Genomic DNA, 72,089 nt, shown 5'->3' on the forward strand with positions numbered 1-72,089 from the left:
CCTACAGCTGGATTGGGATACATGAAAAAAATCTCCAACAATAGCATTTGCTGTTTGATTTTCCTATGAGCTTGTGAGCGTATGAATATTTGTGAAGGTAAACAGGGTGTCTAGAGGACCTTAAAACATCTCAAATTCAATTTTGCAAATATTGGGCTTTAAAAGTCATTGAAGACTTTTAAATCTGACTTTATGAGGTCTTAACATAAAACATCTAATCTAATTTCATTCATCCATGTATATCTATGTGCTCCACTTTATTCTTAGCTGTTTTTCATACCAGCAGATAGAAATCCTAGAAAATGCTTAATGCTTACCTCTTAAGTTCTATGGAAAAAGTATTGGGTGGATTCATTACAACACCACCTTAAATGACTTACAATACTCATAAAAACATATAGCATTTCATAGAATCATCTAGTTAATAATGACAACATTCCTACATAAAAAAGTTACCTCTACACTCAATCACACACACAGGATTTACCTTTACACTCAACAGAAATATTGATTGGAATGAGAAAAAAAATGATTTGTCCCAAAAAAGTCTTAAAAGTAGTTAAAACATGTCTTAAAAAGGTCTTAAAAAGCATTATATCTCTGAATCCTGGTAAAAATCAGTCACTCAAAACTAGAAACCAGACTGCCAGTCCATTAATAATGAATATGGGTAATATAGAAAAGCAGCCTTTTGAGGACTATGCATAAGTACCATTGAAAAATCACCCTGAATGTTGTGGCAGCCACCGTATTTTCAGGCTCCCAGCTGCTGCACTCCAGTGGAAACACTCTATAAATGGTTTACTAAATAATGTTAATGAACCAAACATTTTTTTTTTCTTGTCTGAACCGCTTGAGGAAGCTGCTTGATGCTGATGCTGACTGTAACTCTTCTGGTGAGACTTTCATTCAGCTGTCAGCTGTTTCAGGTTCGAGTGAGAGGCTCGGCTCGGCTACTTTGCTGAACAGACAGCGGCGGGGACGGCGTGCGTTTGAAGCTCCCATCAAGGCAGGCTCATTGCGTCTATTGGTTGCTGTGGTGATGACGGGAGGCGATCCCTGTGGCGACAGCTCAGAGAGCATGCTGGGTAAACATGGACTCCCCGGGGAGCAGGACAGCCGGTAATGACACCACAGAGGAGCAAACACAGACTGGGATGCACGCACACACACACACACACACACACACACACACACATGCACTAAAGAAAAAAAAAAAAAAAAAACACATATAGGACCCGAGGGTGCTTTTGTTGTTGTTAAGTCCAACATCTCCATCTCTTTCTCTTTGTCTCGCTCTCTCTCTTTTTTCAGGTCTATCTATATCTGTCCTTGCCAACCCCTCTCTTCTCTGGGCCTGCAGTATTCTCCCTTATTCAGTCAAAACTGGGCCAGAGAGCACGACCCCATCCCAGCTACACACACACACACACACACACACGCTCGCTTGTTCACATGGCCACATACTCACACACACAGATAGAGTCAATGCTAATTAGCTCAGACAAACAGGTCTCAGCTCGCAGCGTGTGCGTTTATGTGTGTATGTGTGTGTGTGTGTGTGTGTGTGTGTGTGCTGGGGTGAGAGGGGGGCAGTGTGCTGTTAACTAACTGGTGTGTCGGGATTTCTTTTTCTGTCCTCGTTTACGGAAATGAAGTTTGCCCCCTGAGTGACCCATATCTCCCGACACAGTAGGAGACACACAGAGAGAGAGATAGACAGAGAGGGACAGAGAGAGAGAGAGAGAGAGGGACAGAGAGAGAAAATAGAGGGAACAGTAAGTTAAGGAGCATATCTTTTAATTGAAACAAGGGACACATCAGAGAGGAAGACACTGGGAATGAGGCAGTGTGACAAACAAAGTGATGCAAGCGAGACAGAGAGACAGAGAGAGACAGCCCTGGAGAGACACAGACAGGCAAGGAGAGAGAGAAGCAAGAAGGATGAGTTTCCTGTCAGAGATTTCTGATTCTTCCTTGTAAGGCAAAAAGACGAGGCGGCGGATGGTGCTTTGAAGCAGATCTCAGACTGTACATGGCTATGGGTGCGTGTGTCGTAACGAAGCAGATCCTGGAAAGCTTCTCCATTTACAGCAAGGTTTCTTATGCCCCTTTTACACTGACAGGTAATCCAGCGTTTCAACCCTCGTCCTACAACCGCACCATCATCGTGTAAACCAATCACTAATTTGCAGCCCGCATAAGGCGCGATGTCATGATGCCGGGATGTTCAAAAAGTGGACCTTTCACAGAGTGTCGTCAAATTGCTCGATGTTTGCACCATGTTTGTTTGTTGTCAGACCCACATAGGCCAAGTGCATGCGGCCCCACAGGCGATAACAGCGACCATGGAATTAACAAAGCCTTTCCTTCACTGCTGGTAACTTCATCACCTCTGGCTCATCTCGGCGATTAATTAAACAGCCCCCTCGAACTCTGTTGCACATAAGTTGGCATGCAAACACCGTGCCCTAATAAGCACAGCTAGCAAGCGTCAACAACAACCAAAAAAAAAAAAAAAAAAAAAAAAAAAAATTAGTCGTTACATTACATTACTTTACAGTCAATGAGTTTGTCAAGACTACTCACCAATTTTGTCACTGCCGAACTCATTTAAATCAATTTGTTCATATTTTTACTTGATGCATAAAATATGCTGAATTTTAACAGCCAAGTAAATAAAAAAAACATGCAAAAAATAAAATGGATGAACATCTACCTTGAATGCCGTGTTGCTTTCTACTTTTATTTTCCTTTTAGTGATGTCGAACATGATAAACCAGAAATAACTTGTGGTGCAAGACAACTGTGTGTGGTGCCCTGACACTGTGGTGTTGCTAGGGGATGTTAGAAACCCTCCATCATACATTTATCTTGCATTGCACCAGTCGCTGCACTCTGTGCCTTCTCTTTCGGCAAAACTGGACATTTTATAAGTGGAGTCTTTCAGTCTGCTCGCTGCCAAATCAGTCATGCCATCTGCCATGGGCAAAGTCAATGTGAATCGTCCAAACAGTTCCTCAGTGCAGTGAAGTACAGCGGTAGTGCAGCAATAATGTCTGCTCTGGGTCCATCAGTTTGAAAATGCCTGGAGAAACTCCTAATTGGGCTGAGATAGCCGCAGAGATATCTGATCGACATTTTGAAATGACACGCTGTCACCAACAGCTGTTGGACTGCACAGAAGCTACAGTGAAAACAATGCAGGCTGCCTGTACACCGGGCTGGCACATGACAGCAACTCAATTTCTTTGGCTCTAAAAATGAAATGCTATTTTTTTCACGGTGCAGCCGGATTTACATAGAGCATCTATACCACGTTAACTATAGTTTACCTTCTGCGGGAGGACGTTAAACCCAAGAAAATGAGGCTCATGACTAAGGACAAAAACAACAAAAGCAGAAGAAAAGCCTGACCTGACCCTGCATTTGTTCTGTTTAAAGTAAAGCTGGAGAAATGCCTGTCCAAATGCCATGGTAACCATCTGGTGTAGCCTACTTTTAGCAATACCACATGACAGTTGTCTTCAAGATACACAGTGTTTATTGTTGCACAAGATGTAGTGCACTGATTCCCGTCTGCAGTGTAAACATGATCATGGCAGGTAAAATGTGGATATGGGATGCTTGTGGACATTTAGAATGATTAATTGTATACCAGCACTGCAATAGTATTTTTACCTGGGCTATGCAGCTGCGCAAAAACGGCTTATGTGAGGGATTTTCTGCATTGTTTTAACATACCTCACATTCTGTACCGTGGTGACAGCAATTTATAATCTCAAAAAGGCCAGAAAAGTTGTGAACCTTTGAGTTAGTGCAGTTTTCCAGACACGTATGCCAGACTCCTGAGATATATAGTTGACTGCCATTACTAATGGGTTAGAATGATCATCTTATAAGGTCACATAATTTCATCCCAAGAAACCAAACAGCAAACACTGTCAAAATATGCTTTGGCAAATTGCAATGGCCCTCCCTGCTAATGCATTATCGTCCAATTTTAAGCCACTGCCACTGTGAATACTTTAATTTGATTGGCTAGAGTTGTCCATTACCAGTGTTACCATTATTTGATGCTGCTCAACACTCGGCCCGACATGTATGTTACACATCACACGAGATGCCGCCTTATTTTTTTCCCCACCTACACTCTGCAAACTCTGCCTCTGATTGGCTACTCCTCATTCCCTCCGTTGGTTAGGTTAGATAAGGTTAGGGTTAGGGTCGGGCCAATCAGAGGCAGAATAGTGGTGGGCCTTTGCGGTGCGCAGGTGGGAGAAAAAAATTGCGCCTAAGTGCCAGTGCCGTTGTGTTACTCATCACGCCTCTGCTTCAGGAGCGCCAGCTTTCTAAAATCACGCCTTGGGGCATCCTAAGGCAGGCTGTGTTTGGGTCGGTGTGCAAAATGCAAAGCTAGGGCGCCCCAGTAGCTCACTGGATAAGAGTGCACACCGCTTGTTAAGGCTCAGTCCTGATCGTAGCGTCCTCAGTTCAAATCCAACCTCAGGCCATTTGCTGCATGTCATTCCCTCTTTCTCCTGTCTCTCTCTACTGTGACTGTCAAATAAAGCAGAAATGCCAAAAAATAATACTTAAAAAAAAAAGCAAAGCCAGTGAAATGATGACTTTTCATTATGGCAGTATTGAGGAATTGGACGGGACAGGAAGAAATAAATCGAGACGGGGCAAAACAGGAGTGCACGCTTTGAATTTCCTGACTAGTTCAGTTTTGCACATTTCAGGCTTTCCTCCAGTCGTCTGATTCCTCACCAGTGTTGATTTGATGCTGAGCTTTATGCCTCTCTTTTGCAATCATCCTGGAGCACTCCTTGTTTATGAAACGTCCCCGCCGCTCTATCCGTGAGCTCTGATTGGTTACTCTTCCTCTACTTCTTCTTCTTCTTGATTTTTGATGGCGGTTGGCAAACAATGACATGGTTACTGCCATCAACCAGTGTGTGGTTACAAGCTAGTCCCTCCACCCAGCATCCCTCACACCCACTTCGTCTCCTCGAGATGATCTTGATATAAACAATGGAGCATGAATTCAAATTCAAATTCATTTTACCATGGTTTTCATTGACAAAATGAATGACTGTTATCACAGTTCAGTTGATCTCCGTTTCAGCCCGTGTCTGTTGGTTGTTTGAAGTCAGTGAACATTTTGCTTCTCCACTAAAGTTAGACAAAACTACAACTATTACAGCTTGTAGTACTTAAGTGTAAGGTGTGTTGGATCATGTTTACCAGTGTGCTGGTTTGCTGCTGTCAAATGGACGAGCTACTAAGCAACGCAAAATGTTTGATGATGTTATGTTCATCTCTCTATGGTGTCAGCTGAGTTTTGCCTTAGCACTGACACACAAAACACACAGATTCAAAACATTCTTTTATTATTTTCTGCTTTTAGGCTATAGCCAGCATAAAATATCAGCACAGTTGTCAAGCAACACACTTAACAGCCCCTGACTTGCATTGTCACCATAGCAACTAATCATAATTGCTATTTTATGCGGTGCCAGTCAAATGACCACAGGAAACAGTGCAACAACTGTTTTGTTTTTTTGTTTTTTTTAGAGCATGTTAATCACTAAAATTATTAATTCTCCTGATTATTTTAATCGTTGGCAAGAGGCCACGGTGTGAGCAAGCTAATGCATTTATGAATATGATATAATTAAAATACACAAATTGCTTCTTATGCCAGTTTGTTTTTCTATCTCTCAAATGAAATCTTTCACTTGTATTTGACATATCACATGTGAGTCATTAAACATTATAAAGCAATAACAGCGCTTTTAAATGCAGTGCATCTTGACCTATCATCATGTAATTTTAATCATCATGACTGCTCTCTAGCTACTGATAGCAGTATTACAGACTCATATGCCTCGTGCAACGTTGGAATATAAAGTGTCTCTGTAGTACACATCCCCATCAACGTAAATTGTAGCATATTGCTCTTCCTCCCACTTGCGCGATCTCATAGTTTATTTAGCTTGCGATGGAAGAGGGTTATTATTGATTTCACTGTCCTGACTTTGGATGAACCCTCAGTGGGTTAATGGCTCTGGTGATGATGGAGCTCGGAGTATCAGGCTCAGGCTCAGAAGGGCAGGCGTTCAAATGAGTTCTCGTTGAACTGCAGTGTCTGCGCTGTTTAATTGTTTTTTTTTTTGTGGTGATTTAAAGCATACAAATAGGAAGTGAAACACTGCTCTGCACCCAGATCATCTTGCTCACAAGAAAACTGTTTTCCCTGTATAACTGTCGAGCTATATTTAGCCAGTGGTTTGCCTTGTGTTCTGGCAATATCTGCCAGGAAAGATGGATGCCAGCGCTGGTGGAAGTAATGCTGAGTGAGACCATGTTAGGCAGCTAAGATAGTTTGTATTAACTTTGGTGTTTGACTTTATTTTTCATGCATTTTTACTGGCTTTCAGAGGGAGGATGCATTATTGGCATGAAAAGGACTTTGATTACAGGCAGGCAATGGCATTCATTCCATCATTTTGCTCACTAAAGTGTAATTATTCATTATCCTTTTGAACCATATCTGATAGAAATATTGGGTGTAAGCTGTTTGTTATTTCAGACTCAAGTATATAATTTATATGTAGGCACAAATTGAAGATATTGTCTGTTGGATCTTGCTGTAAGTGAGATGTATCTGTTGTCCAGCATGTAAAGATGATACAATAGGCCTCAGTAACATTAGTTAAATTGTTGGGGCGAGCTATTACTGGTGATTTGATTTGATATAATGGATTTGATTTGATTTGATTTGATTTTCCATTGCGATGTTTTCATTTGCCAGGACGCTCACAGCTGGCAAGGCTATAGCTGGTGTTGGACTAATTTCACTTGTTAATTACACTTGTACTTATGAATATTCAAATTTCCCACATAGTGAGAAAGACAGCAGCTCCCAAGAATGGACTGCCACCACAGACTTCCTCTTTAATTACATGATGCTTACTTTATTGTTTACAACTGATGCCTTTTGACAAGGTCAGCATTATGTGCTAAAATGAATGATTGCTCTGGCAGGTGCCATCTTTCTCTATTATTTTTCATGCAATTTGATTTTCTTCCCCCAAGAAGCATGCCTGTCTCCCTATACTTAGCCATAAATAATATCTAGGTTTAATTCACATCCCCAGACGGTGTGTTTACTGTTGCAGCAGCCACTGTAGAGATCACTGATCATGTGTTTATGTTGCTTCTATTTTGCATTAGTCCTGCAGCAGCATGCACCTGCACTTCATCCCTCCCCAGATGAGGAAAAGTAAAACCGAAATGGCCTTTTGTAACGCAGAAGCCATGTCGTTTTGCCCTCTGAAAGTTGAAAGGAGAAGAGAATTCAAAGATGAAATGTTTCCTAGAGACTCAGTTAGTATGCAGCAGTAATTCACACGCTGCAGTGTGTGCGTGTGTGTACTAAAAGCCGCCCCGAGCCGATGTAGTGCTGTAAAAACATTTGACTTCTTCGACGGCTCCATCTGGATATAACAGAGTGTTATGTGAGTGTCTGAGCTGGAGCTTGGGTGGATTAACCCTTGGTGAAATAATGGGTGTTGATGGGATCCTAAAGACTGTGGAAGCCACTGCAGCGGTCACGGGATCAACCCGCTAATCTACGGGATCGGCATTTACATCAACAGATAGACAGATGGATAGATTGGTAGATAGAAAGATATAAGACCGAAAGAGAGTGAAGCAACAGTTTGAGCGAAGCAAGAGGGAGAGAATACATGTCCAAATGTCCAAATGTGTGGAACGAAGTGACAAATAGTTGTCTGAATTTCAAAAATGTGCTCCAGATTTTTCTCTTCCCTCCAACGTGGTGAAACCTCCAGCAGCGAGGAGGAGAAGACTGTGCGTTCTCCTGGACAGCTGAAGGAGTTGAAGTGTTTGTGTGTGTATATATATATATAAAAAAAAGCTTTTATGTGTGTAATGTTTACGTCACATACAGATTCTGCCTACAGTGGCCTCGGTGCTGTGACCATCTCCCCACGCAGGGATGTAACAGCCAGATACAGTAGATCTATAGATAGATACAGAGAGAGAGAGAGAGAAAAATGGAGAGGGAGAGAGAGAGAGAGAGGTGTCTGAATGAGTGGATTGCAGCTCTTAGATGGCATCTGGTGGCCTCAGCAGCACAGAGAGCAGTCTGCTTGATGTGTGTGTGTGTGTGTGTGTGTGTGTGTGTGTGTGTGTGTGTGTGTGTGTGTGTGTGTGAGAGAGAGAGAGAGAGAGAGAGAGAGAGAGATTATCACCACCAGCAGCATGTGCATTAGGGAGCGGTCCTCTTTGTATACACCATGTGCATGCATGTGTGTCTGTGTGTGTGTGTGTGTGTGTGTGTGTTTATGTGTGTGTACCACTGTGGCGGGTGGATTGTTAATCCTAATCCACTAGTGAATGGAAACACTGGGGACTGACAGGCCATTAGTGCCTCTTTTGTGTTTGTGTATGTATTTATATTTGTGTGTGCACGCGTGTTTGTCTGTTTGTATGTAGTGTATGGACGTGTGAGTCTTTGCACACACGCATGTGCATGTTAGCGTTGAACATGTACATGTGTGCACATATGCGACATGCAAGTGCACCGGTATGCATCTTTGTGTATGCATGTGTGTGTGTGTGTGTGTGTGTGTGTGTGTGTAATCTGAGATTGAATAGGGGGTTAGAGGGCCATTAACCAGTGCATTAGTCCTGACTGCAGACAGACTGGGAAAACAGAGAGGAGCGGAGACGGGAAAGGGGGGAGAGTGGAGATGATGCTTTGAGGATTTCAGGGAAAGGATGAGAGGGGGGGAAAGGGACAATGGGGGGTGAGGATTTAGCAGTGAGGGTGAGGGGGGGATTGAGTGCATTAGTGCGTCCGTGTGTGTGTGTGTGTGTGTGTGTGTGTGTGTGTGTGTGTGTTTGTTGAAGGGATTGAGGGGAGCTGACCCATAAAAAGCAGACAGACACACCCTGAGCAAGAGTCAGCTGTCCTGTCATGCTCCTCTCCTTCTATTCCTAAAAAGATACCCAGCAAACATTTTAACATCGGATACGTGTTCATACGCCATCTTTGAAAACCCGTGTAAACACTACAGCATCACATACAACATTAGGAATATTCCTGGGCTCCTTAACACTGAACACTGCAGTTTAAAGTCTAAATAAAAGACCATCTTGAGAGAGCATCTTGCTTCCTTTATTTAATTAATTTCTCAAAACAGGATATTAGAGTGGGACAAAATGCAGAGAGGGATGATTCAAAAGTGCAAACCTGTGGGACATCAGTTGCCTATGTGCATGTAAGCATATAAAAATATTACTTTTGGGGATTAATATAGTATGCATTCATTTACAGCATTGGTTACAGTTTTTTGCTTTTAAGAAATTTTATAGTCCAAAATATCAAATTTCCTTCAGCTGCCTCGATCTTAAAACAGATAAACCAATGGCTGATTAAAAGAACCTGCAAGATAAATATCCAGATCACACAATATCACATTTTTCACACAGATATTATATGATATGGATATTTCCCTTGTCTATGGAATTTGTCAGGACCTATAAACCCTGTTCTCTGATTGGCTGCAAGTAGCCCCCCCTTGATCAGCGCCTTTGGTTTGATTACAGGTTACAGACTTTTATTTGAGAGCTGATGGTCTAAACCAGAACATTTTCTTCATTTTGAGAATGTTTTATATCTGCTACATTTATTTGCACTTGAGCATCTTATGTAAATGAATATTTGCTCCAGTTTACCCATTTGTAATACCAATGCTCCATCAGAGCCTCAGTGTTGGTTTTTTTTTTCCCCTCTTGTTGCCAGCATGTGGGTTCTTTTCATCAATTTTCATGGTTTTATTGGTTGGAATTTGTATTTTTGCCTACTGGTGCAGCATTATGTCACTAATTAAAAACACACTGTTAGCCAGGGAAAAAAAGAAAAATGTAATGGAAATTTGATTTTAAAATATGAGAAGATGGACGCACTCATTGCTTTGGCATTTGTGGTTAAATATATTTGGCTTTGGAAATTAGCTATCAAGGCGAGAGAAAAAATTGATTTGATTGTGACTTTAAATGATTTAAATTTTAAAACACTGACTCAGGCTGTAGTCACACTAAGCCAACTAAGTTTCTAAGGGTCCCAACACAGTGATATGGAGGAAAGTACCTGGACCCAAATGTATTAACCATGAATATTACTTTGACTATGAGATATATGCAAGATGGCTTACAAAGTATAAGAAAGCAGAGACACACTTGTGGTAGCAAAACGTGGACAAAATCTGGTTAATTCGCTAACTTTGAATTTAAATGAGCAGGAATGGGGCAGAAAGCGAAGGAGAAACTGCAGAGAGAAGAGTAGACAGTGATGGAGAGGAAGGAGAGGAGAGGGATGAGAGAGACTCTGACGATGAGGACAGAGTGAAAAAAGAGGGAGCGCCCTCCTGTTTCTCCTGGTTTCTATTATTCATGAGACACGATGAACAGTGGAGGAGGAAAGACGAGGAGAGTTCGGAGCGCTCTGTCTTTCCCTTGAACAAAAAAAAAAAAAAATGACTCAAGAAGACTGAATACCTCATGGCTCCTCTCTCTCTGTCTTTCTCTTTTTTTGGACTCTCTTTAGCCATTTTTCCTCTCTCACTTCATCTCTCCCTGCCTCTTGCCCTCTCACCCCTCTTTGCCTTTCAGGAACTTTCCCCAGAATCCGTCTTTCTTTGCTCACTTTGCCGGTTTAATTCCAAACCTTCATTAATGTCACTTAGTAAAACCTGTGTTTACCTGCTATTTCATATCAAAATGGCTGCTTCAAGACTTGGCTTTTCTATTTGGAAGCTTATATAAACTTGATTCTGGATTCTCAACTTTGTTTTTAGTGCTTCCCACCACACAGCAGCTTTTGGGGAATTTTTTTTTTCTAGCTTGTTATCAACGTCAGATAGAACAAAATTTTTCCTCTGAACAAAATTCACCGTCTTTATTTTTATTTTTGGGGAGATTGCTCGGAAATTTCCTTCATTTCTCTTTTTCTTTCCTTTTTGGTAAGTTGGGTATTTTTCATTCTTTTTAAATAGTTTTTTGGAGCAATATTATATGTAATTGTATTTATTTATTAACAGTTTTTCTATACTTTTGCAATTTTACTGGCTAATTATCATATCAGATTTTTTGTAATTTTCTGGTCATTTTCTTGAAATTAAAAAAAAAAAAAAAACTATTTTGTGGGTCATTTTCATAGAATTTCTTGCTAAAGTTCACCCATTGACCCATGTAGTGTAGTGTGTGACTTGCCATTTATACTTTTTTATTTATTTATATTTTCAAGAGTACCTTCTCTGTTGTTCAAATTTGTCACATGACTAACTTCCACTCAGAAACACTTTTTGTTTCTTTGATTCTGTCCACTGAGGTTTAACTCAATCGATGAAAGTATTTCTGGCTCAAAGAAATGTTACAATCTCTGTTTTCCTGATTTCCCTCAATTTGCAGTTTTATTTCTGGACTTCCACTCATAGACACACACGCAACACACATACAAAAAAAAAGTGACATCCAAGTTGTCTAAAAATCCTCTACTTTATTCAATAAGATAAATGTTTGTTGTAAAACATTCAATAAAAAATGATCTTTAATTTATTGCTTGTCGTCATCTTTAAACTAGGACTTGATCTGATGCATAATAATCTTTTTTTTTTCTTCAAAGCACTCTCACAAGGAATACGTCGCTAGATATTTAGACAAGGTTTTATATTGTAGTAATAGTAATAACATACATACGTACGTCCAGATTATATAAAAACAAACCAAACAAGTAAAGTTACAGTAGCCGTACAGAAAACTGACCAGGGACAGGCAGACTAAGAATCCTCTCTTATTTTCGGTGCATTCGTTTTGAGGCTACTGGCTCGCAGTAGTGGTAGTTTGTTGCTTTTCCAGTGGTGTTACAAGAGCCGAGAAGGATCGAAACCTAGATGGTCTGTAATTGGCTTCCACAACTAGATAGGGCCCTGGCTTTCTTCTCTTGGACGCCCCGATTACAAAACCGCTGTTATGGTTAAATGAAGAGAAGGATTTGGTTTCTGTAAAGAAGACGGGATGGAAAAAAGTGTACGATCCTAACCAAACGTTAATCTTAAGAATTATCCAACACTGGAAAAGCCACAAACATCACCCCTGGGTCTCGAGTTCCTCGTACGCTGGTAGCCATTGTAAAAGTCCCCATTCATGTATGTAACCCCGAATCCATCCGTGAATGCTCACACAGCAAAATCAAATTGGTACACTGTAACGCAAAGCTTCACTTGGTCTCAGTCAACTAGTTAACACACAATTCCTTGTAGCCTCTGACAGCTGAAAAAAAAACGAGAATAACCTGATTTTTTTTTTTTTCCTAAAAATGTGATAACTGCAGTGGTACTTCAGCGAAACCTCTCCGAAAACCGTGGGACTTCTAAAATGGCTCTATTTATAGTCGTGATGTTGCATATATGCGTCCGCTTGAAACTGCGCATCCCAAATTTGACTGGCCTTCCTTCAGGTACATGTTCAGACACATTTAGATTCATCGATTTCTTTGTCTGTTTCAGTTGTGTGTGTGTGTGTGTTTCTTTTTTTTTTTTTTTTCACAAGATTCAGCAAATTCAAGTAACAGGCCTGGTTTCCCCAAAGCACTTTTGAATTGCATCGCCAGAAATGTCAGTTTTACAAAGTATGAACAACAGCGCTATTCTCAGACACGCGCACATGCATTTTTGAATAAGTAGATAAACAACTGATTAGCAACATCATGGACCATGTAATTGTTCAAATTGAATATAAAAAAAAAAAAAAAAAATGAAGGAAAAGCACAAATATTTGGGATTACAATCGCAATAGGCTTATCATAGGACCAAACTGATTAAAGCACTGAGTTGCTTTTGAGGAACTGGGCCATCTTTCATGAACATGAATATATAATGAAATTCATTACAGTACTGAGAAAATGTGAGGCCTCCCCTGTCCCAAGTCATTTAGAGAATCCCACATCCTTGCTGCTCCTCTCCTCATACACCTTACTAAGATGAGTGTGTGTATTTAATCTGGTCCGACCTCAGGCGTGCACGTGTGTATGTGTGTGTGTGTGTGTGCTTAGCAACCCATGCTCCATGTGCATATGCAATTACATGCTCACACTCTGTACAAATGCACAGACAGACACACACAAACACACACACACACACACACGCCAGTTCTGAGGTCAGAGGTGATGTTCTACCCTCATGCCACATGTTTACATTCTCATTTTAAGGAAACTGTGTACAAGGCAGTAGTTGATGGTGATGTTGCAAGGTGTAGAAGTTAATTACTATGATTATTTATATTATTATTATTATTGTTTTATGTTTTTTTGTTTTTTTTTTTTCATTGGGGCATCGGGAAGAGGAAGTGCAGACATAGAAAACTGAAAACAAAAACAAGACGGCGGCCTAAAGTGGCAGCGCTCGCCGCAAGAGGAAACTATCCATCAGCAAATAAATAAATAAATTAACAAACAAAGAACTGATCGCTCAATAAGTTAATAAGTTAAAGGGGTCCGTCTGTACATGTGTGGAGAGAGGACGACTTCGCTCAAGTGTTGGCATGGTGTGTGTACATGGTTAACGTGTGTGCTTGTTTGCGTGGTGCATGTGTGTCGTTTGTGTGTGTGTGTGTGTGTGTGTGTGTGTGTGTGTGTGTGTGGTCTGTAGGGACTGTAGCTAAGGAGGAGAGGGAGCGGTAAACTCAAACCCCCCAGAGGCCCAGCAGTTTATGGTTTTCTGCTTAGACAACACAAACAGAGCTGCTCTGACTTGGCAACACGCACGCAAAACAACTTTGGTTTGCACGTCTTATCTCCAGGATGTAAATCTGATAACTACATGTTATATATCATCAGAGCTCTGAGAACTGGGGGAGTTTACTCGGAGGACGGCTGTGAGAGCTGAACACACAGCCACGTTAGTTTCAGCGATCAGAACATCCACGGTGATGAAACACCCTGGCTTCTAGATTAACAAGCAGGTGACACGCTTGTTTCCAAAAGAATTTGGGGAAAATAACCTAAGAATTTGTCTTTGAGTATCTTTTAAAGGTGGTATAAATTTGTCAGTTTCCATAAAACCTGCTTAATAAGACATTTTAAGTAGCCATACACACATTTATAGTGTCTTATGACACTATTTGTAAGCACCTAGTGATTTATAATTGGATATAAAGCCCCATTTGTAACGTTTAGCATTTGCTCACTGTGGCTTGTAGGTTTGTAATGTATTACAATACCCTCCATCTACAGTTTGAAATGTTTTTAAGGGTAAGCTTCAGTTTAAGCAAACAAAATCACATGAATATATCCTAATAGTTGTGTGACAAGGCAAATTTTTAAACAAAACAAAGCAGCTGCACATTCATAACTCTGATGCAGAGAATATTTTTTATTCACCAATGCTGCTCAAGCAAGCCAATTTTCCTCAAAGAAAAATGTGCTGAAAAATGTATGAGTGTGCAGCTACTCAGAAACATAAATCATTTTTGTCACTTTCCCAAAATCAGAACCTCACTAATTGATTTGTGCAACATCCTGCATCTTATTAGACATGTTAGGGGGGGTGCTATAAGATGTTATAACAATCTTTAGAGTTTGGTGTGGCTACGTTTAAAATGTTCTTATAAAACATGCACTTCATAGAAAGTGTTGTTATTTGTCAAACAAGGATTGTGGCTGATCTTCCAACAAATGTGTCCTCACACACTAGAACTTAGCGGCAAGCACATATAAGGATATCATTAACATTCATAAACAGTTTTAAGTAGTGAATTAACAATTTATATGTTAGTGCCACTATGCTTTAGTGAGTTAGAAAGTATTTGTAAACTGTTTACACACCGTTTATTAATGTGAGCAGAGCTTAAAATGAAGTGTACCCTTTAAATTTTGTGTTATTGTTGACTTTGTAAGACTAAGTGGTGGATTTGTCATTTGGGAACAGGACTTTCAAACAAAACTATCCGATCCGGTGTGTCCTCCTCTTGAGCTAGCGGGGCAGGTGTGTCTCAGATCACCCCGAACCGCCCCTCCTTTACCTCTGCAGCCCCTCCGGCAGATCTACAGACAGTCTGGCAGTGATGATTCGACACTACAGTTTATAACATCTCATCAACTCATCAAAAAGCTGCTACGGTGGCAGCGAGAGAAGACCACAACAAAGAGCAGAGTAGTAAAATGCAGTTAGAGTTAAAGTAGAGAGAAAGCTTGTGACTGGCAGCTGCATAAATAGGTCGTCATATATCCATATAGAAACATGTAATAGGAGTATTGATCATCGTAGTCGTCATATCATATTAGTGACGCATTGCCGTGGCAGGAATAAACTTGCAGTGAATGTGCGGCGGTTGGGAAAACCCAAACTATGGTGTTCTGTGGGTGGAGTGTATGTGTGTGTGTGTGTTTGTTTGTTGGTCTGCGTGTGTTTGGGTGCCCTTGACTGGGTGTGTGTGTGTGTGTCGGAGGGGTTGGGATATCAGCTGTTGTACATTCATGGTGAGAAGATAAGGGGGCTCTGTCCTGCCATGCCCCTCGCAGGCTAGGGTGGGATGGGGGGAGGGGTCGCGGGGGTCATCCTAAGTGTGTGTCAGGGGATCAGCAAGTTGAAGTGGAAAGGTCCCGGAAGGATCGTGGTCTTCTAGAGGAGGATGCATTTTCCTTTCTCCACCCACGGGTTGTTCTTCATCAGCTCCGGGTTCAGGAAGGGATCCTCCGGGACGCCGTCCTCTATCCACTTTACCAGACTGAGAGAGAGAGAGGGAGAAAGGGAGAGAGAGAGAGAGAGAGAGAGAGAGAGAGAGAGAGAGAGAGAGACTTTGAATACCAGAATGTGTTTATTGCCGCAATGCATCCTCTATTCCCTTTCCCATGCTAGGAAATGGAGAAAGAGGGAGAAATCAGAGAGCAAAAATAAAACCCTCATCGGCATATTCAACTACTAATGAAATCCATACATCAAAAGAAAAAAAAAAAATTTATAAGGGAGATATTGCAAGCTACTGGCTCTGGTTCTCTCTTGTTAGTAGACCTTTATCACAGCAGACATTTTGACTTGAACAAGCAGGGTAAACACAAGTGTTACTAATGACATTAATGAAGGTTTTGTTGCGTAGAGCGGGTACCACTTATCAGGGCTGTTCTTCTATTCTTGCTGCAGCGGCCCAGGGGCGATTCCTCCCCTCCCTCCTTCCCTGCCTTTCCTGTCTCTCTCTATTGTCACAATAAAAAAAAAAGGAATCTTACAAAAAAGTTTCATGAAGTGTAGCAGAGTCTTTCCAGTGAGCCAGCATGAACAGCAGCAGGACTCTGGCTCTGTTAGACACCTGGGTTTACCTGCTATGTCATATCAGAATATTCTTGTGCAATGGCATTTACTTGATATAAACAAACTAAGAACCACACCTTTCTCATTCTGATATATGTTAGAGCCTGAAGTTATATTTATTCCTCTAACTGATTTCCGTCAGCCTGCAATTTTGCAGCATTCACTCATAATTTGAGTATTTTGATTGGTTCTCGTGTTTGAATTTGTAACACCCCCTGCTTGCCAATCAGGTGGCCGTGTATTGCCCCTCAACTTGCGACAACATCAGCGGTGATTGTCATTGAGATGCATTATTTTCAAGGTCTGAAGAGCCTTACCAAACCTCTGAAGGGATAGTCAGGAGTCAGGTGTTCGATTTCAGTGGAATTCAATTAACAGAACTTGTGAGGAAAGTGTTAATTTACCACACTACACCACTGAGCATCCATTCAGTACAAACAAGCCACAGCTTCCTAATTTGGCATAAATATGTCGCAGGCAACTTTCCATGGAAAGCTATCTAAATTTCCTCTTTGATGAAGTAAAACAAGACATCACTCGGCTTGCTTGCGAGCAAATCCAACAGCTAATGTTGCACCATGGACATATAGAGAGAGGCAGATTCTTTATTGGGAGTAAAATGTCAGCCACCAGAAAAAAGGCTTTTCCCTCAAAAGTTAGAAAAGAAGAGAATGGTGTGGGTTGACTTTTGCTTCAGCTCCCTATCCACATTACAAGGTGACGGAAAACAGAAGGGAAAGGAGGGAGATTGAAAGAAGGATGGAGAGAGGGATGGAGGAAGTGGGAGAAGAAGAAAAGGAGAAAGTTTGAATTCTAAAGCAGCAACTTGAAATGGGGGCTGCAAGTACAAAGGATCCCAAATCAGTCAGATAAACAGTCTCTGACTGAATGCCGAATAAAAAAACACTGAACAACAATAACCAGTTGACAATAGCTCCGCATTTACATCTCAAAGGAAATTCTAAAATGTCAAATGACCGTTTTCCTCAAACAATCCCTAAAAATGCCTTCCGCCATGTTGGCACCGAGGCATATGTGCGAAGCTTTTATTTGCATGGAATAATTCACATTCTGTTTTGTTTATAACAATCTCCGAGGCTGGACTAGTTACGTAAAAGGGCAGTGATAATTCTTCAGTCAGGATTTCAGTCCATTAGTGTATTATTATTATACTGAAGTGATTAAACGCACCACTGAATCCTGCTTTCATTGACTTTTTTTTAGCCTGAAACACGATGTCTCAAAGATGTCAGTGTATCACCTATAAACCTGCACTAGCACAGGCAAGGAAGATGTTTCTTATTAAAGAAGAAGAGAAGACCAAGCTAGAGGTGTTCTGCAAGAGTTTGAAATCCAAAAAATAGATAGCTTTCTACTGTATGAACAGTACTGACAGCATTAGAAACTGCATTAGTTAAATGTCAGCCCTCTATTAGTGTCTGTAACAGAAACCTCAGCGTTAATTATGAGTTTCGTCTTCAGGCGCTGCAATGACACTATCAGACAGTGACTGTTTTCCAGGGTTTGCAATGACAGCCTTATTAGTTTTATGAGCGCGGTGGAAGAACAATATCACATCAAAGTACTTCAAAAAACTTCCATATGAGAAAAAACAAGTGGAAGAATGCTATCTTGGCCTTATAACTTGAACGGTTCAACTGGTTGGAATGCACATATTCAAAAATCTTGTGTCCTATTTGTAATTCACACTAGAGGGGTGAATGTTTTTTTTTTTTTTTCCCCCCAAGTCAACAGCTAATGATTATGGTAAATCTGCGATGATGTTAAAGCGGCATCATCGAATTCTGCTTTCATCGATTTTCACCAGAACAATATATCTCCTTTGTGATTCTGAAACTGAGGACAAGGTGCTCGGAGGAGAGACCGGTGTCATGTTATTGGTGTTTTTGGTCTCTTAGAGGAACCTGGCAGCTGTTTTGTCAGCCAAGGACTTCAGTTTCCTGCAGTTTTTGAAAAAGCCCCTTCTTTTGTTTTTGTTGTGTGATATCAATAAATCAATTTTGTGGGAGTAAATGTCACTTTTTCAAAAGACTGAAGCACTGGTATTGAAAGGGCCATCTCAGGGGCAGGTCTTTTTTTTTTTTTTTTTTTTTTTTTTTTTAGGGGGGTGAGCAGCCTCGTCTTGTGTGTTTTTACTTGATGGAGACAGGAAGGATAGGAAGGCAGAAACTGAGACAAAGTGAGACTGGCACAATGTCTGCTGAGCTAATTATTGGAAATATCTACGCTGGCTGCAAAAATATGGAGCTCCCCGCCACTTGCTGAGGGACAGCCAAAATAACAGTGTGCCAAGTAAAGATTAGTTGCGCGCACACACACATACACGGGACACGCGCACACACGCGCACAAAGTCTCTCCCCTGTCTCATTCCGGAGGTGAATTATCAGACATATCTCCCCCCTGCCTGCCAAATACAAAGCTTCCTGCCACTTTCTGAGAGACAGTCAGTTGAACAATGAGCCAAGTCAGGATTATCATGTTTCCATTTGTGTGCATGTGTTTGTTTGTAGCTTTAAACTACGCTGACATGTAGTCACAACCTTGTCATGATAATGCAAATTTTGATACTGAATTTTGCAAGCACTAGCTTCGTTCACCAAATGTGCTCTGCAGGCTAAGACTCCACTTCAGTGTCACCTGCAGAGGGCGCCCTCCTGCAGATGGCACATTAATTGGAACAGTTAAAGGAACAGGTCACCAAAAATACCAAATACAATACTTATCCCGAGTACAGTCTACCCATCCAGATAGTTTCTTTGTGATTTGGTGAGGTTTCCAGTCTCCGTGCACCCTAAAACAATGCAATACCACACTACAATGGGGCTGGATGGGTATTGTTTTGTGGAGCTCACACCATCAAAAATGTACATGTTAAAAACTCAACAGCAACAGCTCTTGCCAAAGGCAATGACCCAGATACCCGACATAATCCACAGACCTCAGGGGTGAAGAGTTTTTTTTTGGGAACTATTTCCTGTGGAAGAACCCCAGTAAACTGTGTTTATCTGACCCAACAAGTATGAATTACAGATGGAGAGATACAGTTTGCCCATCCAGCCCTATTGTTTCAGAGTGCCAGGAGACAGATGATATTGCAGCAGGCTGGAAACCACTCGAGTGGGGAAATATCTTTATTTGTATTTTGGATGAAGCGTTCCATTAAAAGAAGGGGGCAGAGGATTGGCTAGACAAAGGTGAAGTTTGGCTCTGGCCACTGGACTGCAGCAGTCAGCGCAAAACTCAATGTCATCCAACTCAAAGCATGGCAAGAGGCTCAGATTCTCCGCCATGATTTGAACTGAATCCCAGTCCACCTAAACTGTCAAAAACTGAAACACAGGATTTTGCTTAGAGAGCTGAAAAAGACGGACATCCAACCTAAAAAGACGGACATCCAGCCGAAAAAGACGGACATCCAGCCGAAAAAGACGGACATCCAGCCGAAATGAAACCCACACACGAGCTGCGACAAACCTGTACAACTTACCAAAGCACCACAGTGACCGCTTTAAGAAATAAACCGCTTTTTTAAAGATATGATTAAAATAAAATAATACATTTGCACTGAACATTGACAAATGTATTTAAAAACATGATACACCACTTGTACCACACCTTTGTAGCACCATTACAAAGTGGCACCAATCTCATAAGAGGAGGATGGGCTGTTGTCTTCCCCTTGATTGCTGACTTTTTCAAATTTTTCATCACTTTTACAGTGTTTATTTTATTTTTGGTTGATGCAGTGACAACAGCTGTCCAGTCATGCGCTCCCACGAATCACCTACAGAGACCCACGGGGGATCCGGAATCGTAGGTACATTTCTGTGTGGCTGTTTGACAACTCAGAAATGTCAGGGGTATTTTCCCCCTCATTTGTTCTTTCACAGGCATTTCGCAAACTGTCATGATGGTTTATGTCCCGAATCTCTCTTCATTTTTAACCCTGTGCTGACACTGCTTGATAGAGTTTTCTTGTTTGCAGTGGTATCGAAGTTATATTGCTTTTATTAAACTTAGTGATGATATTAAAATAAAAATGATGGTATTGTGACAACGGTGTGCATTTTTTTTTTTTTTATCCTCTATGTCCTTAAAAGGCTTGAAGTGTGTGCTGTCCTTCAGCTGCTGCTTGAACACTCCCAGTCGACCTTAGCTGAACTCCAACCAGCTGGACTTCAGAGACCCACATCTGAGAGGAGTTAGCACCACACACACACACACACACACACACACACACATCTGCACGCGTGCATGCACAGTCACAGTTACACTCACACACACATTAATCCAAGGGACATGCACTGGAAGATAGAGGACACACACAGTAGCCACTTGCATACATTTTGCATTAACCCACCTGCTATAAACACATGCACACACACATGCACACTCATATACCACACACACACACACACACACACACACACACACACACAGCAAGGTACACACAGTAGGCGTGCGTAGGTGAGCACAGCAGGCATGCAGACACGCTTACTTTGCATGTACGCCCACACACACACACACACACACACACACAAATGCACAGACATAGGCTACACAAGCGCGCACACACCTTGTCCTCTGCCTGCCTCTCTGTGGGAGATGGTGTCCTGCAGTGGCCTGAGGGAGAGCGGGGTGTACTACCTCATTAAAGACGAGGGGGTCCCTGCGCTGCCGGTATAATTACCCTGATTGGACAGGGAATACCAGCTGTCAGCCCCGGCACCCCTGCACCACCTCTCAGGTTGAACCTATTCCACTAACCACACTGGAGGAGGCCCAGGCAGTTACCTAAGCATATGCTCCAACACAGGTCATGCAGATCGAAAGCTTGTATTAAAAATGAAAAGTGCATGGGCAGTGCAGAAGTATGCAGAAGTTTTTTTTTTTTTTTTCCTATTTTAGCCTTAACAAAGCTTTAGCCAGCTGGCAGACCTTCCCTCTGCTCAGCAACAGTGTTGGGTGGTAGTTTCAATGCATGTAATTTAACTAGTCGTTTGAATGCATTTTGTAGTGGGTTGGTGGAAGGTCAACCAAATTCAAATGTGCATAGTGTTTTTTAGAGGACCATACCGGTGATTTTGCATGTTCAGCACGATATCTCCAAAATGTATTCACTATTTTCCCAAAGCCAGCAGTTTTTTTTTTCCTCCCTTTGATCCAGCCATTGGTTTCCATTCATTTCCACGACGATGTGGAAATGAACTTTCAGAGACTTACACCAGTATTCCATCACTGTAATAAAGTCATCCACATTTTTTCCCCACGTTTTTCTAAAAGCAGCAGCACTGTTGTGTTTTGCTGACTTTTGCTGACTTGGATGCGGCCGAGTGACACGGTCCCTCTGCCAATCAAAGTCAGCAAAAGTCAGCAAAACAAAATAATCCCCTGGGAAACGTTTGCTTTCCACAGCCAATTATCAGTTGTGTGGTTTATGAACGGTGATGACTTTATTAGCCACAGAAGCAGAACATTATTAAGGTGGGTGTTTCAACCAATAATCCAAATTTGAAAATCGTGGGATTTTAATTATATGTTGTGACATCTTTAGTACCACTACATTATTACCAAAATGGGTTGTTGCAGTGTAAAATGTGGGTAGACTGTAGTAAATTGGATAAAAACACTGGTATGGTCCTTTAACCGTTGAAGTCCTACTGCAACTACCAACTATTTGGCTTAGTCCTAATAAATATGACATCTTGGCTGAAAACTATGGTGACAGATTTAGTTGAAAGGTCATACTGCTGTTATGGTTGCTTAAAAGACTAAAAATGGTATTTATTTCAGGCTTTAAAATTTTTTTTTAAATTCAACTGGTGTTTTGATTTGCTGCACTGGAAAGTCTGTACAAGTCAGAGCAAAGCAACAGGAGCTTTCGGAGGAGAAAATGAAAGGAAAACAACTATTTACATACACACCATTCACCTTTTTGAAAAAAAAAAAAAAAAAAAAAAAAAAAAAAAAAAAGCACAAATAAGCATAACCCATTGACTCTACCATTAATGTAAGATTGTTTGGATGTTGATTAGTTGAATCTCTAGTTCTCTGTGGCTTTTTTATGTCCTTATATTATCTGTATATCAGTCATGTCACTATGTAGGGGAGACTGGGGACAGTTGCAACACTTTTTACATTACCCTCAGTTACTCAGAGATTATTTGGACTAGGCACACCAAATTTTTACATATTAAACCTACATCTGTCTGCTATATACCCATACCATTTAAAGATGGCTACATATAACATATCAATCACAATATTTATTTGAATAAAGGAATTCAAACGTTGCAACTGACCCCAAACCTGGGGACAGTTGCAACACGGATCAGGGACGGTTGCAACATATTAAAAAATCATTAAATTTCACCAATTATCTTCTGATTTTTGTCTGAATAAGCACAGTATACAGTATTAAAGTATTTACTAAGTTTTGTTTTGTGTAAAACATAGGCCTACCCTGAGTTAATGTGTAGATGTTACTGAAGCAATGTGTAGATGTTACTGAAGCTATAGAAACTCAATATGACTGTTTTCACAGGAAAATTTATTTAGTTTGTCCCATAGCACAGCACATACAACAATATACAACAATAACTAATTGCTCATTTTTGCTCAACAAGTTATTTGGGGAATTATTTTGTTTATCATTAGCATTAGTTTCTCATTATGATTGCCTGTTCTGTTCATCATGAGCAATGAAATATATTAATTGTGCCTATTTTGAGCTAAAAATCTTCAAAAATACTGTTGTGTGGTCTGTTTTGATATTAGCATAGGGACAGTTGCAACTGTTGCAACCGTCCCTGTGGTATCAGTCATGACAAAACACCATGTGCTAACTAGCCACAGTGACATTGACACATGTAAACGGTGTCACTGAATAGTCAACAAAACAGTGATTCAAGCTAGGTAGGTTTGGATTAATTCATACAAAAGACCAGGACAGTATGACAAAAATACAGCTCATGAAAAAATCTACTTTCATACCTCCAAAACAGTTTTGCCTTGATAAAAGCTGGACCAGATGATCAATATGGCCACTCTCTTGTTTGTGGGTAGAGGGTCTAACTGAGCATGTGCAGTGTGAGTGTCATCACTCTAGCATGTTTCTGATCGGAGAAATAAGGCTTGTTGCAACCGTCCCTTGTTGCAACTGTCCCCAGTCTCCCCTACTCTACATGTAATTATGCCAGTTAATCTGTGTAACTAGTGTACCTGAGTCAAAATTTACTCCTAATAACAATGTAATTAATATGTAATAATATGGTCCAGTTGTCATTAAAAAAAAAAAAAAAGAAGGAAAGAAAATTTCTTTGGTGGAAAAGTCAGATTTGCTAACTGAATTCCTTGCTATGCATCAGCAGTCAAAATGTTGTCTTGTTACTTTGAATTCTGTTGTATTTCAAGAATTATGAAGTTGATCCCCTGTAGATATGGGTTGAGCAAGTTTTTAATAAACACACAATATGTCATTCTATACAGAAATTATAAAACAGACGTGATGACATATTTTGATGAAAAATGTGTATAAATAGTTTTTGCTGGTACATGTTTTCCGTCTTTTCTTTTAGTTTACCAGCCCTTGTCAAGACTTAATTCTGGACACTGTGTACATATTTTTCCGTGGTTCTGTTTTCTGTGTTCATTGTATCTGGCAAAAACAGAGCACTTCCAGTTTTAATGCCTACCTACTCATCGCTGTTTTGCGCGCAGATTTTATGAGGGGCTTAGCCTCTGTGCTGGTGTTTGCAGAGGTGGATAGCTACTCACTCGGTCACTGTTTTGGAGGACTTCTCCCTCTTGAAGGCCAGCTGGTACTTGAGGCTCTCCACCTCCTTCTTCATCTGGGGCAAGTCCATCTCATCCATGGCTGCAGCTTAATGTAGGGCTTTTCTACCTATACAGGGCAGGAGGGAGGGCAGAGTTAAATTTGTACAGTGCACAACACTGTATTACCTAAATAGGAGGCAGGCATGGTGAACACCACTATGCCCTGCAGCAAGTACATAGAGAAGTACATCTGATTTATGGCTGCTGCTTATTGTAGGGCAATACTACCTACGGGGAGTGAGGCGATGTTAGATCTAGTATTCCCAAATTGGCAAACACACTCAGCACCACTGTACGCTGTAGGCTGCAACAAGTACACTTGAAATGTACATCTTATCCATGGCTGCAGCTTAGTTTAATGCTCTTACATCTAGACACATTTACTCAGTATAAGGCACTAATATACCACTAATAGAAGAGAGGTCCACTGCACACTGCAGCAAGCATGTTACGAGGCTGATTCGCAGCAGCAGGTTCAAGTGGAGTTGGATCCCCACAGGGAGGGAGCGGGGATAATGTTTTGTTTAGACAGCAGACTTATACAATCCTGCTCTGTGCACAACGAGGAAAAAGAGAGCATCCATTTGGCTAACACACTGAAACTTCTAGGGAGGGAAGGGAAAGATCTTAAATGCCACAAGCACATGATCATCGCAATATTTCACCCTCTTTCGTGCACATACCACATGGTAATAATGTTGTTTGACTAATACTAGGATTTCACCGCCGCCGTTGTGAAATGCCTAAAAATGGGGTATTTGTGGGCTTGCCACATAGCAGGTCCTTGTCACCCGTGGCTTCAGTGAGGTAAGGGGTGTACACACTTGAACAGGTCTCATTTTTAGCCACAGGCTTAGACAAGAACAGCATCACAAGGAGGGAGAGGAGAGTAGCTAGTGTATTTACTCCAGGGCTAGTAAGACTTTTCAGGTACTTCTTGAATAGCTCCATCTCAGGTGCTTGATGCCTTTTACACCTTTTGCTACACTGCAGTGAGGGTAATATATCCAATCCTAATATATCCTACCTTTATACCCCAGTAAAGCGTCAGTATGCATGACACCAGCAGTTCTTAGTTATTTTAAAAAGAGGATTTTACGAACAAAACGTGCTAAGTTGATAAAACTAATGCCGCTGCAAAATTTGAGCCACCCAGCTGTAAGAGGAAGCAGTCAAACTGACCCAGCATAATTAGATCACCATCCCCTTCATCACAACCTTTCGAGGTTAATGCACTTGTAATATGCACTTTAAGAAATCATATCCATTTCATCCACTTTGCAACAACAAGGCAACGCTCATCCTATAGATACCAGGTTGTGATTCAGTGCTAACTAAGGAGTCAGAAGAGTGTTAAAGGAGACATTTGTACAGGGTATTGATAAGTACTCTGTCATATTAGATACAGTAATTTTGCCATAATTTTGAGGAGAGATGAAAGGGCTGAAGGAGAAAAGAGGAAACTTGAACACTTATCAAAGGCAGCAGCTTGACAAGATTATGAAAGCATGCTGAGCTTTGTTCAAACCCTCAGAACTTTTTCTTAAACTCTAGCGGAGATTTCCAAAAGGTTTGCAAAAGATACCAAATATGTCTTGCTGAATTACAGGGAAATGTGCATAAAATGATGCACAAGACCTCTAGATAGTTTCTATTTCATATTACGGAGTAGACATAAAATAATGGCATCTTGGGTTTGAATAGTTCACTCAATATTAAGTGTGATGCATAAAGAATATGTATGTATGTGATATTGTTATATAGTATTAAAACAACAACAAAAAAAAAAAAACAGGTTTCTTCCAACTTTTAAGTGACTTAAGGGGAATTTTAAGAAAAAAAGAGTTAACAGTATTAATACTATACACTAGGGCAGCATGATTAAAAGCATAATCCCTACTATTTTGCTAGATGTAGCATTCATGATTAAAATTCACATTTATCAGTGTCAATGATGTGAGGAACAGTTGTTTGACTTCACATTTAGCTTTTTCCGTCAGCATCGTGCCAATTTTCAACAGCAGTGGGCATTTTAAAGGGATATGAAGACTCGCGGTGTTGACAAAATGCCAGTACTCTAGGATTACTAATTGTGGAAACTAAAAGCACACTGCACAGTTACACAAGAATAACCGCACCATCCGTCCTCTAGTACACTACAACCTTGGGAGAAAGAGAGAAGGATATACAGCTAACCAGGTCAAAGTCATGTGTGGATATAGCTCACTGCAGGCCACTACCTCTGTACAAAGTGATGCGTGCAGGTGCATCACAGAGGTGTGCACTGGGCATCTTTTTGGGGAATTTAAAGCACATATATGGCATTTTTTTTTTTAAATTCCAATGACACATAAATTTCAAGTTCAGCCGAGAGTGGCGCCCTTGGAAAGGTTTTAAAATTTAGCGTCTTTGGGTTTTACACACAGTCTTCAGCTAAATTCAGTTTGTTTAGTTTGTATCTGCCCACTGCAATGATCAGACAAGGCTTTATGAGACATTTACAAATGATCAATAATTCAGCAAGCCTTGGATTCGTGTCTTGGGATACAGAGAGGAACACAACGCAGGCGGTCAGCACACCGCGGCAAAGTTATCTTCATTCTCTTGTGCAGCTTCACTCTTCATTTCTCTCTCTCTCTTTCTCTCTCTCTCTCTCCCTTAGTGTTTCTCTCTCTGCCCACCCACGCTCCATGGCCGCTATATTCTCTCAATAATACGCTTCCCCTCCTGTGTGTGTATTTCTGTGTGCATGTGTGTGTGTGTGTGTGTCTCTGTGTGAGTCATTGAGGATTTGGGTGAGCTGAGTGCTTGTCTTGTCTGCGCTCAGGATTGATCTCGTTGAGGTGCTTCAGCACTGCAACAACAATGGTGTTTTTTAAGGCACATTAAATAATACTTAATATTATGTAATTGTCCTGTATAAGTGGTTAGTGAGTGTCACGGGCATTTGGAGGCGGGTGAAGGCCAATGGCAGCTCCTTTGTTAACACAAGTAATTCAGTTCATCCGCCGCCGCCGCTTCCAACCTGCTCCTTACGAGGCTGGGCGTACAATAAATACATAGGTTACTTTCACAATCAGCGCTTAAAAGCTTTTCTGAACACTTGATTCACACGTTGATGCGCAGCCTATCTGTGTTGAGTCTCCATCCTGCAACCTCATCCAGAAAATCATTTAAATTTAGTTGTTACTTCAGCTGCTTGCATCTTTATTTTATGGTAGAAATGATCTAAATCTAGATCTAGATGGAAATGATGTAAATAATAATAATAATAATGAAGGTAGGTTTTATCAATATTCTGTCAATTCATTGTCTCAGAGCTCTCCTTGTTTTGTGATTACCCAAAATATGCTGGTAATTTGGTGGAACATTTTCAACTCCACTCTGCTTTACACTATTCTGCTCTATTTTTCTACATAAAAGCGGGTTTTAGTTTGAAATCAGCCTCAACAAAACTAACAATGGGGTTAATACTGGCGCTAGGCTGTTTTTAATTGGAGCATTAAACATCATTAATAATGAAGTAACCTGTATATTTGCATCCTTCATGCATCGCCGCAGCCTTCTGATGGTGGAACGTGAGCTGGGTTTCGACTGTCGTGAGACAGGTTAGTTTTACCCTGTTGATGATGTGCTGTGGCAAAATTAAGAAACTAGTAGAAAATAGTATCACTGCAAAACACCACACACATTATTTGCACTTGCATTTCAACCTAATGTGAGAAACACATCTGAAAATTTTGACAAATAGTCTAATAAAAGGATTGATAGCAAAAATGTTAAAAAATGACGGTGATTTTTAAGGGTTGTCGGTAGCTTAAGCGTTTGGGTGACAAAATAACACACTGACAGACTAAATCAGTGACTGTATATTTTAAGAATATCTATTCATAACTTTCTGATGATGACCTGATCAATCCATCCATGACTTATGATGATAAATGATTAATTTTATGCCAAAGCCTTATATATGTGGAAATTTGCTGCACTGAGGAGCCTGTGACTGTGAGCCTCCAGTGGCTAAGTTTTCACTTCCAGTAACTAAATGTTGTTGCTAAGCAATATTACTCTGCTTAACTCCCATTATGAGCTGTGGACTGACAGTAACTGTATTAGCTCGCTGACTCTGTCAAGAAGCACTGGGCTGTAATGGAGCTGGTTGATTTCAATGCTACAACAATTTTCCAGTTGGATCCTGTCTCACTGAACTACATCAAAAACCCTTTGAAAGAGACGGCTTAAAAATGGAGGATGCTGTGTTGAGTTTCCTCTGAAGAGAAACCTATGGTGTAGCTAGAGAGAGAGAGGGAGGGAGAGCGAGAGTGAGAGAGAGAGAGAGAGAGAGAGAGAGAGAGAGAGAGAGAGAGAGAGAGAGAGAGAGAGAGAGAGAGTGAGTGATCCTTGTATGTGTCTGTGAGTGTGAAGAAAAGACCAGGTGCAAAATTACATGACAAGGTATATGTGTGTGTGTGTGTGTGTGTGTGTGTGTGTGTGTGTGTGTGTGTGTGTGTGTCTTACTAATATTTGAGTGAGACAGAGTAAAGAGAGAAAAGCATTGCTTTCGCCAGTTCCTGGCTGAGATCACATTTCAGCAGCATCCTCCTGAGACCACAGGAGGATGAGATGCTTTCCTCTCTCCAACTCTATCACTCCACATCTCCTTCATCCCTTTTTCCCTTCTTCCTCTCTCTCTTTATACTTCCCCACCTCCCTCTCACCTTCTCTCTTGTTCGCTGTCACTTCTATTTGTCTACTCCATCTTTTTTCCCTCTCTCTACTGCTATCTCTATTTGTCTGTTGTCCCCTTTATTTCCCTCCTCTAATTCCTCCTCGCTTCCTCTCTCTTTCTCTCGCTCTCTCTCTCTCTCTCTGCTTCACACCATTCACACAGAAACGTGCCACAAGGGAAACACTTTTTTTTCTGTGTGGAGTATGGGGTGGAAAAAGTTGAAAATAGCTCAACTTTTGAGGCATCACAGAGGGCATCATCTGTCACACCTCCAGGGAGGCGGGGGGAGTGGCTGTTTACGTTGTGTTGCTGGGAAACCAAAGCCATAGACCCTCCTACTTTTGTCCCAATGCACATCTCATTTCCGCCTCTGCTTCTGAGCGAATCTGCTGGCATCTTGTGCCGGGGATACACCAGGGTTTGGGTCGACTGGCCTGATGATGCAAACACAGACACCAAAATTATCCCAGCGCCTCGGGTCATTCGTTGCTCCGATGGTCCAACACTTAACCACACACTATGTTGTGTGATTTGCAGCCTTAAAGGGAATGGTAAGGAAATTTAAATGATACGCAATTTAGTGTGACGGTTTGTGAAGTTGATTTTTACAGGACACAATATAAAAATATTTTCCATGGGCAGTGAATGTGGCAGGTGATGGTAGACTGTGTGCAGCTAATAATCACCGCACCGCAGATTAATGTTCACCTGCGATAGTTCCAAAAAGCAAAACTGGCTACACAAGATTTATTAAATTAATGTTTCTTTGTTAAACTGTCTATAAATTTAGCAATGCGGCTTTTTATTACCAAAAGCTTGGTCTTTTTTTAATTCAATGCCAGTCACCTGGAGCACACAGTATATGCTAAGTGAGAAACTCAACATATTGTATGCTAAAAATGCTAACACCTTGTGTTAACAAAAACCCTAACCCTAACAGTCATAATCAAACCCATAATAATCAACGTGAGGTTCCTTCTCTCCCCCAGCCGACCCCTGTCTCTATTTTGGATGGAGGTGTCTGTTGCTCCATTACTACTCACCTATTTTGCCATGGCCTAAGTCACCTAACACATAACACATGACATGTAACGCATTTTCAAAAATATATATATTAAAAAAAAAAAAATCAGGACAAAAATATATTAATAAATATATTTAATTTAATAAAAAAAAATAAAAAATAAAGACGGGTTTAATAAAAAAGTTAGAAATTAAAATAAATTCTGTAAAAGATAAATAAGAGAAAAAATATTTTAACAAATATTTTTCATTCTAAAATGCATTAAAAATATTATAAATTGTGTCTAAAAATATTAACATTTTATAAAAAAAAAATTGTTAAAACTAAAAATCATGATACATTTCAAAAATTGCATCTAGTTTTTTTTTTTTCCTTTGGTTTGTTTTTTTTTTGTTTGTTTGTTTTAAACAAATAAAGGCTTTTTTTCAGATTTCAAAGGAAAAACTGTGACTTTACACCTTACTGGCAAATCTTCTTTACATCAGTTATGATTGTCAATTATGGAGTCATCAAGATTTTGACAATCATGTACAATAATATATGAACAGGTGCTGGTTTACAATTATGAAAACACTGCATGTAAGCAAAGGTTTCAAGCAAATATTTTCTCTCTACCCCCTTCCCTTCACGCGATCCCTCACTCTCTCAATTTCTATATTTGTCGACTCTCTTACTCGTATCTATCCCTGTTTGTTGCCTCTCTGTCTCTTCATATTCTCTCTATCATCTTCCCTCTCCATTGTTTGCCTTTTTCACTCTTCTGTCTCTCTCTCTCTCCTTCTCAAATTACTCTCCATCATTCAATGTATGTCCGCCCTTCTATCTCTCCCTCTGTTTATCTTGCCCATCTCTCTTTTTTATCTGTTCTTCTCTATTTATTCCTCTCTTGTTGCGGTAAATTAAAAGGTGAGCAAACTGAGCTCCTGTCACCCGCCAGTGTAAACATGCCAACAAAAGTCAGCTGGCCCAACAGCCCTAACATGTGGTTTGCTCTCCTGAAAAGGCCCAACATCGGTGTAGTGAGGCTTTTCTGTGATGTTGCACCACGGCGTTTTAAAGGTAAGGTGACTAAATTATGTGCGTAAGATGGGTTGTGGCAGGATTTCCCCCCACTGCTTTCCTCCTTTAATTCCTCTGCTATCTGCTTTTCTTCTCTGTCTGCCTCTCTTGCTCAGCTGGGCGCTCACTAAGTGCTCCCTGTCCATTTTCAGAAATTTCAGGAAGCTAATGCATTACTCCACACATTAGCGATCTCTCTCTCTCGCTCCCTCTGTCTCGCTCTGTCTCCGTCTGGTCTGTCTGTCTTTTCTCTGTCTTTGTTGCCCAGCCAGGAACTGGTCATGTCCAGTCATGGCTGTGACTGATGAAACTTTCCACACTAGCACATTCCATCAGAGCCACCAAGCATTTTCTACTGTGCTACACGTTGTATTTTTCAACATCAGTGTATTGTTTTAAAATGAATTGTGATCTCTTAGTATAATGTCATAAGCAAATGAGACACTGGGATGTCTAATGCTAGCAATTCTTAAAATTAATCTAATTTCCCATAAACAACCTTACTACCTATCAACCACTGTCTCTCTTTCACTTTACTGATCAGAATAAACCATAGAAATGGAATTGAGTAGAGCTGCCATGGGGCTTTGGTTCAAGTGTATTTCTGTTAACCCTTGCCGAGGGAACAATGTATTCCCTGATAAGCTAATGGAAAACATGTTCTGTTGTCACTAAACTCTGAGAGTCCACACAACATGACTGTAGGTCTCATTTTCTGCTCGGCAACAGGTTTTTGGAGATTGCAGACAAAAGCCGCAAATCGTCATTCGCTTGATACTCGCAAATCAGCGCTTGGTCACTATGCGTGAACTATTCAAAGATGTGACCTGAAAGACCGACTGATACATCACAGTCGCCCGAGAGATATCAAGCAGGCTAAATATCTGGACCTATCTGGGAGTCCTAATCCTGTAGAGTGAAAAGTGTTGTAAATGGCCATGAACGCGGTGACGAGCTACAGCCAATGAGAAGGTAAGACACATGTCATGTGACCAGTACAGCGATCTGATGGCTTTGGAGGTCATGTAGGGTTCGCTTGGCTTAAGAAAATGAAGGAGAGTTAAAAATGGCTTGATGAGTAGAGCCTTATGTGGTAGGGTGGTGCTAAAATGTAATTTAATAAATGTGTTAACAATAACACACCAAATTAGGATTAGCTGACATCCCACTAGGAAACCGGATCCCCTAATTTAACTTCATGGACCCCCAAAAAATTAAGGAGTTCTGTGTATGGATTAAAAAAACATGAGGTGCTGTACAATTGATCTACTATATTATCAAAACTAGTGCCTGAATTTGTTCTTGAAAATATGCCTTAATTTGAGTTTTGAAATACATTGGTTTTAAGAGTTCAACAGCTGGAAAAAATATGTATGGGTTAAGAAATTCTGAGGAACACAGACTCAATTTTAAGTAGAATCAAGTGGCTCATTCATGAAATTAAGGACTGTGGTGTGTGTTCAGAGCAAATGTAAGGGAAAACTATGGATGTGTTCAGGGTTTTGTGTTTCATAGTGATAAATGTGTTTAAATGTGCTGGTTTCACTATGTAGATGTCATTACCAATCATTTTATATTCGAGAAATCTCTAAACAATATTCTTTTATTTGCATATGGTGGATGTGTCAGTAATATTATTCATTGACTGGTCCATTAGTAACTGTAGACAACAATGTTGACTCTACTGAGTTGCATTATTAATGGATAAACATGTAGGAAATGATTTTGCCATTAGCTTCTCATTCTTTAAACCATGTGACATTGCAACAAACTCTAAAGGTTTTCGCTGTGTTCACAACCCTCGCCCTCTTTTTTGTTTCGTGCCATAGAGCAATCTTCATTTGTGCCATAAAGCAATCCCTCAGTTTTCCTTGGATCGTGGCACATAATGTGTAAAACTACAGGATAAACGACCAGTGGAGTCTGCCAGGCTTTTGGAAATTTGTTGATGGTGTTTGTTTTAAGGCTTCATAATTAATATGGTAATGATGTATTGATTTTAATATACTGCAGAGAAATGGCAGTGCAGCCTAATAAACGATGGCTTAGAGTTGGGAGCGAGGCGGCAATGACAGCAGCATCTGTTGGGCTGAGTTAAGGTGGTGTGTGTCGTGGTTATTGTGGTGGATGTGGGGCTGTGGAGCTACACTGGCACAAAAAATGCCATTAAAATAGGTCACGTTTGCCACAAAAAGGTGCTCAAATATTACAGAAAATGACAAATAAGTTAATTACATTAGCGTTATTAAAAAATTCTATTTCAAGAGCTTATAATCAAACTTTTTTTTTTTTTTTAATGCAATTTGGGCCAAGTCCAGAAGCTCTGTGTTTGTCTCAAGTAATTAATAACTTGGTGAGGCTTGGAAATGTGTTGTTTTGTTTAAGTCTGCCTCACCATCAAAGAGGCTGAGAAATGCTGTGTGCTCTGTGTGCTGTGTGTGTGTGTGTGTGCATGCACGTGTGTTTGATGCTTTTTAAAGATATGTTTGGGTGGGTGTGTCGAGGGGAATGTAGGGTGGTTGTTTTTTTGGGGGGGGAGGGTATGTAGGTCGCTTGGTGATTTGGGTCAAAAGCATCCAGAGATTAACCTCTACCCCCGTCTCCTCTTCTGTCTTCCCTGCCTCATACACTAATGTGTCTCTGTGTGTTTGTGTGTGTTTGCGGGTATGTGTGTGCATGTGTGTGCGCGCGTCAGTGGAGCAGGTGGCAGAGTGAGGTGTTCTGCTACCAATGCTTAATGTGCTGAATACCTCTAACTGACATGGGTGATGCAGGCAGAGAGAGAGAGAGTGAGAGAGAGAGAGGGAGAGAGAGAGAGAGAGAGAGAGAGAGAGAGAGAGAGTTGAAGGAGAAAGTGGGGAGGAGAAACCAAAGTGGGGGACATGAAAGAGTGAGAGCAAGCAAGCGAGAGAGAGGGAGAGGGAGAGAGACTCTTGTAGCCTCTATAGCTACTGCATTGTAAATAGAGACTAAAAATAGAAAGGAGCAGGCAGAGCTACTCCGACTGACTGAGAATGGAGTGTGAGAATGAAGAAGCTCCTCGCCGTTGGACCGAGGAGGACGAGATGCTGTGGATAATAAATGCCAGACGCTGACAGACGATGTTTGAGCTTTTACAACCAGACGATCTGTTCAGCACGCCAATGAGCTCTGCTGCTGTCTGGAGCGGCTGCATGGGACCAGTCCAGCTCATAACACACCACCAGCCCGCCCAATCAATCTGGCCTGATCAATAGGCCTCAACCATATTGGCTGGACATGTGTATGTATCAGTGTGTGTGCGTGCCTGTGTGTGTGTGCGTGTGTGTGTGGTGGGTGGATGGGTGGTGGGGTATCTCAGTGGAAAAGGCAGGAAAAAAGCTCTCTCTAGGTGTGTGTTGGTGTGTGTCTGCCCATTCCAATCATACTTCACTGTTGCAAAAGTGGACCCCTCTCTCTCCCTCTCACTGTGTGCTTGTGTGTGTGTGTGTGTGTGTGTGTGTGTGTGTGCGCGCGTGCGCGCATGTGGCCCCTATGGGCTGCAACTGAAAGGGGACATTCAGAGCCACATTCATAAGTGTAAGACAAGCATCATCCATCTTCAAAACCAGGTTGGCCGAAGTCAGAGAGAGAGGGAGATAGAGAGAGAGAGAGAGAGGGAGGGAGGGAGGGAGAGGAGGTGGAGAGGCAGAGGAGAAATTTAAGTTTTATGTAACATTCGTGGGTTCATATGGCAAGTATTTTCTTTCTTTTTTTTTTCTTTTTTTTTTTTGGGACATCGGAGGGGAGGTGCGGGGGTGGGGAGAGTGAGCACAGAGTAGCACCAAAAATCGTCCACCCTGGTAGTTGCTCCAAGCGGTCCAATCCCACAGGGAAAGGAAAAATAAATAAATAAATAAATATATAAATAAATAAATACAATCAGAATTAAAATAAAATGATTTACTCGAAACTCACTGAAAACACACTCCTCGCTTGCTTATGGGCAGCATCTACCTGCGCAGCATACACAAAATATATATTTGACACTTCCATTTGATGTCATCTGCATGCACAACTCTATTTCCGGGCCACTTTGATGGGAGATCTACGTGAAACGGCTTGATTCTGCCCTCGTGCTGCTATCCAGCAATAGGCCCTCATAATAACCTAATTAAGGCCTCATTTGCGGGTGCCCTCCGTACAACCGGCGCGGTGAATGGCAACCAGACTGTAATTGTGTAATGAGGCTACAGAGACACTCATCGCATGTCTTACCTCACTGATGCGCCGGTGGCGGCTGTTGCTCTTTTCCAAGTCAAGCCGGTTGCCGTTCAACCGGAGGGAAGCCAGAGACAAGACGCGGGCGGGCGCTGCTATTCCTCCACAATCAAACAGCACAATAATAATGTCTGAGACTTTTGTTTGTGTCGGGGAAGGCGGCGTGCGCTCTCGGTATCCGCTCACCAGAAAGACCGGGGATAAAATCCGCAGTCTCCGGAGTAAAACAGACGATGACGAGCAGGCTGTCTGGACTGTGTTCTTCCCGGTAGCCGGTAGTCCGGTCGGATCACGGAGGTGCAGAGGAGCTGAGGCTGCAGAGAAAAGACAGAGGAAGAGGAAAAACAGCGGACAAGTTAACGACCGGCTCCGGTGCGCACCGCTGTTCACTCCCTTAGCTGCTGCTTCTTGTTGGCTCCGTGTCCGCGCCGGGATCCTATTTGAGCGTCAGTGAGTGCGTGTGTGTGTGTGTGTGTGTGTGTGTGTGTGTGTGAGTGAGAGAGAGAGAGTGTGTGACAGAGAGAGAGAGACGGGGGAGGGGGAGGTGTGCGTGCGTGTGTGTGTGTGTGTGTGTGTGTGTGTGTGTGTCCCCGTCCCTGAGGATGCGTTAAAGAGTTGGCGAGGCAAAAGAGAGAGAGAGGGAGAAAGAGGGAGGGTTAGGGCATCATCCCCACCATGCACACACACACACACACACACACACACACACACGCACGCACACACATACACACACACGCACACCAGGTGTAAAGATTTTATGGAACCCCGCTTCTCTCTCTTCACGCTATTGTGTTTCTGTGCATGTGCGCGCGTGCACGTGGACCCCTGTCTTGCCCCCATTGCCAGACTCTGGGTTTCTGCCCTAATATGGCAACTCATGGATCTTCTGCTGAGGCAGATTTGGGATCCCACTGGGAAAATAAACTTGGCTTTGTGTTTAATTTCAGATATGAGAAATACGACGTCTGAAAAAAAAAGAGAAGTGTTACAGGCGAATAAACAATGGCGGATGTAATTCAACCATCTGAGATTTTTTTTTTTTTTTTTGGAGTTAAATATGATTTATACATCCTGTGAATGTCTTTGTGGTCCAGCCACTATAGTAAGTGAGTGAGACTGTCACCTTTAACAAAGTGTATTTACATTACCACATAATGGCACACACACTCCTCTCACAGTCGGCATCGTTCACAGAGGTGGAAGCAGAAGAGGAGCAACAGTGCAGCAGAAATGCAGCAATTGTGTTAAATAAGGTTGTCACCCCCCTGGCTAAGCTGCAAAGCCAGAATTCATCATTTTTTTACAAGTGAAATGTTACAGCCCACACAGATCTTCATTAATACTGCAACAGATAAGTCATTTGCTTCAGTGAATGCCTTTCTTATCTGCCTTGGTATCTTTCTTTTGAGATGAGAAATAGATTTGAGAGCAGAGGCCACGGAATGTGTGAGAGGGAGGATGGTGGATGTAGCTTGTTGGATGCAAAATATTTTAAAGGAGGCTTTCATGGAGGCCTAACTTTAAAATGAACCTTCCTGTTATCTTTGGGGTCGATTTGACCCCATTCTATGTTTAATGTCTCTAAATACACAATTAACACCTTTTTTTGCTTCATATTTAATGGCTTTTCTTAATGTAATGGGGGCAACTGGGTAAACATAAAATTAACATGGTGTCTTGTACATTTGGTAGCCATAGGTGTTTCATCTGGGTCTAGGCACAGTCTGGTTCTCTGGGGATTGGGGATGGGGATATCTCTTGGGTCAACATTATATTCAATTTTTTGAGGTTTAACTTGCTGGTGTCAATTTGATCCCAGCAAAATGTTAGTTAATTTTGAAGGTAAGAGGAGGGTGAAAGTGATAACTTGCAGTATTGTTTATACAAGTAAAGGTGTATTTTGCTGCTCTCTACCACAGACTGATATTACACAACAATGATTCCACTGAGAGCTTGTGCCGGTAACTTAGTTCCCTCGCAGTTTTGACAAATCGCCATCATACACAGAGGGTCTCAGCCAAACTAAATGCACTCAGAAAAAGATCCGGTCTTCCTGGCTGCCCCTGGAGCTGTAATCTCATCCTTTCAAATCTGTTCGGTGTGACTCAAAAAAACCAATCACCTCGAGGAAGTGCCAGTAATGTCTTGTGCACTGCTGCAGTGCGCACTGGCTTTTCCTCCCCAGACAAACTTAGCTCCACCTACCAAACTACAGTACTTTAACTTAGCTTGCCATGCATGCACATAGAGCCACACACTTGAGCGTGCATGAGGGTGGTAGGGATTTGGAGGAGGCGCTGAGTCTCAGGTGGGTGCTGTTTGAACTGTTCAATTTTTTGATGAAATTCCTCCAACTCTTAAAAGTTACCCATACAGCTTGTAAAGGCAGTTCATGAAAGCTTGTGCATGTGCTGCCCTGAACAACTGGTGTCTTCTAGCTCTTGGAACAATCCTCCAACTCATAGGAAGTGGTTGGAATAAACAAAAGAAGAACCGTGTAGTTAACATGAGCAGCAATAGCCATTATGGATGAATAAACAAAGAAAAGAGGGCAAGCTACAGAAACTCAACTGCATCAACAACAAAAAAAAGATGATTTCTGGGAATGTGCCGCGTAAAAACACGACAGAAATAACTGATTAGCACAGTAGAGAGTACCAAAGGTGAAATAAATGAGAATTACATGGATTGCCCCTTTAAGTAAAAAGGGAAAAAAACTGATGATTGCTTTGATTTTTAGTCAAACGTCTGTTAAAAACCAGTGCTAAGCAAGACTTCTATCACGTCTGCCTCTGTACAAGTCTTGTGTGCAGACTCTGCATTCAGAACAGAGCGGTCTCTGCTGTTAGAGTCAGCAGTCACATCCACTTCAGGCTATCAGCATAGTGTTCTCCAGATAGGAGTCCGGCCCAGACAGCTCTACTGAGCAGCTGTCCATTCCTGCAGCGATAAGATCACATTAAATGACTTTCAGCCCGGCGTTACGCCCAGACTGGGCATCCAGACTGGATCTCAAAATCGGGTTGAGTCTCTGTGCTGACTCAACAGATTTGAGGATGCTGGCAGCATCTGTCAGCGCAGCGTCTTGTAATATGAGACACGTCAAGACTCAAGCTCTTGGCTCTTGATCTAGTTTGGGCGATCAAGATTAAGCCAGCATTTTTCAGTGGCTTTGGTGGAAAGATTAAAATGCGGTATTCTGAAGTAACCATCTATGTTGTCAAAGCATCCTGAAGTCCCTGCTGTGTGATGCAGGTGAAAAAGACAAGCCACTCTGGAAGCACATGACAAATTATTGTGGAAATGTGAGCAGCCGGAGGAAAACTATAAAATGTTAAACCAATGCAGCTTTCACTGAGCTTTAAAAATGGATAATACCCATTTCTGTGGCCTCTAACCACACTTTTAAGAAGTCCTTTCCCAACGGGCTTGTACGGTGTTTGCATTTGAAAAATTATAAATCAGACAACCTGGTGTGCAAAGTATTTCAATATTTTTCAAATTCTGTATCACAAGCAAGAGCCCCTAACCGCCCTGCCCCTCCACCACCATGACCACCACTCTCCTCCACTCAGGTTCATCCTCGGCGAGATTGGGTGTCGTCCCGAGACACTTATCTGGTTTCACTTCATCCATTTCTTCCCCCAGTATGAGTTTCCCCTCACTAATGCATTGAATTGAACCTCACACAGCCATACTCTGATTTTGCTTCTGTTGTTTGCTTCATGAAACAAAGTCTGGACACAGGTTTGAACCCTTTGGAAAAGGGGTGGCAGCAATGAGTGCTTACAGAAACACAGAGCATGTGATTGGATCAACCATCTGTCTATCAGTAGCTAACTTGTCCAATCTGACAATGATGTAGTATGACAGTGCTGCTGCTAAAAAACACAATTCTTCCTGTTTTTGTAATAAAAATGTATGTTGATGTGTTGTGGTTTCTGTTTTACAGTTCAGCACACTGATTGTTCCAGCCGTTTCATGGATTCCGATGTTTAATGTTCCAGTAGTTTTGCAAATCAAAAGAAAATGCGAGCTTACATTGAACTAATATCAAGGAGGCACTTCCTCTGGATGATCTGGGTTCAGGACCCCATAACAGCAAGCAACCACCCTACTGAAGTGTCCTTGAGCAAGAAGATAAACCACTACCAGTTCCAGCGAGCGCTGCTCTGTAACTGAGCCTGACCACTGGAGAAGAGGGGAAAGTGAATTTCCTAAGAACCGTTAAAGCACCATCAGTACCAATATCATTATCTGCTGTTGCTATTTTTTTGTCTTTAAGTGATAGTTCAGGTTCTTACCCATATAGTGGTATTTGTTAATCCACATGAATCTAATAGATCCTCTTATTTTGACTGATCCACGTGAGACCAAATGCGTCACCGGGACTGTTTTTCTTCAACATGAAAGATCTGGATCTGGCCCACCAAACAACACAAATGTGAGCGGCAATCTGAAGCTGAAAAATGTTTAAAAGGATGCACAACAACACATGTTTGTTTGGGATTCATTACTGATGCTCTTTTCCTGCCTTCTTGCTCATTAACCCATGGAACTACTTTGCTATGGGGCGTGTTAACAAAAGCACAGTGCTGAGGGGGCTACACTTAATTTTGGAGAACAGTCCCGTGTACTCATGTTAGGTAAGAAGCTGAGACATCAGACATGGAGGAGCAAATACCACTGTCTGGGTAAGAATCCAGACTATGATTTTTACTATGCATTACGCTGCTGGTGGGACCGCAGTATTCTTCAGGAGACCATTCTGTGGTCATCAAAAATTGTTTTAAATGCTTATTCCACAAAATAAATAAAACAATAAACTCTTTGAAATGGCTGGAAAGCACCTCTACTTCCTAATCCTCACTGAATATGAGAGAATTTATTAAATATGCAGATGGACAATGCCCCCCAGAGATAACCCCCGACTCCTTGTCTCAGGGAAATTAGCTACTAAACACTGCGTCTCATCCTGTGATGGCGACAGGCAACAAGAGAAATCCAGCCCTACATGTCTGAGCTTAAAGTCAGATTCTGATTCTGAAAAAGAGCCTAGTGTGCATCAAAATCAGAGACTTGTTGATCTACATTGTAATTTTTTTCTCCATTTGTTTCTATTGTTGTCAGCCTGCACTGTGCCCTGTGTTTCAGCAGCATCAGATGCTCTAATTTGCGTTTATTTCCACAGCAGACGTTGACAGGTTCTCATTTGTAATGTCACAAATTGTGCCCCTACATGCATGACACAAAACCAGATTTCAGGAAAGTAAGGACAAGCCGCTCCCCTTGAGGTGGACGATGTGAAGCGGCTGATTTGGCACCAGTATCAATCTGTAAAATTGACATCAAGCATCCACGAGTATAAAAACAAAAAGAAAACATATTTTTGTGTGGAGAGGGTCTTTAATGCTTTGCTGGAGATATAATTTTTTTTTTTTTTATATTGGGAGGTGGTTTGCATTGTGATGATAGTCACCAACTTCTTTTTCTTCTTCTTTCACTTTGTCTTTAACTTATTACTGTTGTTATCACGGGCCAGGGATGAGAGAGTGGGATAAGTGTAAAGGTGGGGAAGGGATGACAGGAGCGAGACAAAAAGATGAGAATAGGAGTGAAAAGGAGGAGGGGCAAAGAGGAAAGAAAATGAAAAAATAAACCAAGACAAAAGAGGAAAGTGGGATTCGAGGGGGAGGGATTCATTCTTTGTCACATTATTGCGTTTTGTTTTAAGTGAGTCTCTCCGCTCCTCTCCCCACTCTGATAGGCCATGCAGACCTTTGCCCTCATACCTTACAGAGCCCATTAAGAGGTATGACTCTCTCACAGAGTGGAGATGCCACAACGCTGGCTGGATGGAAATGCTCCCCTTCACGTCCCAGGGTCACGGTCCGCCACTCTTTACAGTCCCCCTGGAACAAAACACATTTCCAGCTGAGGGCAGATGATTTCCTGTACCTGTTATTCCTGTGCTGATGGAGCCAGAGTGCATGCTGGGAGCAGAGGCGGTCAACCACTTACACTGAAAGGTGTGAAATGACCAGGAAATTGGCTCTCAAGCTGTCCTAGAAAAACTTTGGAGTGTGTGTTTTTTTTTATTTATTTTTTTATTCCTGATGGGGAAACTGGACACTGCGTGGGAGGAGCAGAAGGTCAACTAAAGAGCAACGCTTATGAGGCGGACTTACACCATGTGACTCGAGTGGGAGTTCAGTGTCTCATTCAAAGACATTTCAACAAGACATTACTGATGGTGTCCATCAACTGTTTGAATCTTGTCCAATGAGGGCAGTTCAGACTAAAGGTAGATTAGATTAGACCACTGGTCATCAAAATCAAGGGGTCCTTCAGGCAGTTCCAGGGGGTCCTCAGCAAAATCACCATGATTTTCAGTGTTCAAGTATGGCATCTGAACAATTCAATCATTTGAAATGTGAGCAAATTTCTTCACATAAGAAAGGCGTCATTTAACCATTTGAAACTTTGAAACCTGAGCTAATTCACTCTATTTCTTAAAAAATATATATATGGGATAAACAGTGAGTACGTTTACATGCACACCATATTCCGGTTCGGGTCAATATTCCGGTTAAGGTAACTGCGCCGCGGCAACTGGAATATTCCGTTTACATGTTACTTGGCATGCCCCCGTGTTTCGGCGTATTCCACTCTCTGACGTAATGCGACACTCAGCCGCGGGGGGCAGCAGCACGCGTATAGGCGTCTGGTCTGCCGGAAAAACAGACGAAGAAGTCTTCTTCCTCGTCTTATTCTTCTTTTGCTTCTTCTTCTGTCGCTAGTTCTATGTTTTCTCCCATCGATACACTCCGTGATATTTAAGTCTTTCATTAGCTGAAGGTGGACTGCAGTCTCTTGGCTCTTGCTGCTGTTCGCCATGCCGTTTGCCGCTTGCAGGTAACCATAGCAACGAAGACGCCACAGAAGTCCTTGTGAGTCGAGCATGCGCAGTCGTGACTGAATATTCCGGTTCGGGGAGTTTTCCGACTAAGGTGGTTACATGCCCCAATATTCCGGTTGGAACAGGAATATTCCAGGGGGCTTATTCGGAATTCTCTCCAACCGGAATATGACCTTAATCGGGTTCGGTGCGTGTTTACATGACACGTGCGCAACCGGAATATTGCGAATATTCCGGTTAATACAGGAATAAGGTCTGCATGTAAACGTGCTCAGTGAGTAGCAACAAATTACTGGAACATTAGAAACAAATTGGGGAAATAGATTCATGAAAATTTGCAAATTGTATTTTTCTTAAACAAGAAAAGCAAAAAGTTCTGACATGCAAGACACATGTCACACTACACGGTTCAATTTCAATTTCAATTTTGAGAGAGACTTCTTTCATATAAAGGTCGGTTTTATAAGTGGACATTTTCTGAATGGACATAAGAAGACATCGGTCAGTTATGTCGGGAACCCCTGCTGTCCATGTGAGTGAAGTTAGACTTTATTTTCCTGGGGTGGCAAAGACAGGACCTACTTGACTTACATTCTCTGCAGCCTCACCCTAATCTCCTAATCTTCGACATAACCAATTTATGCCAAACCCTAACTATAACCCTATCCTTAACCAATACACCAAAATGACCACTCAAAATGTAAAAAATGACTTTGACATCCTTGGAATTTTTTTTTTTTTCAGTGACATTTGAAAAAAAAAAAAAAAAAAAGAACCTACTGGAAGTCCTGAATCATCACACAAACCATCTAGTGTGACCCAGCCTGTAAAAGCCCCACCTCTCTCTGTGAGGAAGGCCCTGGAATCACCCTCTGGCTGTTTGGTTTCTAATCTTGGAAGTCTCCGGGCTTTCATCCACTCCGGTTAATCTGCTGTCATTTATGGTGTGACATATTTGATGAACGAACACAGCGAGTAAAGAGGCTCTGGACTAGATTAGATCACAGCTCTTTGTGTAAATGTGAGTGTGGGTTGTGAGCCTGCCTATGTCCCCGGGCATATATATCGGTGTGTGTGTCAGTCTGTGAGTGTGTGAAAGAGAGTGTGTGCATGTGTGCTTAATCTGTTGGGATTAGACGTCTTTTAGCAGATTATTGATGCTCCATTAGAGGATGTCTACTGGTTTAACAAGACCAGTTCACTACACTGGTGATAATGACCACATTACAGCCTGAATGGTGTCACAACAAACATACACATACACAGGATCAGCAGCATCAGCACATGACAGTATTCAGTTTTCTATATGTCTCAATCATACATGCACTAACGTGGTAAAAAAAAAAAAAAAAAAAAACAGCCAGTGATGATGTACTTGGTATTTCTGGTACCCTTTTCTAGTTTGGAGGTGTATTTTGTCCACATCCCAAAATAACTGGCCAAATGCAGACATAATGTAAAATTACATCAATTATGAACACCACAGCCTGAATGAGTTTGAGCATTTGATAGCAAAGAAATTTTCAGAAATATTAACCATAAACAGTAAATGTTGTGGTGTCAGTCGTCCAGAATCAAAGAGCAAGAGCCTCTTTTCCAACAGTCATACAAGGAGAAATCCATCACAGAAAGCACGTCACCATTTCTCCAACAATAGTTTCCTGAATAAACTAGAATTCAATTCAAAGTAAGGAGGGGCCTTGATACTTATTTCTTCTCAGCTGTAAATATTTGCTTGGTTGCACTTACCAGGCATAGCTATTCCTATAGTTTTCTCTATAGGAACGATTTTGAACAAAAGATCTACAGCCAACAATTTGTGAGGAAAATCCCAGTGATAAAATACACTGGATTTCATTCACAATCTACCAAAACTTGTAATAAAAAATGTTGTGAAAAGTGTGTAAAAAGCACAATCACTCCTTGATACCTGTGTTGTGAGCTTAAATCTAGGCTCATTAGCTGTTAAAGTGGTTTATGGGTACTTAGATCTTGATTTACTTATTCTTTATTTTTGATTTACTTAATCTTGTACTCTGTGGATACTGCTGAAAACTGTTCATTTCCTTCGGGATGAATAAAGTATCTATCTATCTCTATCTATCTTATTGAAAATGTCAAGGTTTTAAAGGACCATACCAGTGATTTTGCCCTGTTTACTACAATTTACCCACATTTTGCAAAGCATGTGGGCACACAAAAGATTTCACAACATATAATCAAAGTCTCTTGATTTTTCAATATGACTTTTTGGTTGAAACACCCACCTTATAATGTTTTGCTTCTTTGGCTATCAAAGTCACCGCCGTTCATAAACCATACAACTGATAATTGGCTGTGGAAAGCAAACATTTCCTTGGGACTATTTTCCCTGGCGGAGGGGGCGTTTCACTCTGCCCAATTTCAAGTCACTGAGCACGTTTACATGCAGACCTTATTCCTGTATTAACCGGAATATTCGCAATATTCCGGTTGCGCACGTGTCATGTAAACACGCACCGAACCCGATTAAGGTCATATTCCGGTTGGAGAGAATTCCGAATAAGCCCCCTGGAATATTCCTGTTCCAACCGGAATATTGGGGCATGTAACCACCTTAGTCGGAAAACTCCCCGAACCGGAATATTCAGTCACGACTGCGCATGCTCGACTCACAAGGACTTCTGTGGCGTCTTCGTTGCTATGGTTACCTGCAAGCGGCAAACGGCATGGCGAACAGCAGCAAGAGCCAAGAGACTGCAGTCCACCTTCAGCTAATGAAAGACTTAAATATCACGGAGTGTATCGATGGGAGAAAACATAGAACTAGCGACAGAAGAAGAAGCAAAAGAAGAATAAGACGAGGAAGAAGACTTCTTCGTCTGTTTTTCCGGCAGACCAGACGCCTATACGCGTGCTGCTGCCCCCCGCGGCTGAGTGTCGCATTACGTCAGAGAGTGGAATACGCCGAAACACGGGGGCATGCCAAGTAACATGTAAACGGAATATTCCAGTTGCCGCGGCGCAGTTACCTTAACCGGAATATTGACCCGAACCGGAATATGGTGTGCATGTAAACGTACTCACTGAAACACAGCAGAGCAGAACAGAGCTCCTGTTTTTAGAAAAGCTAATGTGGACGACTTTATTACGGTGATGGTATGCTGGTGTGAAGAAAGTTTGAAGTCTCTGAAAGGTCATTTGCATATCGTAGTGGAATGAATGGAAACCAACAACTGGATAAAAGCGAGGGGAAATTATAAAAAATACGACTACTAGCTTTGGGTAAAGATTAGCACGTGAAGTCTATATATCTTGTAGGTATTACGCTAAACATGCAAAATCACTGGTGTAGTCCTTTAAGATTTGTAATTTCTGGTCCATCACAAACTATATATCTTACTGTGCGTTACGAGGTGTGCTCATACAAATCAGATACCATGTGCACACATCCAGGCATTTCCAGAGTCCTTCATTATCACTTGTCCAACAACAACAACAAAAATGGATAAAGACAATAACACTCTATAACATATAATATGATATGTTATATTATATTCTTATCATTATCATTGTAAGCAGGTTAGAAGGACATATTTAAGACTGCTTTACAGTATATAACCAAGGACATTGGCAAAAGGCAATTTGGGAAATGTAGGAAATTACTGTTACTGAGGTAACAGTAGGTGGAAGGAAAGTGGGTATATCAAAATGTAAATCACAACATTTAATCAGGAAATAACTCATAGCGGGCATGGAGCACGGCAGATTGATGATACCTACCAGTCTGAGGATATCCAAGAGATGACTCTTCCTCTCAGCGCTTTAGGGTCAAAAGGTTCCTACAACCCACCTTATTAATGAGCCGGCAGGACTATTTGAGAAACTATCTATCATGCCGTCAAGGGACGGTTTTATGGGAATCTTGACTTTCTACCAAGGACAACCAAGTGGAAGTTTCACTTGTGTTACTGTGGATGCTTTGTGATTAGTGCTTCTCCCTTGAGTTGTGTTCCCTTCACTTTTGAAGTGTTTTCTCTTTTTACATCAAATGAGTTGAATCATTATCATATAAACCTGCGAGAGTCAAAATATTCAGGAGGAAAAAGCGAACGGCTTTGATCAAAATCTCGGATTTGTTCGGCAGACCTTCCTCTCTAAAGTTCACCTTTAATCATCTGGATTCATTCACAGCAAAGCACTTGTCTGACTGGCAGAGCTGTTGACTGTTTCACTTCCTCCGTCGCCGCGGCGACTGAATGGAAAAGACCGTCTCCGAGATTTAACTGGCAAACTGTTTTCAGCCCTACAGGAGGAGGCGGACGTCAGTCGATGAAGGGTTAACAGTCTCTCTTAGCGTGCGGACAGGAGTATATTTAAAACTGGAAAACACACACACACACACACAAAGAGGGGCAGCGGTGGTGATGTGAGCACCAGCAGCACTTAGAGACAAGGTCTTACTCAGCACTGATCATTAATTCATGACGCACATCTCAGATGGAGGCTCAGATCAGAAACCCCTGCTTTAAATGTCTTTAAAAAAATAGATGAACAGAACAAGAGGGAGCAACAGAGACAGGGAGGAAGAGGTAATTTAAGATAAAATGAAGAGAGAGAGAGAGAGAGAGAGAGAGAGAGAAAGAGAGGCAGCAGGCAAGACAAGAAAAGAGAAAACAAGAGACAGAGGAGAAATTGGGTGAGAAAGAAATCACAAAGATGAACCAGAGGAGTGCCAGTGTGCACTTCTTGCACTGTCTCTAAAAACTTATCCTAAAGGGAATTATCCATCCCAGCTCCACTCTCGCCATGCAAACTCTGAACTCTTCTAACCTTCCTCCCTAAGCTCCCAGCTGCTGACTCTGCAAAAAATACCCATTTCACCAAGGCTTTTATTCCTGCATTAATTGTTAGAGTAGTAACCCTGCATGGCATCTTCGGTGCTAAGCGTTCATCGCTGTGGTGTTTCTGCACTGCCCTTCCTGTCGATCAAACAGTGTGGGCGGGGTTGCGATTTCGTGTTGACGAAGTTTGAGTTTCTGGGTTCTATCCACCACAGTGGCTTTTATTTTGTCTACTTTGTCTATAAAAATGAGCTCGAGCCATGCAAACTGTCCATCATTCGATAAGTTCCAAAGCATCTATGACTGCCAATATATGTGAACACTTTAAATTGTTTTATGACCTGTTTCGAAACCTTGTATGTGATGTCTGTCATGACTTTGTTCGATAATCTTTATATGTAATTGCATTTGATCTTTTCTGAAGACCTGAACATTAAATACACTGCAGTTTTTGGTTTACACTTTCTACTTTCTATTCTTTATTTGTGCAAAAGGGCTATGTCGACTTTGAATGCGGTAACGGTTCAGTTAGTGTTATAAGCTGCTTTTTAAACAAAACCAAGAACCGAGACCATTGTCACTGTGGGGAAAAGTCTTTCATGGGTTCCACAGCCTCTTTTCTTTGGTGAATGAATAAAATATATTAAGGTCAGTTATTAAAGTACAGAAAGAGTTTGACAGTGGCATTTTACACTGTCCTTATCAGCATGTAAGCTAACCTCTGCAGCTATTGTCCTGGACCGCAGCTATGTATATAAACAGGAAGCGTTATGAAGAGTGTGTAGAGGGATATACTATATTAAAAGCCACCCACCACCCATCCTCACTACAAGCCGCCGCCCCCCCACCCCCTTTATGTGCATGGCTGTTTTCTCTCTAATCCAGTGTGTCTCTTTGTGGCCGCACAGCATGCGGCTCAGCTGCACTTCGGCCCCTAATGGACTCAGTCAATGGGGAGAATTGCCATCCTGCTGTCTCTATCCAGGTCAAGTGTGTGCACGAATGCGTGTATGGGGTGTGTGCATGTGAGTTCGTATGTGTATGTGTGTTGTGGGTTGGATTTGTGGGCTTGTGGGCCGTTTCTGTATTTCTGTGTTATTATGCTTGCAGAGTCATGCATGTGTGTAGAAAGAAAAGTATGCATGGAAGTGTCTGTGCATGACTTATGTTTTATTTAACAACGGCTTTGCACAGGGCTGTATCTGTGTATTTGTGCACTTATACAACCTACATACGATGTTTTGATTTGATTTGATTTGATTTATTTGTTCATTAATAACCCAACTGAGGATAAAACACAAAAAAGTCAAAGGCTCATTTCCATTGTGCTCCTCAAAGTCCAAGATGGCATCAGCATGGCATCTGCAAGCACTAATTCATAAGAAACAGCGAAGCACAGTAACTCATGTTAAAGTGGAAGTTAAACCTCTGATGTCCATCCTGTCCTCCAGTTTTCTTTTCATTTGGCTTTTCAACAAATAAAAACATGTATCATTGAAACTTGTTTGTGTGTGTGTGTGTGTGTGTGTGTGTGTGTGTGTGCTGCATGGAAACATAGGCAGTCAGTATCATGCAAAACTGGGAGTAGTTCACTGGGGTGAGTGTGTTTGTGTGTGTATGTGTATGTGCATTAGAGAGATGGGTACCACATTCTCTGTCTCTGACCCTGGGGTGGTGGAGAAAGATAAAGACAAACCAACCATCAAGAATAAATGGAAGTGTGTGTGAGTCTGGGCTCCTGTGGAGGTTTCCTTGAGCAAGGCACCGAGCAGCTGCCTGCTCTCTCATTTGGCATCTCTCCGGGTAAGAGCATCACTTTAATGCAGATTTGGTCATTGTAAACACAGAGAGTGTGTGAGAGACACAGCTGTGAGTTAGAGAGGGCTGTGTAAGGTGGTGAGACAGAAAGAATTCAGACAAAGAAGGAAAGAGCTAAGAGAGGCAGATTTTTTGACCTTAGATGGTTGTTTAATGAAAAATCTGATGAAAGCTGCACTGGGGAAGATTTGACAGAAAAATTACACCTGTCTTATCAGCCTAAATCACAAAGGAAGGGGCCCCAACAGACAGAACAGCCCCATGCCCCGTGACTGAGATGATGTAGACTGTTTTTTAAATATATTTCCCCTTTTCTCAGAACGCAGGAAATCAAAACACAAGAGCCAAAAACAAAAATGAAAGGAATTTTTTTAAAGTCTGGTCCTTTCCTCTGTTTCTGAGAAAGCTTGGCTGAACTGCTCCAAAAGTCCTACTCCAGTGATAGCGGAAATTTGGAAAATCTGACTCCCCTCTTGGAAAAATACGAGTCCAAATTCCAAAAAGGAAACTTGATCAAGACTTCTCAATCCAAGTTCAAATAGCGGGAGTTATCTCATGTCACATCAACATGGAGCCATCCACTGTAAAAAAAAAAAAAAAAAAAAAAAAAACAATGCAGGATTACATTTAACATATTTCTAATCCTATATATAGGCTTAAAAGTTAGATTTTCATCATTACATTGCCTTAAATCTTTAAGAATCCCAGAGTGCTGATTGTTTTAGGTGGCAGTTCACCCTAAAACAACATTTGACCCATAAAACATCTTGATCCTAAGAATGTAGGTCATGCAGATAGTCAGACAGATCACCAAGATAGATCATCCAGGCCCATGTAAAAAGCAAGGAATCCGTCGAGCTGGAATTTTTGGCATTCAAAGAAGTATTTCTGCATCTTGTACTTTATTGCTGCACACCCCCCATTCGCTGGTCAGCCTTTAGCGGGGCAGAGGGATTGGTGGAGTTGACCGAGATGTGTAGTGAATGGCATTATGGTTATTTGATTTTTTTCCCCCCACCTCACAATGTAACATATTGTGAGGTTACACAGCCATAGGGTTACCATTCATGTATATTTGAATGCTGAAGTTGTACCTCCAGTGGAACTTTTTTTTCTAATTAGCTGGCAAATGTAATGACTATCATGACACAACATTAGTTTTTGCATGGGGAACTGTATTTTTTTGTTGGGTGAATTAAATCCCATGGACATCCATTTTTCTTTCGTTTTTTTCCAAGCTGAACTGGAACATACAGAGATCATAACTCGCTGCCATGTGGGGGCGCTAGTGTGCAAAGTTGCCCACTGTAACTTCACGGAGAGGGAGAGAAGTTGCGGATAGCATGCAAGAAGAACGGTTGCGTATCAAGACTACATTGAAAAAAAAAAAAACATTTTACAGTTACACATTTGCAACATGCAGTTGTGTATAAGACACAGAGAGAGAGAGTGAAATAGAGAGAGAGAGAGAGAGAAATATATTGTACACAGTCTCTTATCAGCATGAAAGCAGACAAATGGAGGAAGACAGCATTGCTATGATTCAATATAACGATTTGTAATGACACAAAACATGTTTTGTATGTGTATACGAGAAACGGAGGAAGACAGGGTGTACATTGTGAGCAGCCGGCTGTGTTTCTGCATAAAAGGAGACATAGCAGCGCTGTATACGAAACTCGAAATGATGGGACACAGTCAAACATTTTGTACTTGCACATTCAAGGGGAACGACAGAGGGAGAAAGAGGGAGAGAGATTTGCACACAGTGTCAGCTGTTTGAGGCATCTTATCAGCATGAAAGGGGACAGTCTTTTTAAATGGAGCTGAATCTCTCTCTCCATAGATACACTGCTATCATTTTATAATTAACAAGTGAAACACTGTGCACCAATCCATCCAAAACATTTGCATCTGAGAGACATCGAGATGTTGGGGGGATGCATGGTGGTGTTGGTGCATAAGTGTCTGTGTGTGTGTGTGTGTGTGTGTGTGTGTGTGTGTGTGTGCTTGGGGGGATGGTTAGAGAGCCTGTCATAACTGTCCTACACAAAGAAGATAAAACTACTAATGGCCTGGGCTTCCTCTAATGGAACGCTGAGCTAAAAGTGCATGTGTGTGTGTGCATGTGTGTGTGTGTGTGTGTGTGTGTGTGTGTGTGTGTGTGTGCATGCGTGCACTTGCGTGCGTGTGTGTGTGTGTGTGTGTGTGTGTGTATCAACTAAACAGCATTCAAAACATCTCTTATTCACGGCTGCTTTATAGCATTCAAGCCCTGTCTTTCTGTCTATTCACAGCTCCATCACTCTCTCCGTATGACATGCAGGTTTCTATTCATATCTACTGTTTCCATGCTGCAGAGCTGCATGCACTGGACCATGCACGCTGAGAAAAGATCCACTTTCCTCCTTCAGAGTACAAACTGCACAAGTCGTATAGTCTCTCTTGCCTGCGTCTTGCCCCACATTATTTGATAATATATTCAGATTCCAAAGTGATTCATTTCTGTTGATTTCTGTGCATTTATGATACAGCACAAAATCGATTTCTTTTGGTGCAAAGCCATGAAATGCGATCTATGTATGGGGGATGAGTACAGGTGTCAATTAAAACAAATTGGAGACAATTGGAGATTTATGTATTTTTATTAGAGGCTGATGGTCTTTTCAATTCTGTGTAGTTCAGTGGGTGCACATCGCTTTCCAAGATTATTCATATCTCTGGCTGAATGATAGGATAAATATAGTAATTACTACGTTCCACCACCATGTAAAGTTATAAAAAGCAATAATGGCATGATGTAATGTGTTAACATCCACACAATATGTTAAGCAAATTTAGATAAAAGCAGGTTCTGTGCCTGCACCTCTTTTACCTTACAGCACATATGAACAAGTGAGCTTTTTATAACACAGGCAAGCATGAGGAGAGGTTTTAGGCAGTGACTATGACTACAAGTGAATAAACAGTGCCCTCTTCTGGTGAAAACAAGGAGGCAGGCAATATTTCCATCAAAATGGTGGATATGTCTCCCTGGTCATATATTATATAAGCATGGTTTATAGCTCCACTCCAACATGTGCATTCAGTCACTTGGAGACTTCAGCAGGCCAAGGATTTGCAAATGTTTTCATGTTTGGTACAACCCCCAGAATAAAGCAGATAAACACATTATCCCAACTACGATCTTGGAATGTTTTGCCTGCTTTGAATAAGAATATAGTAAATGTCATTATGTAATAAGCTTTAACATACAGTGTATTATGGTGTCACTAGCCAACTGAATACAAATCTAACAAAGCTATTCTTTTATTCTCTAGGGATGCCCTCAAATCCTGTTACTCGAGGATCTGTGGAGCCTACAGTGACAGCCTCTTAGCTTTCTCAGCGGCTTATTAACACAAATCTACAAGACTCCAACACATGAGCCAACCATGCCTAATGAGCATAACCTAGTCTCTGGCCACCAGTGATTTAACAGGAGGTGTGGGACCAACCACAACAGGTTTCATACAATGGCATTACAGGTCAAAACCACCTTTTTTCCTTTACATAAGTATTTTATGAAATGTTTGTTGCTTGTTGGTTTTCTTACTTTGTGGCTCTTACTATGCTGAGATGACTAATATTATAAACATCGGGCATTTACTTGACACCTCAGACAGAGCACTTGGCCATGGTGGCTGTTGCATCAATCGAACCTGTGACCTTTTGGTTACAGGACTGCCTTTGTGCACACAAAGCCACCATTTTCCTATTATTTCTAATTATATATGCAGCTGGTGAATTTGCTCTGAAATCTCATCAAGCAGCCTTAAAAGGCTTCTAATATTTTGAAGATTGTGTTGTTCTTGTTCCTCTTTGCATTTATGCTTCATCCTCATATGTTGATGTTGCTCAGAGACTGTAGGATCTTCAGTAGGTCCTTGTTGAACTGCCATGTGTGAAATGTCTGTGGTTTTAATGGTTTTAACCTTGTTATTTTTTAGATATGGCTTTTGCTGCAGCTATTTTTCCATTTCATTTGAATTGGAGGATTGCTTTTTCCATTCCATATGTCTATTACTATTCTAGTATTTTACTAGCTGCTACAAGATTCATTTTAAGTCCCCTGGTTTTTGGAGGAGGTAAATTGAACATGCCAGCAGCTGGTAAACATGTAACCATAGCACTAAGCTGGTATTCACTTGTATTATTTGTACATTCAGTATGTTTTTTTTTTTTTTTTTTACTGTATTTTATCCTCAGTCCTCCGTGAGGCACTTTGCAATAACACTTTATTAAAAGCACTTCAGAAAGTAATATGTCTCAACTTGACTAATTGCCACCTTCTGCAGGGGGAAAATGAAAGCGGGGGTAATGAATCAGAAACAAAAATAAGATTACTTTATTCGCCAACTGCAATAAGTCCATGAATTTGTCTTGATGGCTCTTGCACAGAGACATCAGGACCTAACAAAATAATACAGCACTGTATGTACAGATGCACAATGTGCAGGGAATATTGCACAAGCACACATACTGCAAGATGAATCTCTAAAAAAAAAAAAAAAAAAATACAATAGGGACATTAAGCGTACCTGTGATTCTCAACAGTAGGTATATAGAGACATTAGTGTATAGAGACCACACAATTAGTCTTTATTTTATCCTCAATGCTATGAATATACATATTACTATGCTTATATTATATTGTCCATACATTAATCTGATGTTTACAAGTCCTTAAATGTGAACCTAATCTGTGTGTGTGTGTGTGTGTGTGTGTGTGTGTGCATGAGAGAGAGAGAGAGAGAGAGAGAGAGAGAGAGAGAGAGAGAGAGAGAGAGAGAGAGAGATGCTGTGGCAACATTGCTCTGAATTAGTCTCCAAGTCCATGGGTGTGTTTGACTGCAATGCCTACCATCAGGTATGAACATTCACACCCACTACTAATGAAAAAACACTTTAATATTCCTGTTGGGACTTACAGCATGTCTAGTCAATAATGAGTTTATAGCTGCCTATTTGGTCGGTATGGTATTTTTATTTCCCATGGTATCACTATAATATTCCTATAATATTACAATTGGGGCTTATAGTGTGTCTGTGATACTGATTACAGTTTAGAGTAACAGCGTCGCACTTAATGTATTTTTCTCAGGTGGTGTTGCAGGATTTTCTGCTATATAATTTGATCATGCATGTTGCTGGGCGATGTTTCACTGCAATACTCGCATAGTTTCCATCTTATAGTATAGGCTATTTATCACACGAGCTCTTCCTCTCGATCACACCACCTCGCACGTGCATCAACCGTAAAATCTGATGGTGGTTGTCGCATTATGGCTCGGTGTCCCCGCGAACCAATAACAACCCGAAACCGGACAAAATCTGGTTATATTTGGGAATCATTCTCACGCAGTTGGTCTACGCGATTTACTGACAGAACCGGGTCCAATGGCACTCCAGCGAGGAGCCTTGTGGGTAATGAAGTCCAACGGGGTGACACAATGTGCGTTCTTGTATACAGGCTATCAAAGGGATTCTACTACATTTCCCACAAGACACCGCGCGTTGTTTGAGGTGTGTGAGCGAGAGGGAGGAAGATTAGAGGAATTCGTATGCAGACTTGGAGCTGCGCTGTTGCAAAAATAATGGTAAGCCAACAAGCCCACACCGAATGAATTCGCTCAAAAAATAAAACAACAACACCGTTTGACTAACGTGACAAGCCGGGCGGCATTTCTGACGGCGTCCACGCGGAACGGAGTTAGCCCGAGCTCGTTAGCAGAGTGCTCGCGGAAAGGTAGGAGAGAGTAACGTTAGCCGAGCTAGCAAACAAGCCACTCGAGCTAATTATCGCAGTAGTAAACGCTTTCTGACACCAGACCGAAAGCTACGAAACGGCACAGTGAGTTTTTTGTTCATTACTAACGTTAAAGTGTCGCGCTACTGACGCTGGCGTGGGAGCATGAGACTGTCAGTATGCAACTTCGGTCCGTGGTGTGTGTCAGTTCGCCCGTTAATCTGCCCCCCTCCCCTCTCTGGAGGCTCCCCTTTACGGGAATCTCCGGGCTGCTGAAAAGAGACAGTGACGCTGGAGGGAGCGGATTAGAGGTCCTGGCTACTTTCATTGGCAGATTCTGCAACCCATTACCATATGAGCTGACAGCCCGCATGCCTTTCTGTTTACATCAGTAGTTAGTTGTCCGGGTCGCTGGTTTTTGGCTGCCCCCTCTGCTTGTGTGTGTGTGTGTGTGTGTGTGTGTGTGTGTGTGTGTGTGTGTGTGTGTGTGTGCGCGCTTTGAGGCCATGAAACAGGGAGAGCCAGGCTCATCTTGGCTCAGCCTAACTTTTACGCCGCTATCTGCATGCTGGTCACTAAGCCTTCGTTTTCAGCCCGTCAATTGTTTATAAGCCGCTGCCAGACTTGAGAGAGCTCGGAAGATAGTTGTGTAGTTGTGTAACGGGATTTGAGTCTTTTTTTTTTTTTTTTTTTTTTTTGGTTCCTGTATTTTTCCCGTCTCTCTAGGACTGATCATAGGGGTGCATAAAAAGTGAAGGTGGGAAGATCGTTTGTTTTGTATTACTGGATGATTTAAAGTAAAACTATTGCTAAGGTGTGACACTAGACGACCTGAGAAATCCGTTGGTACGAAACATAGCATGTCATGCTCGATTATCGGCAAGTGGACTAAATATCGCTCCTAAGTTAAGCTAAGTTTTGGCGAGGGAAAAATGGCATCTTCCAAGGGTTTCCTTGACCTCTGACCTCATGATAGGGCAGCCACAGGTCTCTCCTTTGCGGACATGCCCACCCCATGCTATTCCAGTGGAGTTTGGGGAAAAGCCATGCAGGCTTTTACAAATATGGTCTTTTGGTCTGTTGTAAAACGGTTTATTCGTGCAGACTGGGGCTTAAACAGTCTTGGAGTTGCATAAATTGGGTTTGACTGGAAAGTTGAGACTCTTGTGGTTTCAGTGAGCCACATTTCATTCATGTGTGATGATGTTAGCCCCCCACAGTAGCCTTTTCGTTGCAGTGTGACCATTTTTTGGGAACTTGTACGTTAAAATATAAAATGAGCCATTGTGATCTTTAAGATAATTCCAGCTTCATTAAACTTTACATCCACAAACGTGAGGATAAGTGAAAAAACAAAAATCACAAGTAATCACAGTTTCAAATAACAATACTTATGAATCACAATGCATATCAAATTGGCACCCACATATCGTGATAGTGTTTAATCAGGAGATAAACATATCATCCTAGCCCTGGCATAAAGCAGCAGTGCTTTGCTGATTATTGATATGACTTTTGAAATCCAAGTGTGTGGATCTGTGAATTGGAACTTCGGAGCGCCTCAAAATAAGATGTGTTTTTAAACCATTAAGTTGATGTTCATTTTGTGTTTCCCAGAATGAGCCGATGGAATTTGCTCCTTGGGTCTCACCTGTTTTTTTTTTTTCCTGTTACACTGAAAAACTATAGAGGATACTATTGAAAACGATTTCTTGAGACATGGGCTTCCCCTTAATAATTAGAATGGAATTATTATACTGTGGTCACACCCCAATCCAGTAAAGTGGGTCAACCGTCCTGTTTTACAACTTCAAGTAGACTCTAAAAAGTTGGATGATGCACTTATTTAACGCTGTAGTGCCCTTGATCTCAGACATCTTTCTGCTGTATTGTTGGCTGTTGCCTACAACTTGTGAATGTGTATCTTAAAATGTGTTCTTTGTCTGTTTGTCTTATTTCTCTTTAAAAGCACAGAGTCAACTTAATGGCGGACTTGACATTTTTGTCATGGCTTTTCAGCTAGGGTTCTGTGGGGTTACCATTTTATTGTCACATACTGCCAAAATTAAGTTTATGCTCCCTACAAAACTGAAAAAGAGCATGTGAAACTTGAGATTTAATAAAGAAATGAGCATTTATATCCCACAGATTGTGCTGAAAATGTATTTTTTTCCTTTCCCTTTTTTTGGATTCAAACATGCGCTGGTTGAAGAAAAATATCTCCACAGAGCCCTGTTATTTTTCAGGATGTGTTTTATTCCCTGTATCTTTCTCACAGCCTCCCTGTTCTCTTTTTCCTTCACCTTTCTCTTTTTGTTTTCTCCTCCTCTCTTGTCTTTCCACAGGCCCAGCAGTCCAGCTAGCTGCTAGCTTTATCTGTGGGTGTGTGTGCTTTGTGTTATGAGCAGCAGTAAGACGCCTCGCTACAACCGATACTCCGGAGGAGCAGTAGCCACAGCAGCCGTCCCCAGCAGCCCCTCGACCCCCCCAGCAGACTCCGGCAGTGGGGTGAGAGACAGAAAGAGAGATTTTAATTAAAGGCCAACGCAGGCTTGTGTGTGTGTGTGCGTGTGTGTGTGTAGGAGAGAGAGTGAACATCTGCAAAACAGAGCAAATTTAATGAAAAGATTTATGTGGAGGATAATGTCAGCTGATACATTCTCGTAGTAATGGGTCCAAGTATTTTACTGGTTGCATATAACTGTTTTTGTTCAAAAATATCTTCTGTTTTGTCCTTATTTAACTCACTCTATACCGAATTTAATCTCTTCCTTTCCTTCCTTATCCTCCCTTTCAAAATCATCTCCATCCTTTCCTTCACTCACTGTCACTTGTCTATTCATTCATTGCTCCTTACTTCACTTCAGAGCAGGATGGAGGCCTCATTTGGTCCCACCTTCTCAGCCGTGGCTGCTGGAGCTAAAGGTAAGACACACACAAACACACACACACATACACACAGAATCCATTGTAATTGTATCTGCCAACTACTGATCATCATTTTTAATTTCTTCTTTAATTCTTTTTCCTTTTCGGCATTACTGTTGTTTCTCTTTTGGCTTGACAGTCGTTGAGTTATCGGTATGGCTTGTACCTTTCATATTAATGAAGGTTTGGTTGTAGTTCTGGTCAATTTAAATAGAATAAAACAGTGTTTTCCCCTCCATCTTTTCAGCAGAGGGGTCCAGCAGCTACAAGCAGCACCGTAGAACTCCCTCGTCCTCCAGCACCCTCACATACTCCCCCCGCGACGACGACGATGGAATGGTACACACACACACACACGTATACACCCTGTCACTACATCCTTGCAGATATATAGTATAGTGAGATATTTACCTTACATTTTACGTTTTGGCTATCCAATCCAAATAAAAAAAATGCAAAAAACAAACAAACAATTCTTTAGTTATCATGATTGTATTTAGTGAACTATGGGTGGGCCCTTGTCCACGGGACACTATACACGGGACAGTATATCAGGGCTTGGGGTAAAAATACACCTTTTAAATTGTATGAAATGTCAGTTAAGTAGGATAAAGGCAAGATCAAGAATCAAATCTCAAAAATGGCCCTAAAGTAGACTATACTTTATTTAGACTGTTTTTTTACTGTCATTTCCACACTTAACACTTCACATTTCATGCTACTAAGCGTGTGTTTTGGTACAGAGCAGGACTACAGTTTTCTGTGTGTCATAGGCCATGTGTCCACGAGTGTGTAAAACAAAACTCTGATGGGATAATTCAAAGTAAATCCCTCCCTGCATCCCACGCACTTTATAATGAAATGTACTTTCACTAGATGAATAACTCGCCCTCCCTCTCCCCTTAGCCTCCCATCGGCACTCCCCGGAGGTCTGACTCGGCCATCTCAGTCCGATCCCTCCATTCAGAGTCCAACATGTCTCTGCGCTCCACATTTTCTCTGCACGAAGAGGAGGAGGACACGGTATGGCTCACAGCGTAAACACACACACAGGCACAAACGTGCACACACCAGCACACTGAAACACATCTGCACACACAGACACAGTTATACATATACACGCATGCACAAAGACGTACATGTAAAAGGAATTGCAAGATGGTTTCGGGGCTGTGAGCTGTCTAGTTGTGACTTAGCAGCTGAACACAGGACAGTGAAAGAATTTCAATGTCGTAGCATGCAGTGATCACACTACACTGGATTCTTACAAACCACAAGGAAGAGGAAATAAACAAATGAGATTGTGCATGTGTGTATGTTTATGTGAAGGAGCCCCAGGTGTTTGCAGAGCAGCCGTCAGTAAAACTGTGCTGCCAGTTGTGTTGTAACGTCTTCAAGGACCCAGTCATCACCACATGCGGGGTGAGTTTTCCTCTGCACTCTCCATCCTTCTTCCTCGGTCTGTCCCACCAACTTTTTTTGTTTTCCTTTTCACATGTTCAACTCTCCTCACTTCCCTCTTGTTCTGTGCTTTTAGACCTTTTTCTGAGTTAGCAATTTGAGTATTGAGATTTGCAGTTTAATAGCATACAAGATCATATATTGGTAACAGTTCACTTGAGTTCAATTAGATATAATAAGGGAATTACAGGTACATTTGAATGCATTAAAATCATTATTACAACAGAGTATAATAAACACTGCAAAAACATATGTGGTTGAGTACTTACTCATACCTCATGGCGTGACATTAATCTGAGTGTATTTTGTTGTAATTTTGGTTTGTCTTATTATTGTCAGTCTATGTTTCAAATGGGTTTAGAATTTGCCCGTGAAGCAAAATGGACTTAGTTCAACATTTCAGCTGATCTGGTGTTCCTCCTCTGTCCCTCAGCACACCTTCTGCAGACGATGTGCCTTGACTTCAGGTGAGAATTGATTCAGTGCATTGGAATCTAATTTTACTCTATATTCCTATATTCTATTTTAGCCCCAGACAAGTAAAAGTTTAATGAAGAACACGATCACTACTTAATCATCTCTCGCACCTTCACTTCATTGCTGTAGCTTGAATGCTTACTAGACAAAAAAAATCAAATGCAGACATATTATCATAACTCATTGCCTGGCTCTTATTGCTTTACCCAGCACTTCTCTAAGACAGATAAATGTTCTGGGGGCATTGGGATAGTTTTTGCATTTGTTATATAGGCACTGTGGCTTTCACACACGTGCTCTCTTATGATTAGGTGATTGTGTTGCTCTCGTCGTAAGTCACTCTGAATAAACACGTTTCTTGTAACCTTGTGTCCCCTTGCAGACAAGTGCCCCGTGGACACGGCTAAGCTAACAGTCGTGGTGAACAACATCGCGGTAGCCGAGCAGATCGGAGAGTTGTTCATCCACTGTAAATATGGCTGCCGTGCGACAAACAGCAGCGTAGGTGGTGCCACAGCCTCGGCTGCGACGGTGGCCGGGAAACCTGGAGCGTATGAAGTTGATCCGCTGGGCTGCCCGTTCACCATCAAACTGTCCACACGCAAGTAAGGAATGAAGGAGGGCAGAATAGAATAGGGCTGGGCGATATGGACAAAATCAAACATAGTAGTGTAGTACCTTTGAGAGAGTATTGTGAAGATATTGTAGGGATGATTGTTGGTGCTGTCATTAAATATTATAATATATTTTTCATAAACAGTCATCAGTAATGTGTATGTGATGACCAATGAGGCAGAGGCAAACATTTGAATAGGTTGAACAGTCAAATAAGTTCAGAGAATTGCATCCTTATAGTGTTATGCAGCCTTTAAAAGCAGGAAAAAACAACACTTCTGCCATATCACCTCTTAAGGACAATATCGATATGATATTGACATACTGCTCATCCTTGGAATGGCACAGAAGTTTTAGTATGGAAAATCAACTGTTCCTCTTTGATGGATCCAGCTCAGATAAACTTGCATTTACAGAGTCCCAGTATAATTTTGTTGGCTATGGTAAAGATGAAAAAAAGTGAGGATGTCCTTGGATTTCTCAGTAAATATATGTGTGTATAAATAGCCTTTATGACTCACTGCTATACAAGCATTTTTAAAATGAAGGGGAAAAAATAAGACTGTTTGGACACTGCTAGTGACTAGTTTCCCTCTCTTCTCTAATCTCTCTCTCTCTCTCTCTCTCTCTCTCTCTCTGTGCAGAGAACACGAGGTGAGTTGTGACTACAGGCCAGTCCGGTGCCCTAACAACCCCTCCTGCCCTCCGCTGCTCACCATGAACCTCGAGGCTCACCTCAAAGAGTGTGAGCACATCAAATGTCCCCACTCCAAATATGGGTGAGTTACCAACACAAAGTCTTACGTATGTATTGATAGAGAGATAGATTACTTAACTGATATGCAGAAGAGGAAATTATGATGTTGTAGCAGTTATAATATCATTAAAACAGTATCACAATAAATAGAAGAATAGGGCAGAGTTGTACAGTCTGATGATGGTGAGTAAGAGGAATAGATGCCCACACACTTGTGTTCTCTTCTTCACTGTCTTTCCTCCCCATTCCCCTTTTTTGCATTTACAACTGTTTTATGAACTCAGTTTCCTCATTTTCTAATATATCTATATATATTATGTGCTTATTCACCATCTGCCCCTCCTCTCCTCTCTCCCTCCAGCTGCACATTCATCGGTAACCAGGACACATATGAAACCCACCTGGAGGTGTGCAAGTTTGAAGGACTGAAGGAGTTTCTGCAGCAGACAGATGACAGGTGACCCATCTGCTAGAAGTATATACATCAAAAGTCCATTTGTCACTTGTTACACTTGTTCTAGCTGAAAACAGCTGCAACAACATCTCAGTGGCTCGATAACCACCCCTTGTTAGCTTCTAGTTTGCTTTCATTTGGTCTGCACTGCAAAAACAGAGCATATAACAGGGCTTATGAACAGAGGCACATTGGAAGAATGGAAAAATAAAGAAATAAATGCTTTATTTCCTCTCCTCTGTAGTCCAACAGCCTGTCATTACCTTGTGACTCCATCCATACCATTGATATTCACTGTGGGGAAACTGGGCCATTGTCCCCCGCCTTAATTGTACTTCACTTATCTCTGTTAGCCGTGCCTTTGACCTACAAGGAAATCAGATTTTACTGATTAGATGGTCTGTGTGATAGTGTACAGCGCACATTCACTGATAGCAGGTCGGTGATGTGCATTTATTTTAAGAATGCCACTGTAAAGCTGTCACTAAAGTGCTATCTAAAGGTCAAGTTCAAGTTTGTTTTTAGCCTTTAATCACTGTTTACAATCTCCAAGTAATTTATAGGCCCACAGTTAAGAGAAATAAAAACACAGTGGCCAATGGGGAAAAAATGTTAGAAATGGAAAACAGAAAGGGAAATCAAGCAATGGGTGCTGAGTGAGAAATTATCAAATCAAATCAAATTTATAGCTCTTCAGATATAAATATATACAGTATATGCTGATTTTTGTTTGTTAGGTTGACCAGCACATTTTCTACATTTCTGGTAAATGTCAAGGCTTGGTAAAATATAATTCAAGCATAAGTGACTCACTCTTGCCCTGTACCTAAAGTTTGATTATCGTTGTACCATCTCAAAAATGTCCTGTACTGAGTGATTGACCTTGAAGTTAACTCTGGCCTTTGACCCTGTTAGGTTCCATGAGATGCAGCTGACCCTGGCCCAGAAGGACCAGGACATCGCTTTCCTTCGCTCCATGCTGGGCAAGCTGTCTGAGAAACTAGACCAGCTAGAGAAGAACCTGGAGCTCAAGTTCGGTGAGACAGTCAAGAGAAAATCCTAGAGTTTGTGGTATTTTTGTTTTTGTTTTTTTGTTTTTTTCCCTTGCGCAGCCTGGGGGAAGTGGTTTCACATTCACACACGCACATGTGGAAAGTGTACAGCTGTAGTTTGAAGAGCTTCACCGCAGCTGATGGGCGATAAGCACCTTGCTGAAGGGTGGTATCACACCTACACTTTGTTTCTTTGGTTCAAGCCATACTGCAGAAGGTGACGGTTGCATATTTTTATTTGGCTCACTGAGGTTTGCTCTGTTAAATTACTGCTGCACTATGACTTATAAAAAGAAGACAATTGGACTCACAAGTAGCTCATTAATTGCACAGTTTAGTAAAATGTTATCCCACCAGGTTAGACATTTTTGCAGTGTGGGAGTCAAAACGAATCTAATTGCTGTCTTTGTAACATTAGCTAAGCATGATGGACTTGCTCTTTGCTGTAATTTAATACCTCCTCTGGTTTTTATGTCAGTTTGGAACACATGAAGAGCACATGAAGAAATAGCATCTTATATGCTAAGCATAGCTAAGCATCTTCTCATACATAAACTTTGCAAAACCTTTTAGTTAGTTCAGATTACATTCTCATTACAGTTCAGGTAGAGGAGGACAGAAACTTGTGATTTCAAGTGCGAATTTGGTGCCATCTGAGTTCAGATTTCATCGGTCCTACCTAAAGCATGAGTGTTCAGTTTGGAGAAGTGTGAGATAATTTAGTCCTTTAGTCATGTAAAATTTAGAGTGAGCTGAGCACATAGGGCTTCAGCTTGTTTTGGTTTACGACACTGGTTTTCTAAGTGGGGTCCAAAATGAGGACTAGTTCTTTTTCACTTAAATGCTTTTAAACAAGAAATCTGATGTTGATACAGCATCACTGATCAGATGTTAAAATACACTACTCACAAAAAGTTAGGGATATTTGGCTTTTGGGTGAAATTTATGGAACATATAAGAAGTTCACGCTACAGTGATATTATATCATGAAAATAGGGCATTTAAGTAGAAGCATACACTGGTGATTTCCTCATCTCAAACAATTTCTTGAAACAAAAGCCAACAACAGTGGTGGATATACCACAACAAAAAATGTCAGTGTCAATAACTTGTCATGTGCCCTTGAGCATCAATTACAGCTTGACAGCGACGTCTCATGCTGTTCACAAGTCGACTTATTGTCTGCTGAGGCATGGCATCCCACTCTTCTTGAAGGGCGGCCCTCAGGACATTGAGGTTCTGGGGTACAGAGCTCCGAGCCTCTACACGGCGACTCAGCTGATCCCATAGGTTTTCTATGGGATTCAGGTCTGGAGAAAGTGCAGGCCACTCCAGTTGAGGTACCCCAGTCTCCAGCAGCCATTCCCTAATGATACGACCTCGATGAGCTGGAGCATCAAACACCTGATGTGAATTTTGCGGTTAAGCTCCTTGTTAGAGAACAGCAACTTGTGCAAAAAGTACTGAAACATTGAACAGTTGGACATGTGCATTCAAAAGTTTACAGAAGGTCACATTAAGTTCACCTGTAAAGGTTATAATGCATTTTAGGTTCATCCTGAAATTTCACCCGAAAGCCAAATATCCCTAACTTTTTGTGAGTAGTGTATATTGTCTTAATAATTTTAAACAATTTTCTTGTATTTTTAATTTTTTATTTATTATTATTATTTTTTTTTTTTGTGAATTTTAACTAACATGAAGTGGAGGTCCGGAGTTTAATGACAGTCAACCTGATGGGTCCAGAACACAAAAAAGTGTGAAAAACTGTTTGGTTACAAGATAAGTGCATTTTTTAAACATAAGACAAGTGTCTTTTTTTAAATGAGTGTATGTGTTGCAGACGTGTTGGATGAGAACCAGAGTAAGCTGAGCGAGGACCTGATGGAGTTTCGCAGAGATGCCTCCATGCTGAACGTAAGTGTGTGTTTCTGTGTGTCTGTCAGAGAAAGGTAGTGAGATACAGATGTGTATGTTGGCATGAGAAAAATTTGAGGAAGGCGATCAGTCGAAAAGGATGTGAAAGTGTGTGTGGTTGTGTTAGGATAAGATAAGCTTCTCGACATGTTTGAGTGCACAATGCTTGATGGTCATGTATTTGGGAGACAGTAGAAAATGCTATATTTAAGTAAAGAAAATTGCTTTCTTCTACCTCCATTTGTCATCTCTCTCGCTCTTTCTCTGCAGGACGAGCTGTCCCACATCAACGCCAGGCTCAACATGGGCATTTTGGGCTGTGAGTATCATTGCTTAGTTTCCATGTCTCTTTGTCTGTCCTGCTTTTTATTTCTGCTCTCTGCATCGCTCCCCGGCTCCCTCAGTGGAGAATTTTTTTTCAGTAAACCCATGCGAGGAACAAGAATATGTCAAGGTCGATTTTTATGTGATCGTTTGACTAGTGTTAATGGTTTCATTTGAAATGCAAATTTTAATTCTCTGTTCCTCTCTTCTAAACTCTTCTTTCTCTTCTTACCTTCACTCCTGCCTTCCCTGTGACACTCCTGTGTCCCCTCTTCCCTCCCTCCCTCGCTCATTGCCGACCCCCTACCCCACCCCCTGTCTCCTCCTTCTTCCACTTTTCCTCCTCCCTCTCTCCTTCCTTGCATCCTTTTGTTTCATTACCTTTCCCTCCCTCCTCTCTTTCTCCCCCCCGTCCTCCACCACACTGTAAAAAGACCTTTTAAATGTCTCTACTTCATTTGCACTCCGTTCTCGTTCAGTCTCATTTGGAATGAAAAATGCAAATTCCGTCCTTCCCGTCTCTCTGCCTCTTCGTAGCGTACGACCCCCAGCAGATCTTCAAGTGTAAGGGGACGTTTGTCGGCCACCAGGGCCCCGTCTGGTGTCTGTGTGTCTACTCCACTGGAGACCTGCTTTTCTCTGGGTCCTCAGATAAGACCATCAAGGTATAAAAACACACATGCAGACAGATACAGTTGGATGACATGGACAAAATTAAATATCACAATATCTAACCTCAGTATTGATATTGTAGGGATGTCTGTTGGTTTAAAAATATTTCTTATAACCTGGTATAAAAATGTTTCTTATAACCAGTCATCACTGATGTGGATATTATGACAAGCTGGTAGGTAGGGGCAAATAACAGCGGAATTACAGTCAAACAAGAAATGATAAGAAAATTGCATCCCTCTGCTGTAATGGAGCCTTTAAAACCAGTAAAAGACAACATTCGCTCCATAACACAATATTATGATATCCAAAATTCCTGACAGTATCATGTATCATATCACAAAGCCAGTATCATTTCAGTATATTCCCTAGCTCTATGAAGAAACCGAATGGAACATGTAGACATAAAATGTAAAGAAATGTTTGCATGTCAACCATTAAAGGAATACTCCAATTTTTGGGGCATTTTGCCCAAAAAATTTTTTCCAACTGAGACAAGATGTTTGACAACATTTTCACCTCTGTACATTCATATGGGTAATATTTCCTGTTAGCTTAGCATAAAGACTTGATGTCTATGGGGAAATTAGCCTACCTCTGCAAAAAACTGACCTCACAACAACTCTTAGGCTGTCATTGACGTGTTATTCACGTGTGTATTTGAAATACACACATACAATTTGGGCCGGATCTACCTATACCTTCAGCGGTGCACACGGATCACTGCGCTAGATGGTAGGATAAAGATGAACACACACACACAAAATCAAAGATCAGCTTACACTTCAATACCTCCAAATTTGTGGTAATGTTGCATTTTTTTAGTATGTTTATGCATTGCATTTCCTCTCTTTTTCTCAGGTGTGGGACACCTGCACCACCTACAAGTGCCAGAAAACCCTTGAAGGGCACGATGGCATTGTACTGGCACTGTGTATCCAGGGGTAAGAAAACAAACACACACACACACACACACACACACACACACACAGAATGATCATATGGGTTGATTTCAGCTGGAGACAGACAGCTCTTCTCCTGTGCATCATGGATATATGATTTTACTTAACTGCTACTATCTCTTCTGTCTCCATAGAAACCGGCTATACAGCGGCTCTGCAGACTGCACCATCATAGTGAGTGGCATTCAGTTCTTCACTTCATCCTCTTAAGGCCAAACAGGCAGTCCACATTTTCAACTTTGGCATGTGCTATTTGAGTGTTCTTATGAATTTGTGTCTTTCTGGTGTGTGTGTGTGTGTTTTTCTCTACAGGTGTGGGACATCCAGACCCTGCAGAAAGTGAATACTATCCGTGCGCATGACAACCCTGTCTGTACGCTGGTCTCCTCCCACAACATGTTGTTCAGTGGCTCCCTCAAGGCCATCAAGGTACGCTATACACACTACGCCATTTTCAAACACTGCCGCAGCTGTGTTACTTTTCAATTAATTTAACCAGATTTTACTCCACAGCATAGAATAAAGCCTGTAAAACAGTAAAATTGGATTGGGTTTTAATAGAAAGGATGATGTATTATAAATTATGGTTATATAATATCAACTACATAGGAAGACTGGCTTTCATGTAGCCTTAAACAATCATATTAAAGTATCCAACTGCTTTTTAGGTTTGATTGTGTTACTTGATGGAGACATACAGAAGCTTAAGGCTACAGTATTACAAAAAATATGTGGCTGTCACATTGCTTAATCCTCTTTGGTTGCACGGTTATTTAATTGTGCATGTTGTGTAATTGTATTAGTTTTACCTCAGAGCCGTTGAGCTACAAAGAGATTTGCCATTGAAATGGGTAATGCCTTTGTTGTTCCAAATACCCGTAGGATTATAATTTTCGATAAGCTAATGTCAGAAAATTAAAACAACTCCAGCCAGCAAGCAGACTTTTGGCTAATATTGTTTAGCAACAAAATTTAGTTTCTGGAAGTGAAACCTGAATCACTGGAAGGATTAAAAAGGCGCTTTGCAGTAGCCATCCTTTTGGATTGAATCACTTTAATTTTTAAACTTAACAAGTACAGCTGAGTAATAGTTGCTTGGAATCAACACCATATTTACAACACATTATGTGACATAACTTCCTTATCAAAATGATGAAGCAGTTTTTTAATATACAAGTATATTGGAGAGACTGAGATGTTTTCTTAATAGGTGTGTCGGTTAAAAGTAGCTTCTAGATTGTTCTGTGGCAACAGATTTCAGCTAGTTGAGAAAAATTTGTAACTGCTGAATACAAAAGTTGTCTAGGGGGTTAATGCTGCCAGCAAAAATAGTGACTATAATCGCTTAACAATTACCAGATCTGAGCCAGGATAAAAATAATTATGAAAATATGGCTCTCCAGGGCAACAATTTGAAAGCCACTGCAGCAGAGTGATTTTGTGAGGAGAGCAGGAGCAGTGGAATAATCAATTGTAAGAGGAGGTGGAGAGGGACAATAAGGAGAGATTGGCATCTAGAAGAGGCTGTAGTCCTGTCGTCATCACCATGGTTACGGAGGTGTGTGTGTGTGGGGGGGGTGATCTCAGCAGTCGCACACAGGGACTTTCCTTTCTTGCTCAACTCTCTCTTTCTCTTGCTGCGTCTCTCTTCCCCCACGCTATCTCAGTGATTCTCTCCATTTCAACTCAGTGACCTCATCTACTTACTTAGCTGTTTTTATTGCTTCATCCATCCACTCCCACCCACCGGGTGCGTGTGTGCATGTGGAAGTAATTTCTCCTAGTTTTTAATTTCAGTGTAGTTTTGGTATTGTTATGGTGGTGACTCAGCAAAATGTCAGATGTCATAATTAAAAAAAAGAAGCAAACATTTGTTGGAGCGTGATTTAAAGGTCACAGTATCGAGTCAGTATTTTGATAAAGTGAATGACGCACTCGAGGCAGAAATGCATAACAAAATGACTTATGAAGATGATGTTATTTGCTGCAAATTAAGTAGGTTATAATACAATACACTATATAATGAACACTATATAATGTAGATGGTCTGTCAGCTAGTCCAAAAACATAAGAAAAGGACTGTCACCCTTAGTTACACGTCGTGTATGTTAAAACAGCATCTTAAACATCTCACCTGTAACATCCTTCTTTTTATACTTAACATTCATTAGAAATCTGGAACAGCTGACTTGATGGTCTTAGTAATTTACTTTTTTTGTTATTTTTAATTTTATTTGTTTTTATCTGCAAAGCTGTGTTTTTGTTTTTTTTTTTGCTGACATGCTTCCATCTTCACTGTTTGCCCCTGTAGGTTTAGGCTACATACAGGTGATGTTTTCCCCCATAGTGCCACCCCGTACATTTTTTTTTTTTTTTCGATTGAATATTGTACTGTGGTGCTGGCAATACACCTTGCATCTCTTTGCAAAAGAAGAAAACCCCTCTACTTTTGTCTGGGAAGTGTCACTGTGCAAACCAAGCACTTTTGCCCTGTGCACATTTGTCCGAGACCTGCCTGACATCTTTTGCACGCAAGCAGAAACCATCATCTGTGTGTGGCCTCAGTCAATGAAGTCGACTTTGGTTTTAACTTGAACGATTTCATTAACTTTGTATATGTGTGTGCAGGTGTGGGACATTGTGGGTACGGAGCTGAAGCTGAAGAAGGAGCTGACTGGTCTGAATCACTGGGTCAGAGCGCTGGTGGCCTCCCAGAACCACCTGTACAGCGGCTCCTACCAGACCATCAAGGTATCCACTGCAGATGAGTGTGTGATATAACGGCTTTGAGTAATGCTGCGTTCATTTCATCTCGGAACTTGGAATTGCCATTTCATAAATTTCCAGCCTTTGACAACGTTGCGTTCATGCCATCAACTCAGCAAAAATGGATCCCTAAAAGAAGAAACTCTGCATTTTCTTCCAGGGGGAATATCAAAAGTATATGCAGCAGATTTTGGCACAAGTAGAAAATAAACATTATGATTTTGATTGAAATGGTAATTTATTTTCTGCCATTTTTATAATCTCTGATGTCACTTGAATTGAAATTGGAGAGCTCTGAAATGATACCTTCATTTTCAACTTGTAACTCCCAGTTGAATGACCATTTGGTTTGCTATTTCACACGTCAGAGCTTGTTTTTAACAAGGTCCAAGTTGGAAGTGAACGCACCATAACACTGGAATAACACATACACTGATGTTTTATTTGACACAGGTCAAATAAAAGCAAGTGAAACGTTTTGGTCAAGGCAGCGTACATACATGAAAACAAGAAGCAGGAGACAAGCAGAAACAGTGCAAACTAGCCCCAAAGTTAGCACATCGGTTGTCATAGCAACCAGTAAAGTACAGCTAGAATTATGAGCTCAGCTGGAGCACTTCTTTGAAGAATCGGATCGCTTGATCGAGATCAGTTATGCACCCTGTGTAAATAATAGTTTAAATACACTCCCTGCTGAGTGTGTGTATATGTGTGTGCATATATGTGTGTGTGTTGTTTTTTTTCCTGTAAGTGATGCTAGTTGAAGACATGCACACATGTTTAGGCCAAAAAATTGTGTCCTTGTGTCTGTGTCTTCTGTTATTGTCACTGTTGAGCTCATTTGGATGTTAATTAGTTTTAGCACAGAAACCTTTCCTGACTGTGGAGCTGGAGTTGGTGTGTGTGTCTGTCTGTGTATATGCGTGTGCACTTGTATTTATGTGCTGTGTATCATTGAAGGCATCCGGATGTGTTGTGGCCAGTAATTAGGTGCTGTCCTAAATATATGAAAAGGACTTTGTGTCTGTCTTTGCCAACTTAATTCTCATGGCTTACTGTTCAAAGCACACTGTGTGCCTGTCTGTCTGTGCGTCTGTCTGTCTGTCTGTCTGTCTGTCTGTCTGTCTGTCTGTCTGTCTGTCTGTGTGTGTGTGTGTGTGTGTGTGTGTGTGTGTGTGTGTGTGTGTGTGTGTGTGTGTGTGTGTGTGTGTGTGTGTGTGTGTGTGTGTGTCTCTCTGTCTCACTAGAGCTGGTCACTAATGAATACCCCAAGGACACTGTTGAGAGATAAAGTGAAGGACAGAAAAGAGAAAGTAGAGGCAACTAGAGCCTGGTTGTGATCACGAGGGACTTCGGTAGAGGAATGAGGAAGAGAGGATAAAAAGATAGGAGGAAGGTGGATAAAGTAGACTTTGCTCCATTTTACTATGGGTATAAACAAAGCAGACAGTCTCTAGATAGTGTTTAGTCTTAAAAGTTTTTCAGAACAGTTTAAACCAGTGTTATGCCAGGAAAGTTGTGAAAAATATAATCAACATTCAGTTAAAAAAAAATCTTTTTGGGCAGAATAGCCAATGTTAAACCAGGAAGGTCCTTTAACACCGTTTAGTCAGGTTAAGCCTGAGATTTCATTTTGATAAGTACTACTCATTGTTGTAATACTCATTTTAGCATGTGCTTAGGTGTGTCACCAAGTGTTAAGGGTCTGTGGCGTTGATAAGTAGGTGTGACTGCTGTTTACTGGGGTTGGTGGTGATTCAGAGAAACCTCTGCAGGGATTCCCCGCAAGAATCTCCATCAAGAATATTCAAAACTGTGATCTCAGTTTAAACTTTTTTCTGTGTATTGCTTGTCATGCGTTTACTTCTGTAGTCTAGTGCACCAGAAGACATGAATGACGTCATGTCACCCCAAGCAGAACAGCTAATCATTCAAGTGTAGGAAAATGAGGAAGGACAAAATATCTGTTGATGAGTGCCAAAAACTGAGAAGCAGTCAGTGTTTTTGAGGGTGACAAACATCATCCATGTAAAGCACATTTTATACTTTAATGAAATGGTCTCTGCAAAGCGTCTCTGCATGTAAACTGATGCTGTTTGATGTATTTGGGGTTGAGAAAGGTCTCTGTGCAGGCGTCGCATCAAGGCTGTGCAGTTGTAATGGTAGCTCATGAGGCAATATTTATGTACAAATGCACATCAATGCAAAAATATGAAAGGTTCAAAGGCTGCCACATAAGTGACATTCACGCTTTACATTGCACTTATTTTATATCCAACTATAAAATACACAAGCAAATACATAAGCAACCAAGATAAGTACTTCTCATTTGTTAATGAAGATAACCGCAACATACTCACATTATGTCAGATGCTGTGCTCAACACTGCTTTGGTCAGTTTGGGATTAAAAAAAATGTGTGAATCCCTGTGCTGTGATGGGATTTGTCTGTTTGATCACCTCAGGTGTGTTCCTCCCTGCTCCAACCCTGTAACATCCAAACATCAAGTCCTGTGTAACATAACAAGTGTGTTGCTTACTACAGGTCTGAATTAGGTATCAAAGGCACAGCCAGGCTGAAAAGTCATTACAGACCACAAAGACTAGGATATAAGATTATATAGCTCCCATATAGCAGGGGGGCTGGAGACTGAAATTATATAATCTTTGGCCTGACAGAGAGAGAGGGAGAGCATGTGAGAAAGTGTATCATCTCTATCTCTCCTCCGCATTCTGTGGCCTGTCTCAGTACTGCGTCGTGATTGGCCAGCAGGCGGTTAGGCTACTGATCACTCCACCGCGTGTTGCCATGGAGACGGAAATTGACAAGTTGCAGCTGTTCTGCAGCTCACTTTTTCCACTGCTGATAAGACCGATTCTGTGTTTGTATGTGAGTGTACGTGTCCGAGTCTGTGCTTATCCTCTCCTGTGGTATGGAGTCCAGTAACTCACTCTTCAATCTCTGTGCCTTTATCCCTCTCTCCCGCCTCCTCCTACTCTCTCACCTCTCTCTTTCCCTCTCTCTTCTTTCCAACCATCACTCTC

General features: G+C 41.3%; 2 protein-coding genes across 6 annotated transcripts in view; one reads left to right on the top strand and one right to left on the bottom strand.

The window, feature by feature from the left end:
* Positions 1-11,576: 11,576 nt before the first annotated feature.
* gng13b (guanine nucleotide binding protein (G protein), gamma 13b) lies at positions 11,577-35,736 on the bottom strand. Its single transcript, XM_030058433.1, has 3 exons — positions 35,310-35,736; positions 24,202-24,328; positions 11,577-15,822 (listed from the first exon to the last, which is right to left on the bottom strand). The coding sequence occupies exons 2-3, from the start codon at positions 24,297-24,299 to the stop codon at positions 15,717-15,719; spliced, it is 204 nt and encodes a 67-aa protein (XP_029914293.1). The 5' UTR covers positions 24,300-24,328; positions 35,310-35,736; the 3' UTR covers positions 11,577-15,716.
* Positions 35,737-54,321: 18,585 nt separating this feature from the next.
* traf7 (TNF receptor-associated factor 7) overlaps positions 54,322-72,089 on the top strand; it is a 23,261-nt gene continuing 5,493 nt past the window's right edge. Inside the window, exons 1-18 of one of the 5 annotated variants that reach the window (XM_030058909.1) lie at positions 54,322-54,511; positions 57,006-57,168; positions 57,528-57,585; positions 57,839-57,927; positions 58,495-58,611; positions 58,918-59,010; positions 59,483-59,516; positions 59,909-60,131; positions 60,786-60,920; positions 61,260-61,355; positions 62,268-62,389; positions 64,248-64,321; positions 64,592-64,640; positions 65,183-65,310; positions 66,179-66,261; positions 66,414-66,453; positions 66,592-66,708; positions 68,908-69,030. In XM_030058909.1, coding sequence (XP_029914769.1) covers positions 57,061-57,168; positions 57,528-57,585; positions 57,839-57,927; positions 58,495-58,611; positions 58,918-59,010; positions 59,483-59,516; positions 59,909-60,131; positions 60,786-60,920; positions 61,260-61,355; positions 62,268-62,389; positions 64,248-64,321; positions 64,592-64,640; positions 65,183-65,310; positions 66,179-66,261; positions 66,414-66,453; positions 66,592-66,708; positions 68,908-69,030 — 1,689 coding nt within the window. In that variant the 5' untranslated portion in view covers positions 54,322-54,511; positions 57,006-57,060. Of the gene's footprint in view, positions 54,512-54,538; positions 54,766-57,005; positions 57,169-57,527; positions 57,586-57,835; positions 57,928-58,494; positions 58,612-58,917; positions 59,011-59,482; positions 59,517-59,908; positions 60,132-60,785; positions 60,921-61,259; positions 61,356-62,267; positions 62,390-64,247; positions 64,322-64,591; positions 64,641-65,182; positions 65,311-66,178; positions 66,262-66,413; positions 66,454-66,591; positions 66,709-68,907; positions 69,031-72,089 lie in introns of those variants that run through there. The other 4 variants (XM_030058906.1, XM_030058908.1, XM_030058907.1 and 1 more) reach the window with 4 other exon arrangements.

Source organism: Myripristis murdjan, chromosome 8 (assembly GCF_902150065.1).
Source record: "Myripristis murdjan chromosome 8, fMyrMur1.1, whole genome shotgun sequence".
NCBI classification, from domain to species: Eukaryota; Metazoa; Chordata; class Actinopteri; order Holocentriformes; family Holocentridae; genus Myripristis; species Myripristis murdjan.

Bases quoted from the DNA above. Each gene is read 5' to 3' on its own strand.
- gng13b (XM_030058433.1), bottom strand. From the start codon at position 24,299: ATGGATGAGATGGACTTGCCCCAGATGAAGAAGGAGGTGGAGAGCCTC. The intron at 15,823-24,201 runs GTGAGTAGCTAT...TCTCTCTCTCAG, and splicing joins TCCTCCAAAACAGTGACCGA to TCTGGTAAAGTGGATAGAGG.